At 35.9% G+C, this 72,089-nt stretch overlaps 3 protein-coding genes, 1 long non-coding RNA gene and 2 pseudogenes across 34 annotated transcripts in view; 1 reads left to right on the top strand and 5 right to left on the bottom strand.

Annotated features, from left to right (window-relative positions):
• LOC147382440 (stearoyl-[acyl-carrier-protein] 9-desaturase, chloroplastic-like) overlaps positions 1-1,408 on the bottom strand; it is a 2,807-nt gene extending 1,399 nt beyond the window's left edge. The window contains exon 1 of the mRNA XM_086427641.1: positions 1,097-1,408. Within this exon, the coding sequence (XP_086283767.1) occupies positions 1,097-1,324 (228 nt within the window). The 5' untranslated portion in view covers positions 1,325-1,408. The remainder of the gene's footprint in view (positions 1-1,096) is intronic.
• Positions 1,409-30,080: 28,672 nt separating this feature from the next.
• On the bottom strand, positions 30,081-35,680 carry LOC147382439 (stearoyl-[acyl-carrier-protein] 9-desaturase, chloroplastic-like; annotated as a pseudogene). The gene is made up of 4 exons (XR_015173313.1): positions 35,433-35,680; positions 32,010-32,514; position 31,891; positions 30,081-30,801 (listed from the first exon to the last, which is right to left on the bottom strand). The product of XR_015173313.1 is annotated as a stearoyl-[acyl-carrier-protein] 9-desaturase, chloroplastic-like (transcript).
• A 1,990-nt stretch (positions 35,681-37,670) lies between these two features.
• On the bottom strand, positions 37,671-39,101 carry LOC147382438 (stearoyl-[acyl-carrier-protein] 9-desaturase, chloroplastic-like). The gene is made up of 2 exons (XM_086427164.1): positions 39,048-39,101; positions 37,671-38,618 (listed from the first exon to the last, which is right to left on the bottom strand). Exons 1-2 carry the CDS (start codon positions 39,099-39,101, stop codon positions 38,064-38,066), a joined length of 609 nt encoding a protein of 202 aa, XP_086283290.1. The 3' UTR covers positions 37,671-38,063.
• A 344-nt stretch (positions 39,102-39,445) lies between these two features.
• On the bottom strand, positions 39,446-46,500 carry LOC147382437 (uncharacterized). 12 transcript variants are annotated; one of them, XR_015173320.1, is made up of 11 exons: positions 45,531-46,496; positions 43,294-43,384; positions 43,180-43,208; positions 42,213-42,301; positions 42,056-42,121; positions 41,884-41,954; positions 41,160-41,493; positions 40,346-40,803; positions 40,085-40,249; positions 39,921-39,997; positions 39,446-39,711 (listed from the first exon to the last, which is right to left on the bottom strand). It is a non-coding gene; the product is annotated as an uncharacterized LOC147382437 (long non-coding RNA). The 12 variants fall into 12 exon arrangements; XR_015173321.1 differs by having other exon boundaries at positions 42,213-42,294; XR_015173316.1 differs by having other exon boundaries at positions 40,346-40,497; positions 40,648-40,803; positions 42,213-43,384; positions 45,531-46,499.
• A 3,052-nt stretch (positions 46,501-49,552) lies between these two features.
• On the top strand, positions 49,553-53,806 carry LOC147382436 (G-type lectin S-receptor-like serine/threonine-protein kinase At4g03230; annotated as a pseudogene). The gene is made up of 6 exons (XR_015173234.1): positions 49,553-49,607; positions 50,071-50,270; positions 51,418-51,628; positions 52,017-52,254; positions 52,413-52,563; positions 52,648-53,806. The product of XR_015173234.1 is annotated as a G-type lectin S-receptor-like serine/threonine-protein kinase At4g03230 (transcript).
• Positions 53,807-59,770: 5,964 nt separating this feature from the next.
• On the bottom strand, positions 59,771-67,748 carry LOC147382435 (putative AAA domain-containing protein C24B10.10c). 18 transcript variants are annotated; one of them, XM_086427640.1, is made up of 11 exons: positions 65,681-67,748; positions 64,031-64,136; positions 63,810-63,888; positions 62,884-63,373; positions 62,585-62,753; positions 62,280-62,390; positions 61,533-61,638; positions 61,245-61,293; positions 60,676-60,726; positions 60,370-60,505; positions 59,771-60,072 (listed from the first exon to the last, which is right to left on the bottom strand). In XM_086427640.1, the coding sequence occupies exons 6-9, from the start codon at positions 62,355-62,357 to the stop codon at positions 60,687-60,689; spliced, it is 273 nt and encodes a 90-aa protein (XP_086283766.1). In that variant the 5' UTR covers positions 62,358-62,390; positions 62,585-62,753; positions 62,884-63,373; positions 63,810-63,888; positions 64,031-64,136; positions 65,681-67,748; the 3' UTR covers positions 59,771-60,072; positions 60,370-60,505; positions 60,676-60,686. The 18 variants fall into 18 exon arrangements, 13 of the variants coding, with proteins under 13 accessions (XP_086283766.1, XP_086283765.1, XP_086283759.1 ...); XM_086427639.1 differs by having other exon boundaries at positions 60,370-60,500; positions 65,681-67,747; XR_015173309.1 differs by lacking the exon at positions 61,533-61,638 and having other exon boundaries at positions 60,370-60,500; positions 62,884-63,421; positions 65,681-67,734.
• Between the last annotated feature and the right edge of the window lie 4,341 nt (positions 67,749-72,089).

Below are 72,089 nucleotides of genomic sequence, written 5' to 3'. Positions count from 1 at the left end.
TCTTGATTGAAAGTTAGCATCAATGAATTAATGATAAAATTTCAATTTTGCACTTTCAGTTAGAATAAAGTGAAAATTTCACCGTCAATTCATCAAGAAAAGGGATATTGACTTTCGGTCATGGTAGACATAATCTTCCATCTTGCAAGGGGTAAACCTAATATTACCAATTTTGCAAGTGTACAACATAGTTTTAAGATCTATTGTTCCTCTTCATGAGTTTTTCATTAGAATTATCAAGAGTTTTAATGTAGAGGTTGAGGTTTATGGACTGACGACAATATTACAAGTTAAACTTGAAAATGATGGATTTTTTAGTCAAAAAATCAAAAGAGTTTTCTTCAAGAAGTTGACATAATGGTTTGAACTTTGAAAATGAGATTGAATAGATTAAAGAGCTTGAAGATGGTGAATGTAAAAGAAAAATAAGGATTTTTAGACGAAATTTTGGAAAAAAAATTAAGGATTTGGGGAAATGCAATTATTGACTTAGTGCTTCTGACTCGGCTGAGTTTTGACTTGATTCACCCAAGTCTTCAAGTTGACTCATTCGAGTTGATTTTTCAAGTTTTGAGACTCACCCAAAGTTAAAAACTATGGTGTACATTACAAAAAATCCTACTTAATTATTTTCTAGAATATTAATCTCTAGAATAGCAAGTCAACAATAAATTGTATGTTTACCAAGGCAAACCAGCTGTTGATAGTTTAACGACTTGATTTTCATCTGGAACATCTCATGCGTATCATTCATGTTCTGATCGCCCTAGGGAATTAGAAGAGCTTATGTAGGGGACTTAGTTGAAATGCTTAATTTTAAACTCTCAAATTTGCAATTTAGTGTTATACCCCTTAATACCTTTTAATCTACTTCTTTGCTTAGTAGGAAAGATTGACACGGTTCAGCGATCTCTACACCCATTGATGAGAGTTGAAGAAGTTTCACTATTGTATATGAGAATGAATATTGATATAACCCTTAGATCCAAACTAAAACCAACTCTTTTAACATATAAAAATATCATTTTCTCGCCTTAGGGACGATAATTTTGAAATTGAGTGAAATAATTAATTACGCCTGAGGTGAGGATTTTACCATTCCCGATCCAATCAGATACTGAATTGTTTTCTCAATTTGGCTCATGTCCACTAGTCCCGAAAGATAGAGATACTTGTTGAGAAGGTCTCCATGCCTATTTTCTTCAGCAGTCCACGCCCTCATCCAAATTGCCCAAGAGTTGGGGCTACAACCTATTTTGTCCCTCATTCCATCCAAGGTATTTAGCATTGTTTGGTAAGTTGGAAGGGCTTGCTTCGTAATCATATCTCCAACCAAAACAATGAAGTAGTCATCCAGGATCTCCTTCACTCGTTCCCTCAGCTCTTCGACCTGCTTGTAAAATCCCTCCGAGGCAAGGTTTGGTAGAAAATTCTGTGGTTGCCAACAATTCTCCATTGGTTTCAAGTGTATCAAGATGTAATTCTTTGCTCATTCATCCTAGGAATTGAAGATCTCAGCCGTCTGGGGTGACATACAATGGTTAACCTGCACACATACATCTCGGGAAGTGTCCAAGGGCTTCTTGAAATAACCAAACTCCCTAAACGTAAGAATCAAACTTAGAAACTCATACTTTAAAGTTTAAACTCAGGAATTTTTTTATAAAACATGAATATTTGCTTCTCAATTTATATATATATATATATATATATATATATATATATATATATATATATATATGAGAAATGTTCAGCACCAAACATTTTGGCAAAACATTTTTCAAAACATGGGTTAGAAGTTTTGGAATGGGCTAATTTTTGGAAAGGATGATTTCTACGGTGAGGAGACCATTATCACCAAAAATCAGCCCATTCCAAAACTTCTAACCCATGTAGGAAAAAAATGGTTGGCTAATATATATATATATATATATATATATATGCTTCAAGCATAGTATTAGCGGTCTCTACCATGCATATGCATAAGAATCAGGATCAAGAGCGATGTCCTTATTCTTATAAAATAGAAACAGTGTCTACAAGGCATGTTATCATAGGAGTTAAAAAACACATCGGACTCCTAGCCAAACCGTTTTTTACATTGCACACAGTCCTATGTGTTTAACCTCCAACCGAAAAGTGCCACGTAGACATCATATGTTGTCATAGGAATGGGTCACCACTCTGGATCTGAGGGCAATATAACCATGCAATTTTTATTCTAGGTGGAGCTTATTTAATAGGGGTAGAACTACATGGCCTGCTTAGAATATGAAAAATAAATAAATAAATAATTAAAATTTAAGAAAAGAAATATTTTTTTTTGACTTGATCAAAGATTTTGATAATGAACGTCACCTAATAACTCAAAATTTTCAAATTGAAATCCATCGGTAAATTGAAGATATCTTCCCTCGGTATAATTTTTTTTAATGTTCTTAAAAATTGTGGTATAAGATCATGTTTTTGGATGCTATATTGAGATGCAATCAAGAAAGTGTTTTGCAATATTATTGTTAAAGATTATCATATTCAAAGATATACGATTTACTTAACGTAAAAGGTCACCTTTAGTCATGGTTTTAAAACTCGGTTTTGCATCTTGTCACTTCCATGTCATATACCACGCCGTCTCAGATGAGTTTTCCGATACATTTGAGAATGTCTTGTTCAAAAATGAGAAAAAAAAATGTGGGTTTTAAATCTTATCAAAATTGATTTGTTCATCCGTCTCATCCATGCCTTGTACCTAGCCGAGTTGGGCGATACGTCTTGGTCTTGAACAAGTTTTGAAACCATGCCTTCAGTTATCTCTACTATAAAATCACCACTAATCTAAAGGTTTCATAAATCATTGGCCATATAGCTCTTAACAGTCTAGACTCCACTGAATTTAACAAAAAAATTCAAACTAATTAGAAAGAGAAATTAAAAAATAACGTAAAATAAATAAAAAGAATTAATATTGATAGATAAAAAGAATTAATAGTGATCAAATTTTCTGAGGATGTGCTCCACTCCTGCAAGTAAATTCCAAACTTAGGTTAGATTTATATTTAAACTTAACTTTACTAGTTTTCAAAGTTTAGAATGCCCTGTTGTTGCAGTTTTGGTTTATGGATCATCTGGCTTCAATTGAAGTGGTTAATCGTTCATTTTCCATTAATGTCGATCTCGTACTTATGATGTCGAGATGAGTTACTCCCTTCATCTCGGGTGGCAAAGAAGATAGGTATTCCTTTATCGGCAACCTTGATGATGAAGAAATGAGGTGGGTTGGTGCCTTCCATCCTCGAGAGTCTCTTGTGATTGCATTTGATGGTGCCCATTTTCTTGTTTTGATTGGTCTTCATGGGGCAACTCATTATATACCCCTTCGGGTTCTTCATCAATTTGGTTATGATTAGGGTGTGTTTATCCTCGAGAATTTTAATGAGTTGGTTGGTCCTTTGTCGACTGCACTTTTGAGTCGACTTGTAAAAGAATGGAATCGAGTTGAGGTTCTGAGTCGACCCGTCTTTGCAGCACATCTGTTCCCGGCATACCTACATTAGATTTGAGAACTCGTCTTCGGGAGACCATAGGTGTTGATAGTTCCCCCAAACACGCCCTGGTACTTCATCTTTCTTTGATTATCGAGCTCGAGTGGAGGTGTCTTAGACTGATCATCGTCGAATTCAGGCTATCTGACTCAAATTCGAGAAGAAGATGCAGAAAGAGATTGCTCGACTAACATCTGCCTTTGCCCAGTCTGGATCTAGTGATAGTGAGGAAATGGCTAGGCTTCGAATTGAAGTTGCTGAGTTGAGCGACCAACTTGCCCAATGTCCTCATTTTGATGACTTTGCAACTTATTTGGTGACTCATGATGCTTCAGAGGCCGAGAAAGTGATGATGAACCAAGCTACCCAAATCCGTGCTTTTGAGGAACACCTTGATTCTTTTTTCATTTCTCACCATGATATTTGACTGACTGCGTTGTATTCCCTTTTTTTGTATTTTCTTTTCATTAACTGAATGTATGCAAAACGTTAAAAGATTAATCCAAAGAAAATAGGTTTTGTACTTATTTGGCCTCAGGTGTATCTATTGTTCTTGAAAATACGAAGTTTGGTTGAATAAGTCCTAGATTTGTCGTCATTGGCCAAAATAATAGTTTTTGTTTTGAAATTTTGTGAAATGTCTTTATCAAATGAGTACGATAAATTCAAAGTTTGTGAAATCTTTAGTTGTGATAATCTTGGTGTTTCTGCCAACTACCGAGAATATAAACGTCAATTGTTCTTTTGGTTCTTTTAGAGTCATCCCCAGTGTCTTGGTGTTTGGAAGATTGTTATATGCTTAGACCATGATTTTGCCATTCATAATTTATATTATTGTGGGCCAAGAGTTCTCTATTTTATTTTGTTACTTGTTTTTATCTTTTATTTTTTGTTTTTGTTTTTGTTTACCTTTATTGCCCCTAGTGCCAAATAGGGTTTTCACCAGACCCAGTTTCTACATTTTTGCGCATCGACGTCCTTTTTGAGATTTTCATCGTACCTGTGGCTTTGATCTTGCGATAGTCTGATTCTTTTACTCATAGTGCCCTTTCAGGTTTTCACTATGCCTTTTCAGACTATGCTTGTATTTTTGAATTTTTATATTACAGTTCTGTTCAGAGCCTTTGTGTCTTTGTAGCTTGGTGACTCAAGTTGAGATGCGAGATTGGCGACTCTAGTCTTGTAGTGGTACTCTTTCTTGAGTAACAGATCTAGATTCCTCTCTCGAGTTTGCTGATGACTATTCGTGCCGCGAGATCGGATACTCTACACTTCGAGTACTCTTTTTTTTCAAATATCCGACCTGGATTCCCCTCTCGAGTCTTCCAACCACTAGTAAGACTTTAGAGGTCCGGATCAAGTTGCCAGATCATTGGTGCTGCCATTATCATTGTGTTGCCCTAGAACATTCTCTGATCGGAAAGAATTTTTGTTGGGATTAAATGTTGGCTTAGGCTTATGGTAGTGGGGGGATACAAAAAGGTTAAGGTCTGGATTTATCTAGAATGGATTATACATGGGGTTCGTCTATTTTTACTTCGAAAAGCTGTTCTATGTCTCCTTCCAACGTCTCTCGAAGTTGTTTAAGCTGGAGATTTGGGTCGAGCTTAGATCAAGTATCCGAGTTTTTGACTTTTTTGATTTTTTTGTATTTTTAGCCGTTCGCAGTTGAAAGCGCCCTCGATCCGCGGGGTGCGCGGATCCGCTTTTGACCCTTGAGGTTTGGGAGTCGCCACCTAGTTGTTAAGGTCTAGGAACCAAACTGACTCTAAAAAAGGCAAACTAATCTACGAAAGAGAAAAAGAGTCCGAGGATCACGTTACGGGGTTTGAAGGTGTTAGGCACCAACCCCGTCCGACCAAAGCCGGTCTCTACTAACTTCCCAAATATATCACATTGCTAACAACCTAGATAAAAATAAAAATAAAAAAATTACATACCTTTCCGATAGCAAGGATTTTGTTCCTTCAGATCTGACAAAAATAGCTCCTTGTACCGTGCTCCCTTGCTTCGTTCTGTCTCCAGATTTGATTTCGGATCTCCGAGGCAAGGTATCTCCTTATTTTTGGATCTAAACTCTTCAAGTTTGTTGCGGATTTGGGGGTGTTTTTGGAGGGCTTTTAGGTATTTTCTAGGCTAAAATTGAAGGGGGGATGTTAGGTAAGGAGTCGGGGCTCCAAAATTAGGGTTTATGGGAGACTAGGGGAGCTTCTAGACCTACTTCTCTTAGGATTTATGATTTGATACGAAAATAGAGTGTGAGCACCTCTATTTATAGATGTTTTTAGGGGTTGATTTGGATAGAGTTAGTATTTAATTAGAGTTGTGTTTTAGTTAGACTTGTTTTAGGTAGAATTGTGTTTTAATTAGAATTATTTTTTACTTAGAACTCTATTAGATTGAGTTATTATTTAATTAGAACTCTATTATGACTTTTGGTCTTATTTGATTGACTTTTAATGTTTTGACTTTAGTCTTAATTGATTGACTTTTAATATCTTGACTTCAGTCTTGCTTAATTGACTTTAATTTTGACTTCAGTTTCACTTAATTGACTTTAATACCTTGAATTCAGTCTTGCTTGATTTACTTTTAATTTTTGGAGAACCCCCCTCTAAAATATCTTTAATTCTTTGGACCCCCAAATGGAGGGGTCCTTAAAGAAATATCCCACGAACCCTCAACAATTTTACGTGAAAGTCCGATTGATCGATTTTTTTAGTTCCAATTTTTAAATTAATTTCATTAATGTTTCACTTTAATTATTTAATGTTTTATTTATTAATTTTGAATTTTTTAATTATGAAAATTGTGAAATTACCGCTTTGCCCCCGGAGAGGACTTTTCACGTTTTAAGTGGTTTTTTATGTTCCAGGATGTTTTAGAATCGATTTTTCGTAAGGAATTCAATGAAAATATTAGTTTGTATTATTTATGAAATTTTTTGTGTAAAATGGTTGTGAACTTTATGAGGGGTATTTTCGTAATTTTGTCGAATTCTGTTAAAATTGGTGATATGATTTATTTGATTTCGATTTGTTATTTTATGTGTTCGAGAGAGTTTTCCTAAGCGTAACGTAGGCTCTAGGGTTGTTTTGAGGTTAGGGCTATTTTGGTAATTTGATCAATTTTTAGTGATTTTTATCGTGAAACTTCTTTTTGGTCTGCAAGATGATGATTTCTATGTTTCTAGGGTCATATTTTCCTAGCGTAGCGTGGTTTCTAAGGTTTTGTCAATTTGAGATACATCATCTGAATTTCTGAAACATATCTAGTAACAAAATAAAGCAATGGAATACACATTCATCATTGGGAATCATTGCGATCGGGTTGACAAGTTGATTAATCAGGCGCGTGCAAAAATGGGGTGCCTACAGCAGTTTATCCTCATGCGGGCTAGGAGTACTTTTGATTTGATTTTCTAATTGTCTCTTCTTTTTTCTTTTTTTCCTTTTTCTTTCTTTTTTCTCTTTTTTGTATCATTTTGTAGTTGTTGACTTGCCCCAGTCTTAGGTTAAGAAATGAACGTGATGGCTCAAAAGGGTTGACTAAGGTAGATAGTTTGTTCAGGATATCAAGGATGGCCTTCGTCATCTCAGGATCAGTTCTTAGGCGTAGTATTTCTTGACAATGTCAGCATTGATCGGTTGCGGGAATACTTGTCCGTCCATCTCCGTAAGTATCAACGCGTCATTACCTTTTGTACTATGAATGGTCCCTCATAATTCGGTGGAAACTTTCCTCTAACGTCTTCTTGGATTGGTAAAATTTTCTTCAAAACAAGGTCTCTTGGCGAGAAATCTCTAGGTTTGACTTTCTTGTTATAGGCACGAGCTATTCGTCGCTAATAGATTTATCCATGGCAGATTGCTGCAAAGTGTTTCTCTTCGATCAGATTTAGTTGATCAAACTGAGCTTGAATCCATTCAGTTTCATCTAACTCTACTTCTTTTATGATTCGGAGGGAGGGAATCTCAACCTCAACGGGTAAGACTGCTTCCATTCCATAGACCAATGAATACGGAGTTGCCCCAGTCGAAGTTCTGAATGAGGTTCGATAGGCGTGGTGTGCAAAAGGCAACATGTCGTGCCAATCTTTGTATGTAACTGCCATCTTCTCGATTATTTTCTTGATATTCATATTGGTTGCCTCGACTGCTCCATTCATCTTGGGTCTGTATGGTATAGAGTTGTGATGAGTGATCTGGAAATCTTCGCACATCTTAATCATGTCCTTGTTCTTGAAGTTCTTGGCATTATTAGTCATTAGCCCGCTGGAAAACCGATATCTGCAGATAATGTTATTTTTGACAAACTTCAAGACATTACTTTTGGTGACATTGGCATATGAAGCAGCTTCGACCCACTTGGTGATGTAGTCGATAGCCGCTAGAATGAAACGGTGCCCATTAGCAGCTTTTGGCGAGATCTGACCGATGACGTCCATCCCCCAGAGTGAGAAAGGCCAATGAGTAGTCATGTTATGTAGTTCCGAAGGTGGAGCGTTGATCTTGTTGGCATAAATCTGGCATAGATGGCATTTGTGGACATGCTGATAGCAGTCACTCTCCATTGTCGACCAATAGTATCCCATCCTCATGATCTTCTTTGCTAGCATGTGACCATTCATGTGGGGTCCCCAGACTCCATCATGTACAGTCTCGATTAGTCGTTTTGATTCGGCTTCTGTCATGCATCGGAGTAAGACTTCATGATGTGATTTTTTGTATAAGATACCATTGCTCAAGAAGAATTAGCCTGCTAATTTTTTAATGGTCCTTCGATCATTTGGCTTCGCATCTAAGGGGAGGGTTCGATCTTCGAGATATGCTTTGATGTTTCAGTACCAAGGCTTTTCTTCGGATTCTTCTACTTTGACGGGTAAGCAATAGGTCGGTTCGTTTTGAATTCCAATCTCAATTGGGTCGATGACTAAGTCTTCTGAGATACTGATTATAGAAGCAAGTGTAGCTAATGCATTTGCAAACTAATTATTAGTTCTCGGCATGTATGTGAATGAAATTTTGTCAAAGCGCGAGCTTAGTTCCTCAAGATACTCGTGATAAGGGACCAATCTTTGCTATCGGGTTTTCCATTCTTCAGTCATCTGATAGACTACTAAGCTTGAATCTCTAAAAATATCGATCTCATCTACTTCGAGATCCAGTACTGCTTTCAACCCTGCTATGCATGCTTTTTATTCAGCCTCATTGTTGGAACATTGGAACTTCAATCTGATTGCAATTGGCACGTGAGACCCATCTGGTTTAATCAATACTGCTCCTATTCCGTTCCCTTTCTGATTTTCTACTCCATCGAAGTATATTTTCCAACCCAGTTCGTCATCATCGTCCTCAATCTCGGTGTATAGTATGGCTTCATCGGAGAAGTTTGTCTTTAATGGCTAGTAATCAGGCAATGGGTGCTCGGCTAGGTGGTCTGCGATGGCTTGCCCTTTGATGGCCTTTTGAGTGATATAGGTGATGTTAAACTCAGATAATAATAATTGCCACTTCGCTGTACGACCTGTTAATGCTGGTTTCTCAAAAAGATACTTTAGAGGGTTCATTCTAACAATAAGCATAGTTGAGTAAGTAAATAGTGACGTAGTCTCAAGTGTCTAATATTTTACTTCGTACTCAGTAAAATTTTTTGCTGAGATATAGATGGCCTGTTCCTTTCGTCCTGATTCATCATGCTGTCCTAGCAGACACCCCATTGATGTTTCTTGCACTGAGATGTACATCAGTAGGGGTCGTCCTGGAGTAGGAGGGACTAAGATTGGTGGATTGAGTAGATATTGCTTGATCTTATCGAATGCTTCTTGAAAGTCCTTATTCCACTTCTTTGACGTGTCCTTCCTGAGTAGCTTGAAGACTGGCTCGTAGATGGACGTGAGCTGAGTAATGAAAAAGCTAATATATTGTATTCTCCCTAAGAAGCCCCGAAAATCTCTTTTTGAAACAAGTGTCTTCATTTCAAGGATGTACTTAAATTTTGCAGGATCTATCTTGATGCCCCTTCTGCTGACAATGAACCCTAGTAGCTTGCCCGATGTTGTCCCCGAATATGCATTTTATCGGATTGAGCCTCAAACTGTACTTCCTCAGCCTATCAAACAACTTCTTAAGGTTTACCAGATGGTCCTTTTTTATACCGAATTTAACAATCATGTTATCTACATAGACCTCCATTTTTTTATGTATCATATCATGGAATAATGCGGTCATTCCCGTTGATAAGTCGTTCCTGCGTTCTTCAACCCGAATGGCATGACTTTGTAGTAGAAAGTGCCCTATGGTGTGATGAATGCTGTCTTTTGTTGGTATTCTTCTACCATTTTATCTGGTTATAGCCGGAGAAGTCATCCATGAACGAGAACATGTCGTACCCTGCTATACTATCGACTAGAGTATCAATGTGTGGAAATGGAAAATCATCTTTAGGACTGGCCTTGTTCAACTCTAGATAGTCAACACACATGCGTACCTTACCATTTTTCTTAGGTACTGGGACAACGTTAGCTAACCACTCGGGGTATGTAGAAACTATAAGAAATCCTGTTTCGAACTACTTCATGACCTCATCTTTGACCTTGAGGGTCCATTCTGGCTTAAGTCTTCTCAGTTTTTACTTGATTGGCTTACTTCCGGAAGTAATTGGTAGCTTGTGTACAACAAGATCTATATCTAACCCCGGCATATCTCTGTATGACCAGGCAAAGACGTCTTGATAGTTTCGTAAAAATTCAACTATTTCTTCTTTTTACTACGAGGTTAATAAGGATACAATCTTGACAATTTGTGGGTCCTTTTCGATACCAAGATTCATTGAATATGTATCCTCGATGTTTGGCTGGACACCTTTCTCATGACATTCTACCAAGTCTTTGATTTCTTTGAGTGGGTATTCCATTTCGTCCTCAGATTCTTCTTCGATCCCCATGAGGTCAAAATCGAATTCAAGATCGAAATCATACTCGTCCCTTTCAAATTCTGTCTTATCTGAGTACTCATTTGATCTAGACAAATCCCTTGAAAACTTTTTTTTTTTTTTTTGGAAAATATCTATTTTTTTACAATTTTGAAAGTTTTTTTATTTTTTTAATTTTTGAGAAATTTTTGATTTTTTTAATTTTTGAGAAATATTTTTTTTTTGTGATTTTATGTATACCTGAAATAAGAAGAACAATCATGCAAATTCGTTAATAAAGATAGGGAGCCTTCAAAACAGTGTTTACCCGAGGACAAGGGCTCATTATGATCCTCGGGAAAATTAGATTTGTTTAACGACATTTTTTTTTGAGTCCTCAACAGCCTCGAGCGTTAATGGGAATTCCTCCCAATTATTCAGAACTTCCCCTTCTCTGAGAGGCGAATGAGATAGGAAAGTGATTTGTTGGGTGATTCGGTTGATGGTTCGGAGATAACCATTATCTCCGATTGCTCTTTGTCAAATTGGGGCATAGTCCCTCCCAAGCTTGGTGGGATGACTACTGATGCCGAGTCAATGCCATTAGGGAAGGGTGATTCGTTCCCCTTACTTTTGATGATTTCCACCTTTGTGGATTCTAGAGCAGTCTCTGATAGACTTTCGTTGGAATCCCCATTGAATAAAACATCAATGCCTTCTACGAAGGATGACTGTGACTCAACAACTGAGTCTTCTTGAATACGCAGAGGTTTGAAACTTACAGTTCTCGATTTTCTTACTGATTTTGTCATTGATGGTTCTGATAGACTATCGGGTCTAGTTTGAGACTTCGGGAAACTAAATTGATGTGAGGAACTTTGCTCAGATTCCACATATTTGGTTCACAATTTTATTTTCTGGCTAACCGAAGTTCTCTTTTCTTGTCATTTATTTCTGCTATGTCCTTTTTCGTGGGCCTGAATCCCAATCCAAAAAAAGGACTATGCTTCTTTGCTTTGACCGGTGTAGCTTTCCCTCTTCCTGTTGGTCTTAACCCTTGTCTGGGTCGGTAACTTGTTATCTTCAAAACTCGCCTTATCATCAGATTTGCCCTTGATAGTTCCACTTTCACTTTCTTTTTTCCCTTCTCAACATGATTAACAACAGCAAATTGGTAGGAATGATAAAGTGCATTATCCTTTATTAGCTCAATATCGATAAACGACACGTCTGGAGGCTCTCCCGGTTGGAATAAGATTCTCTGCCAATACTGATATCATCTTCTGTCCCATGATGAATTTGACTCTTTGGTGCAAAGAGGAAGGTACCGCCCCTGTTATATGGATCCACGGTCTGCCCAACAGCAAGTTGAAGGTCGTCAGTATTTCTATGACTTCAAATGTAACTTCGAACATACATGGGCCTATTGTGATCGATAAATCTACTTCTCCCAGAGAATCTCTTCTTGAACTATTGAAGCCTCGGACAACCTTGTTGTTGGGCTTGACATGTGACCAATTAGCATTGACTTTTCGAAAGATTTCAAGCGGACAGACATTGCGGGCTGAGCCATTATCAATCAGCACCCTGGCGACCATAATGCCCTTGCACATGACCATGATGTTCAATGGTTCCACGTGCCCCCGTCCTTCTAGTACAAATTCATTTTAGTGAATATGATAGGAAGCCATTATTTGGCCAACCGTTTGCTCTAATTGTGCTGGTGAGGTAGTTGTAGGTACATGTGATTTCCCCAAAACTTTCAGTAAGGCCTCTTGGTGTTCTTCTGAGTTTTGTACAGCTTACCATTTCCCATCACTTTCCTTTTTTCTTCATCTGTCACTTCTTTCGTGGCCTCTTCTGTTTCTTCACCGATGCTTACCCCCTATTCTGGTAATTTTTGGCATCTCCCTGCCCTTGTCATATGGTCGATGTCAGCCACCATTACTTTCCTTACGGTCTTAACCCCTATGATTGTGGTGATAGTGGTCTCGTAACTCCAGGGGACGGCTTGATTAGAACTATAGGGGAATAGTTTAGGTGAGGGTATGGTCATTGGAGGTGGATCAGGTTTTACGTGGAGAATGAGGGGTGGTGTTGAGGATTTGGATGTAGTGGTGGTAGGAGGAGTTATGTGATGAGTTGATAGAGTGTATGGAATGATGAGCGGTGGACGTGAAGATGAAGTGCATGGTATATGAAGGGGGGTCAGGTTGATGCTTGAGAATTTGGCAGTGTGTAGGGTAGAACAAGAGGAGGTCGGATCGAATTTTGATGGTTTGGTGATCCGTAAAGTATAACTAAAGGTGGTCGGGTAGTAGTATTTTGATGAGTGGGATGGATGGTGTGGTCGGCCAATTTGATAGGCAATTGTGAATTTTAAGATGGATTTGTTGTGTAGTGGTTGATTGTGTTAACCGTTGACGTCTCGGACTTCTTTATTAAGTGGACCCTGATTTTTTCCCCGATAGGCGCTATCAAGTCTGATGGATTGAAGTCGACTTCTCCACCAACGACAATTACCCTGTGCCAACTCCCCTCTCTATTGTGAGTGGATAAGGGATTTTGATTGATGTTCTGTTGTTGAGACGGGTTGGCAGGTCCATCTAGGATAAGAGCCTTCTTATCAATTAAATTTTGTACTTGATGTTTAAGCTACCAGCATTGATTTGTAGAGTGTCCTGGTGCACCCATATGAAATTCACAGAACAAATTGATGTCGTACCCTGGCCCTTTGGAAGCCTCATGATTTGTTAGACGTTTTGCAAGATACTCACCCCTGAGCAAGATTGGTAGTAATTCCGATAGTGTCATGGGTTACCTGGTGAACACTCTATTTACTATATTGGGTCGTGCCTGCTGGTTCTGCCCATATAGTGGTGCCTGCTGTACTACTGGGGGAGGGTTTGCCCTGAACTGGTTTTGAGGTACAGGATTCCAAACTAATGGTGCTAATGCCCATGAAGTTAATGGCGCTTGTGGTCTTGGTGCTGGTGAAGGGATGAATAGGGGTCGGTTTGGTTGTACGTTGTTAACTTGTGGTTCTTCCCTTTTCTTTCCTGGAGGTACTGGCTTTCTCTGAGAAGGGATTCTTGTTGTTGTCCCTAAACTTGTGAAATCAAAGATCAGACCGGTTCGGATCCCGTCCTCGACCTGGTCTGCTGCTTGTACTAGATTCTAGAATGTGCCTGTGATGTGCCCCACCAGATGAGTATAGAAGGCGTGCCCTAGTGTCGAGATAAACATGGTGTTTATCTCTTGCTCAGTCATTGCTGGCCTTACTTGTGAGGCTGACTCTCGCCACCTCTGTGAATATTCTTTCACCGTTTCCTGTTGTTTTCTTGTCATTTTTGCCATGTCATTCCGATCTAGACCAACATCTGTATTGAGCTGGTAATTTTTTCAGAACATCTCAGCTAGGTCCTGCCAGTTCTTAATGAGTGAGTGATCAAATCCATAAAATCATTTGAGTACCTACCCCGTCAAAGTCCTCTGAAACAACTGCACTAACAACCTGTCATCCTCGCCTTATTGACACATGTATCCATAATATAACTTTAGATGTGAAAAAGGACACCCTACTCCGTTATACTTTTCAAACTCTAGATACTTGAATTTGGTCGGTAGTTGAGCATTGGGGTAGAAACAGAGGTCCTTGAATCGAGTTCCACTCATAGTGTTGAGGCCCTTCATCCTTCTCATTTCTTCTTGTAGAGACTCGATTTGCTGAGCCAGTTTTTCATCTGTTGCGCTTTTGGCCTCTGTGGTCCTGTACTCACATTCGTCATCAGAATGACCACATGGGGTGGATGATTCTGTGGAATATAGAGTGGGGGCCCCTGGTATTCAGGTAATGCAGGAGGTATTGTGGTATGTGGTCCTTGCGGAGGTTGCTCAGGTAGATCCTGATTTGATCCAACGCGTGTTGCTGTATTGTTTGAGCTTGTATGATGCTGGCATTGGCTAACACATTACTTACTATCTTTTCTTGTCTCTCGATTATTTTCAATAGTGTTGTTATTTGTATATCGATACCTGACGTTTCGACCGCTATAGGCTGTGCCGGTTCAGAAGAACTCATGGTGACTGTAGATGATCTAAGAAAATATGGGGGTACCTCTGGCTGCTTGTATTTCTTTCATTTGGCCACCTGTGGGTACAGAAGACCAAGCGTTACTATCTTATTTAAAAAAATGAAGATGCATGATGTTTTATTAAGTCAGGTAAAGTTGTTTATTATGAGTTTTAACGAAAAAGTAATTTATCGGCGCGAAGCCGGCATCAACACGGAGTTGGTGAAGCACTTTAAGAAAAGAATTACATCACCGTGGAGCTGACATCAACACGGAGTCGGTAAAATATTTTGAAAAGGTAGTTTCATCAGCATAGAGCTGGCATCGACACGAAGTCGATAAAAATATTTTGAAAATGGAATCATCTCAGCATGGAGCTGACATCGACACGGAGTCGGCATCAACACAGAATTGGCATCAACACAGAGTTGGCATCGACACGGAGTCAGGAAGACATTTGAAAAAAATAATTTCATCAGCGCGGAGTTGGCATCGATACGGAGTCGGTAAAATATTTTGAAAACGAAATTATCTCAGCATGGAACTGGCATCGACACGGAGTCAACATCAACACGGAGCTGGCATCGACATGGAGTCGGAAAAATATTTTGAAAAGATAATTTCATCAGCATGGAGCTGGCATCGACACAGAATCGGAAAAATATTTTGAAAAGGTAATTTCATCAGCACGGAGCTGGCATCGACATGGAGTTAAAAAAATATTTTGAAAAAGGTAATTTCATCAGCACAGAGCTGGCATCAACACGGAGTCGGGAGAATATTTTTAAAGAGTAATTTCATCAACACGGAGCTGGCCTCGACACGGAGTCGAGAGCATATTTCGAAGAAGTAATTTCGTCAGCACGGAACTGGCATCGACACGGAGTCGGGAAAATATTTTGAAAAAGTAGTTTCAAAATTGGATATGGATTCGATTTGTAGTGGATCTGGGTCTTAGACCCAGTTTAAACGGATCTGGGTTATGTTCCCAATTGAAAATGGATTTGGATCATGGACCCAATTGAAATGGACCTGGGTCGTGGACCTAGTTGAAAATGGATTTGAGTTGTAGTCCTAGTTGAAAATGGATCTAGGTCATGGACCTAGTTGTAATGGGTTTGGTTCTGGGTCGTGGACCCAATGTGAAATGGATCTGGGTCGTGGACCCAGTTTGAATAGATCTGGGTCGTGGACCTAGTTGAAATAGATCTGGATCGTGGACCCAGTTGAAATGGATATTGATCTGGGTTGCGGACCTGGCTGAAATAGGTTTGGATCTTGAAGCGAATCTGGGTCGTGGACCTAGTTGAAGTGAATTTGGGTCGTAAACCCAGTTGAGACGGATTGTGGACCCAGTTTGAATGGATCTGGGTCGCAGACCCAGTTGAACTGGACCTGGGTCGTGGACCCAATTGAACATGGGTCTGGGTCCTGGACCCAGTTGTAATGGATATGGATCTGGGTCATGGACCCAATTGAAATGGACATGGGCCTGGGTCATGGACCCAGTTAAAATGGATATGGATCTGGGTCGTAGACCTAGTTTGAAATGGATCTGGGTTGTGGACCCAGTTAAAATGGATATAGATCTGGATCGTGGACCCAATTGAAATGGATCTGGGTCATGGACCCAGTTAAAATGGATATGGATCTGGGTTATGGACCCAATTGAAATGGACATGGGTCTGGGTCATGGACTCGGTCCTAAATGGATACGAATGGGGGGGGACCCAATCCAGTTTGGATAGGAGTTGATTCACAAAATTGGTTTGATTTGGGAAAATCCACACGTTCTCTTTTTTTTTTGTATATTTTTTTGTATTTTGTTGAAAACATTGATTAACAAAATTCCACTTCACTTAATCTTTCCAAAATTTGGGATTTTTCTAAAGGTGTCATCAATGCTTGATTAATGGTAGGTGGGCCCCTTCAAAAATGGACTGTATGGGCTCGAATTCATTCTGGTCCGCATTACTAGCATGGATATAGTGGTAATTCTATGATTCGTGTTTTGGGCACGGATGAGACATTCATTGTTTCAACCGTGCTCAAGACACGGATAGAGTATCCATTGCTTCAACCGTGTTACCAACATGGATGAGCCATATAATGCTTCAACCGTGTTCCCAACACGGATGGGGCACATTTTCGTCAACCCGTGTCATGGATACGGACCAAAAAGAATTCCAATTTCTAGAATTTCACAGAACTAGTTCTTTGGTCCACTGTTTTTCATGTCTCCTCTGTTTTCAGTCTTTTGGTCACTGTTTTTTTTTTTTTTTTTTTTGAATGAATGATGTCATGTGCACTACTCCCTTTTTACCTAAGGGAGGATAAAAATAAATTGAAGACACCTACCTAATGATCTAAAGGTGCCCCATTGGGCTTACAACTTGTGCTTCGAGGCCCGACAACAACTTGTACAATTACAACCTTGCTTGGGGGTCGATGTAACATTGAAGATTTGTGTCCTAGCATTTTTTAATCGGGCACATGCATGCGGCTAATGGGTGGCTTTACGGTTACCAGATCTTCAAACCTCGATGCATACCGAAGTATGCACGTCGTTAGTTGGTGATCGGATTGATGTGTTCATCCCCGACACTTGAAATAACAATCTCAAGCCGTAAAACTACTAAGCATCGGGGCTAAATATATTGAGGGTGGGGTGGCTTGTAAAGTGGGCTATGCTCGCAAGTGCTCGTGCAACAATATTTTTCATTTATTTTTCATCGACCCCCTTACAAACATGTAATAAAAGAAGTAAAAGTAAATAAATATTACAATTTGATCAAACGAAAAACAAAGAACACATAGGAGACAAACAAACAATGTTAATAAATAAATAAACATAAATTTTTTTTCAAAACACCGAGCTGTCACGAGGGATGAACCATGGATCCCCAGCGGAGTTGCCAGCTGTAGAGACATGATTTTTGTCATTACGACGATCACATCTACTAAGAATTGGAGTCGCCACCATTCATATTGTAAGTGGGTGTGACTGGCCACCCGATGTACATTTTTCGAAAAATTGCCATTTCGACATTTTAGTGACTCACGATGGATAAGGATTAATCGAACCTAGAGATTCGGGATAAGAGGCTCGATTGGAGAAAATTGAAGGTAATAGGCACCCTTTTCTCCCCGTCACGTGGTGGTAACCTCAAAGAACTCAATCATTTTGATTTTTAAAAAAGTGAAAAATAAAGTGCCACGTGTCGTGTATTTGTACCCTAAGTAGGGATTTATTTTCGGCTTTGATTATGGGATCATTCCATTGATGGAAATGATCCTTATAAACTTTTGCCTTGAGGATCATTCACGCAAAGTCTATTTAAAAACAAAATGAAGAGAAGAGGGGGTAATAGAACAGGGAAGATGTAGAGGGTAGAGAAGGAGGGAGGAAGGTGGGTGTACTTTGAACCCACCTTGAAGCTTCAATCTTCTTTTCCTTTGCTTTTCTTCTTCTTCTTCTTCTTCAATGTCTTTAATAAATTGGTAAGTGAAATTCCCTTTTAGAAGATAATATGAGAGAGTAGTAGAGATAAGTAGAGAAAATAAATTTTTTTTCTTAGTGAAACTTGGTAACCATTTTTGCATTCGCCTGATAAATCAACTCGTCAACCCGATCGCAACGATTCTCAATGATGGATGTTTATTCCATTATTTTATTTTGTTATCAAATGTGTTTCAGAAATCTGGATGAGGTATCTCGAACTGACAAAATTGTAGAAACCACGCTACGCTAGGTCATACATAGAAATCATCATCTTGCAGACAAAAAGAAGCTTTACGATAAAAATCACTAAAAAATGACCAAATAACCAAAATACCCCTAACCTTAAAACGTCCCTAGAGCCTACGCTACGCTTAGGAAAATCCATTCAAACACATAAAACAACAAGTCGAAACTAAATAAATCATTTCGACAATTTTCACAAAATTCGACAAAATTACGAAAATGCCCCTCATAAAGTTCACGATCATTCCACACAAAAATTTTCATAAATGACGCAAACCAATATTTTCATTGAATTCCTTACGAAAAATCGATTCTAAAACATCCTGGAACATTGAAAAATGACTTAAAATACAAAAAGTCCTCTCCGAGGGTAAAATAGTAATTTTACAATTTTAATAATTAAAATTTTCGAAATTAATAAATAAAACATTAAATAATGTAAAGTGAAACATTAGTAAAATTAATTTAAAATTTTAAACAAAAAAATCGATCAATCAGGCTTTCAGGCAAAATTGTTGATAGTTGCCAGGATATTTATTCAAAAACCCCTCTATCTGGGGGCCCAAAGAATTAAAGATATAATAAAAGGGGGCTCTCCAAAAATTAAAGTCAATCAAGTAAGACTAAAAGTCAACTAAGAAAGACTAAAGTCAAAGTATTAAAGTCAATCTCATACGACTAAAGTCAAAATCCTAATCTAAATTAATCAAGTCAATCTCATAAGACTAAAGTCAAAACCCTAAATTAAAACCCTAATGACTAAGTCAATCTCATAAAACTAAAGTCAAAACCCCAATTAAAACCCTAAAAAAAATCCTAATCAAACCCTAATTCTTCTAAAAACCTTTATAAATAGGAGCCTGCACACCCTATTTTCGTATCAAATAATAAACCCTAAGAGAAGTAGATCAAAAAGCTTCCCTAGCCTCCCATAAACCCTAATTTTGAAGCCCCAACTCCTTACCTAACACCCATACTTCGATTTTAGTTTGAAAAACACTTAGAAACCCTTCAAAAACATCCTAAAATTCATAACAAATTCGAAGAATCCAGATCTAAGAAAGAGATACCTTGTCTTGGATCTCAGAGATCAGATCCGTAGACAGAACAAAGCAAGGAATACTATACGAGGAGCTATTCTATCATATCTGATGGGATAAAATCGTTGCGTTCAAAAAAGGTGAGTATTTTTATTTTATTATTATTATTTAGGTCTTGTTAGCATTGTAGTTTTATTTGGGAATTAGTAGAGACCGGCGTTTGCCAGGCGGGATTGGTGCCTAACACCTTCCAACCCCGTAACATGATCCCCGGACTCGTATTTTTCTTTCGTAGATTAGTTTATTTGCCTTTTAGAGTTAAAATTTGATTCCTAGATCGTAATAACTAGGTGGCGATTCCCAAACCTCAAAAGTCAAAAGTGGATCCGCGTACCCCACGAATCGAGGGCGCTTTCAGTGGGGACTCCGCTAGGGACTTTTGAGGATCAAACTTGAAAAGCCCCAAGTATGGGAACATTGCCATTTAGACCTAAATTTTTTTTCTTTTTTTTTAGTTTATTTAACTCGTTTAGTTTTTAGGTTTGTATTATATTCTCTTGGCATTTTTTTTAGCATATTATTTTGGTTCAATCAAGTATTATTTCTGTGGTTCAATTGAGGATCGTTTAAGATGACCCAAATAATGCAAGATTGCAAAGAGGTGGTTTTTGTTGATGGTAGAATAATTATTATCGGATCAGATTTTTATTTATTTAATTTTTTTTTTATCTAGATCTGTTCTTTAAAAAAAAAAAAAATCTGGGTGTGTGCCGATTTGTTCCTTGATGGTATACATAAGAGAAGAAAATTTTATTGATTTTTCATTAGGTACGTGTCAATTTGACCTTTGACAGTATATTATTTTTTTTCCTTTCTTCTAAAAAAAAATGTGCTGGTGCTGTTGTGTGTTGCTGTTGTGTTGTTATTGCTGGTGGGTGTTGTTGTTGTGTGTTGTTGTTGTTGTTGGGTGTTGCTGTTGCGTGTTGTGTGTTGTTGTTGTTGTTGTGTGTTGCTAGCCAGCAACATATACGAAAAAAAATGATTATTGTGTGTGCTGACGCCATGTTGGATGTTTTGGCAATAATAAAAAATTGTGTGTTGGCAACAAAAAAAAAGAATTTCTTTTCTTTAAAATCAATTAGTTTTTTTTGTAAGTTTTTTTTTAAAATAAAAATAAAAAAAGGGATTCATCACTCCAAATCACAACTACTATCATGCTATCTTCAATTTAATGTTCATTGAAGCATCAATTTATTTCAGGTCACTCAAAACCACCCTTGATTGGACCATAAAAAGAATCTCCTTGGTTTGGACTAAAAATAATAAGCTTGTGCCAACGATTGGATCCAATTATTATTCGTTGTCTTAATTGCCTATTTAACGTTGCCATGATTTTGATAGGTTTGATGTGCATATCTTTAATAATGTGATTGAAATAATGTTTATTTTGATTCATGTTTATGTGGTATTCATGTTATGATGGTATGATCAGGCCCATGGGCCCAGTGTTGTGGAAAAGGCCTCGGGCACACCCCACCCTGTTTTGCACACACCACTAGCACGTTTATTACTTTGCACGGTTGCACGTCCCATATAGCCAATGTGGCACTAGTGCGTGGCCCGGTCTCTTCGGAGATGCGACGTCATTCATGAAAACCACAACTCCAATCACGTACCTTAGGATATTTCAAACTGGGGCATCAGTACCGTCTAATTGGGTGACTCTAAAAGGTATATCGATGCACCCAGGCTAGAGCGACCTGAGCCTTTGACCTATAGTAAACCACACAGTCACATGTCCCGATTGCCAACGTAGTACTAGTATGTGGTCGGTCCCTTCGTGGGATACCAAACCATTTATGAAAAGCTACAACTCTTGACTCGTACCCATAGGTATATCAAAGATAATCTAAGTACATCAATTGCACTTCTCGGTCAAAACCGGTGCCTAAGCGAGATCCTACCCCGCTGTACCCTACTATACGAGGGGGATAGACTACGTCTATTCTAGAGGAGAGGTATTTAAGTGGGCCCTTGCTCAGTATTGTGCGCCACCTCTCAACTGGGGATCAAATTGACTGTTTTTACTTCAAAGAAGTGAGTTGAAGTTTTACATTATCACCTATATGGTACATCAAACAAACTCACCACGTACTTGGGCAAGGGTGGCTAGATAAAAATGCATTGCATATACTAAGCTTAGAGTCTAGAAACTTCCCCTGTAGGTCACGACTCAAACTTATCGTGGGTGTTCCCGAGTTATTTATTGAATGAGACTTGTGATTGATGAATGTATGTGATGATGAGATCAAAATGTACGTATGAGATTAAAATATTTTGTTGTCCTCAATGATAAAGGTTTTGTTTTACCTGATTAAAATGGGTGCACCAACCCAATAAAGAATCCATTTTTGGCAATGATTCATAGTGACCTAGTCCATCTCGATCCAACGATCATTATAGGCGGATCCATTTGAATCAAAATGAAATTCAAACTCTTTTCTAATTCAGGTTTTAATCCATTTTAATAAAAGAAAAATGTTTTTCAAAAGAAAAGTGTTTTCCAAATGAAAAATATTTTTCAAAGAAAAAATATTTTCCAAAAGAAAATAAAATGAAGGAAATGATTTACAAAAGATCTATTTTTGCATGGAAAATTTTTGAAATATGTTTTTTTACAAAAAATCTATTTTTGCATAGGCCTTGGAAAATTACAAAATATGTTGCAAAAAATAATCAGATTTGTGAAAATTTTTATATAATAAAAACATTATTTCCAATAATTTTCAAGAGTGCACTAAAATTATTTTCCTTCTGAATAATCATTGAACGGATGAATTGTTTTATGGATTGGTACACAGAATTCAATAAAATCTCAGGGTTCATTTAAATTGTTATTAAGGGGGTAACACTAAAGTTGATTAAATCCACATTCGATTAGATTTCAGGATTATCATTGTACCCAAATTCAATTGTCCATCATCTAGCTCGGATTGTAAATCCAGTCAGTTAGAACAAACGTCAATATCAAGTCAACAGTCAGAAATGATCTCAGAATTTTTCAAAATTACACCGTTATTCCCTGAAGATCTAGTGTTTCAGTCTAAGCAATGTCTCGAGTCTTCAGTCCATAATCAAGCCCGTTGTTGTTACTTGTCTTGAGTTTTCATGAGTCATTTGGATTAGTTCGAGTCCATTTTTTTATCAATCCAGCAAGGTCATGTTTTCTTTAGATTGAGTCAACTCTTTTTTTTTTGTTGAGTCGAGTTAGTTTGTCGAGTCATAGAGTTGTCTGTCGTCCCTTCTGAATTTGATTGGATAAAGAAAATTTTTGAATACCTCGAGCGCATGAACGAATTAACTAATAATCTGATTTCAAGGATATATTTTTCTCCTAAACAAGAAGATAAGGGTCGAACTCAACTTTCAATCAAGAAAGCAAAGTTCATTGACCTCGGAACAAAAAATAATTCCTAAAGAGATTCAAGTAGAAACCATCTTATCCCTAGAGGAACACGAAGGGATAATGAATTTACTCAGAAATTTCAAAAGACTTGTTCACGTGGTCTGGTGAGGATATCTTAGGTGCAAACTTGGGTGTTGTCCGACATGGAATAGATACTTGCTTGATGAAATGAAAACACCAACGAAATCAAAAAGATATTACAAAACCTTTCAATGTTGTCCTCACTACAACTATCATAAGTCAATATAGGGTACCTTTGGGATCGATATCTGATAAGGGGTCACACTTCAAAGTCAAGGATTACTTTGTGTTCAAAGTTCAAGATCCAGCATCATCTCCCTACCGTCCTCAGCTTAATGGAGTGGTTGAAGCAAATAGCTAATAAGAGTCTCAAAATAATTATCGTGAAAATGTGTCGATTGCACTGGGAATGGTTAGAGAAGTTTTCATTCACACTAGGGGCACATCATACTTCAATGCAGTCTTCCACTGGAGCTATTCTCTACTCTCTAATATATGATATGAAAGTAGTTTTGCTAGTTAAAATGGAAATCCTATCTCTCAAGGTCTTGTTGGAAAGTTAGTTGCTAGAGGTAGATTGGGTCCGTGGATACGAAGAACTAAATTTGATTGAAGAAAACAACTTAGAGTTCTATACCGCGTGCAAACTTATTAAAGAAGAGTCACTATCACGTTTGATAAGAAGGTTAGGGCACGTCACTTACAAGTCGGGGATTTGGTACTCAAAGAGAATCGAGCACCTATCTTTTATCTTTAACCCCAAAGGGAAATTCAAACCTAATTGGGAAGGTTCGTTCATCATTAAAGAAAATATTCTTGGAAAAGCCGTTAGACTTCAAGATCATGATATAATTGAACTACTAGAACCAATCAACCTTGACCAAATCAAGCAGTACTATATTTAAGGAGGCCATCTTTTTCATCCCGATCACCTAACCCAGGGGAGGGAAAAATTCGAACTATGTTTTTGGTCTGGAGTACGTAGGCAACCTGAGAAGTTATTTCAGGCCCGACAACATTAAAATAAAAGAAATAGATTCCCAAACTAAGAAAAATATAAAAAGAAAAAAAAATCAAAATCAAAAGAAATATCATCCAAAATGAGGAAGAAAATTCAAGGAAAAAGAAAACAATTTAAAAGGAAATGCCACACAAGGGGCATTTAGGTTTTTGAGCCTCAAAAATCCTTTCTTTTTATACCCAGTCCTAAACCTACCCATAAAAATCCTCCTAAGTACCGTGCAAAAAAATCAAGGAAGATAGTAAAATATGATCAAACAGCAATTCCATAAGAAAGAAAAGAAAAAAAAAAGAGAAAAAAAAAACCTGCTAGGTTGAAAATCCAAAAGGGCAACTTAAGCAAAAATTAGGGCAAGTTCGCAAAATTGAAAATCTAAAATGACAACCTTGGCAACAATCAGAGAAAAGAAAAGAGAAAAAATGTAAGCTCGCTAGATCGAAAACCTAAAAAGGCGATTTAGGCAAAAACTAGAGCATTCTCGCTAGATTGAAAATTTGAAAAGGCAATCTAGGCAAAATTTAGAGCAACCAAAAAATAAAAGAAAATCTCCGTTGAGTTGAGAAGCTGAAAAGGTGGTCCAAGTCAAAACATCAGAAGTTCGAATGATCAAGTTTCAATACCCAGTTTAAACCAAATATAGACTCAATGGACACAAGTATCTCGTCTATGATTGATCTGAAGAGTTTCATGTCTCTAAGCGAACCAACGGGGAGAAAGAACAAATTCTATGATGAATTTTAGAAAGAAATATTTTGTTCCAATTTCTTTGAGCCTGACTCAGAATCTTCAATATAAAAAGTTAAATCTTTATTACGCTTGCGGTAATCAAGGATTTCAAACTTTCATAACAAGGACACGTCCTTTTTCTAAAGAGTACAATTTCCCCTCTTACACTAGGGGCATTTATTTTTCGAGTTGTGTTCAATTATCTCCAATGCCATGTTTATTGTCAAACTAGGGGCATTTTATTTTTGAGCAATGTTAATCCTAAAAGATAAGGGGAACCCCAAACTTAAGGTTACTCTCTTGATAATAGTTTTTCGAAAAACCCTTAAGGTTCAAAAGAAATAAAAACTCAGGTTTTAAATTCATAAAACTTTAAAAAAAAAAAAACAAAACAAAAAAACAAAAAAAAAACCTTGAAGTTCAAACAAAAGCTTTCCTGATCTTATTTTGATTTTTGCCTAGAGAATAACTCATTTACTTAAAATAGGAGATATGGCATTCTTTCATTCGTAGCTCCTTTCATTCCTAGATTTGATCATTCTCTTCCAGATTTATTCATTCGTTCCCCGATTCAATCATTATTCTCTAGATTCATTTTCAATCTCATCCAGATTCATTTTAATCATTCTTATCTAATTCATTCATACTTTCCCAAAATTCATTCACTCCTCAACCAGTTTTGCTCAATTGCCTCCAAGGGTTATCTTGGATTTTGCTTAGTTACCGCCAAGGGTTAACTTGGATTTTTCTTAGTTGCCGCCAACGGTTATCTTGGATTTTGCTCAATTGCCGTGGAGGATTTGCTTGGATTATGCTCAGCCAGATGCTGTCGAGGGTTTGCTCAGATTATGCTCAGCCAGTTGCCGCCAAGGGTTTTCTCGAATTATACTCAACCAGTTGCCACCGAGGGCTTTCTCGGATTATGCTTAGTAAGATACCGCCGAGGGTTTTCTCAGATTTTACTCAAATAGTTCATTACTCTTTCACCCCGAGCATGTAAAGTAGAACTCCTAGAAAAAATAGTTCATTACTCTTTCACCCCAAGTAGGTAGAGTAGAACTCTCGAAAAAAGTTCATTGCTCTTTCACCTCGAGTAGGTAGAGTAGGACTCCCAGAAAAAATAATTCATTACTTTTTCACCTCGAGTAGGTAGAGTAGAACTCCCAAAAAATAAGTCCATTACTCTTTCACCTTGAGTATGTAGAGTAGGACTCCTAGAAAAAATAGTTCATTACTCTTTCACTCTGAGTAGGTAGAGTAGAACTCCTAGAAAATAAGTCCATTACTCTTTCATCCCGAGTATGTAGAGTAAGACTCCCAGAAAAAATAGTTCATTACTCTTTCACCTCGAGTAGGTAGAGTAGAACTCTTAGAAAATAAGTCCATTACTCTTTTCACCCCGAAAATGTAGAGTAGGACTCCCAGAAAAAATAGTTCATTACTCTTTCACCCCGAGTAGGTAGAGTAGAACTCTCAGAAAATAAGTCCATTACTCTTTCATCCCGAGTATGTAAAGTAAGACTCCCAGAAAAAATAGTTCATTACTCTTTCACCCTGAGTAGGTAAAGTAGAACTCCCAGAAATTAAGTCCATTACTCTTTCACCCTGAGTATGTAGAGTAGAACTTTCAGAAAAAATAGTTCATTACTCTTTCACCCCGAGTAGGTAGAGTAGAACTCCCGAAAAAAAATTCATTACTTTTTCACCCTGAGTTGGTAGAATAGAACTCCCAAAAAATAAGTCCATTACTCTTTCACCCTAACTATGTAGAGTAGAATTCCCAGAAAAAATAGTTCTTTACTCTTTCACCCCAAGTAGGTAGAGTAGAACTCTCGAAAAAAAATTCATTACTCTTTCACCCCGAGTATGTAGAGTAGGACTCCCAACACCCCGAGTAGGTAGAATAGAACTCCCGAAAAAAAATTCATTACTCTTTCACCCCGAGTAGGTAGAGTAGGACTCCTAGAAAAAATAGTTCATTACTCTTACACCCCGAGTAGGTAGAGTAAAACTTCCCAAAAAATTAGTTCATTACTCTTTCACCCTGGGCAGGTAGAGTAGGATTCCTAGAAAAAATAGTTCATTACTCTTTCACCCCGAGTAAGTAGAGTAGAACTTCCCAAAAAATTAGTTCATTACTCTTTCACCCTGGGCAGGTAGAGTAAGACTCCCAAAAAGTTTAGTTCATTACTCTTTCACTCCGAGTAGGTAGAGTAGAACTTCCCAAAAAAATTAGTTCATTACTCTTTCACCCTAGGAAAGTAGAGTAAGACTCCCAAAAAATTAGTTCACTACTCTTGCACTCCGAGTAGGTAGAGTAAAACTTTCCAAAAAAAAATTAGTTCATAACTCTTTCACCTTGGACAGGTAAAGTAGGACCCCCAAAAAGCTTAGTTCATTACTCTTTCTCCCCGAGTAGGTAGAGTAGGACTCTCTAAAAAAAAAATTGTTCATTACTCTTTCACCCAGGGTAGGTAAAGTAAGACATTCAACTTTTTTATGCTCATATTATGCTCAATTTATGCTTAGATTTTGCTCAAACCCTTTTAGATTTATCTCAGATTTCAAGTGTACACACTTGCACATATTAGTCAAGGAGAATTTTTTCAAATTCAAGGATCTGACAATGTCAGTGAGAATTCTTGCTTGATGACCTGACAACTTTTAGTTCGGGGAGAGTTTTACGCTCAAGGATCTGAACATCCCGACAAATTGCTAAATCAGGCCGCAAAATGAATTGTCACTAGCTTTGACATTCGAATAGCGCACCATCTACCAAAATAGATTTGTTATCTAGTTTGCTTTAACCCTCTGTCAAAGAGGGGCATCTGTAGACACCCCATTTTTGCATTTGCCTGATTAATCAACTCGTCAACCCGATCGCAACGATTCCCAATGATGGATGTTTATTCCATTATTTTATTTTGTTAGCAAATGTGTTTCAGAAATCTGGATGAGGTATCTCGAACTGACAAAACTGTAGAAACCACGCTACGTTAGGAAAACACGACCCTAGAAACATAGAAATCATCATCTTGTAGACAAAAAAAAGCTTTACAATAAAAATCACTAAAAAATGATCAAATAATCAAAATACCCATAACCTTAAAACGTCCCTAGAACTTACGTTACGCTTAGGAAAACCCATTCAAACACATAAAACAAGTAGAAACTAAATAAATCATTTCACCAATTTTCACAAAATTCAACAAAATTACGAAAATGCCCCTCATAAAGTTCACAACCATTCCACACAAAAAATTTCATAAAGGACATAAATCAATATTTTCATTGGATTCCTTACGAAAAATAGATTCTAAAACATCCTAGAACATTGAAAAATGACTTAAAACGCAAGAAATCCTCTCCGAGGGCAAAATAGTAATTTTATAATTTTAATAATTAAAATTATTGAAATTAATAAATAAAACATTAAATAATGTAAAGTGAAACATTAATAAAATTAATTTAAAATTTTAAACCAAAAAATCGATCAATCAGGCTTTCAGGTAAAATTGTTGATGGTTGCCAGGATATTTATTCAAGGACCCCTCCATCTGGGGGCCCAAAGAATTAAAGATATAATAGAAGAGGGCTCTCCAAAAATTAAATTCAATCAAGTAAAACTAAAGTCAATCAAGTAAGACTAAAAGTCAACTAAGAAAGACTAAAGTCAAAGTATTAAAGTCAATCTCATACGACTAAAGTCAAAACCCTAATCTAAACTAATCAAGTTAATCTCATAAGACTAAATTCAAAACCCTAATCTAAACTAATCAAGTCAATCTCATAAGACTAAAGTCAAAACCCTAAATTAAAACCCTAAAGACTAAGTCAATCTCATAAGACTAAAGTCAAACCCCTAATTAAAACCCTAAAAGAGACCCTAATCAAACCCTAATTCTTCTAAAAACTTTATAAATAGGAGTCTCCACACCCTATTTTCGTATCAAATAATAAATCATAAGAGAAGTAGGTTAAAAAGCTTCCCTAGCCTCCCATAAACCCTAATTTTGAAGTCCCAATTCCTTACCTAACACCCATACTTCGATTTTAACTTGAAAAACACTTAGAAACCCTTCAAAAACACCTCAAAATCCATAACAAATTCAAAAAATCCAGATCTAAGATAGAACAAAGCAAGGAATACTATACGAAGAGCTATTCTATCAGATCTGAGGGGATAAAATCATTGTGTTCAGAAAAGATGAGTATTATTATTTTTTTATTATTATTTAGGTCTTTTTAGCAATATAGTTTTATTTGAAAATTAGTAGAGACTGGCGTTTGCCGGACGGGGTTGGTGCCTAACACCGTCCAACCCGGTAACGTGATCCCCGGACCCGTATTTTTTTTTCATAGATTAGTTTATTTACCTTTTAGAGTCAAAATTTGATTCCTAAACCGTAATAACTAGGTGGCGACTCCCAAACCTCAAAGGTCAAAAGCAGATTCGTGCACCACGCGGATCAAGGGCGTTTTCAATCCCAAGCCTCATATTTTTTTAATTTTTTAATGTTTTTATATTTTTGCAATCATTGGTTTGATAAAAAATGCCACGTGTTGGCAAATCGGACTTTTTATGCCCGGGAGAGAATTTTATCGAAAATTTGATATTTTTTGGATGCACGTGCAGAGTGGCAAAGGTTGGACGAGTGTAAGATGGCTCAAACCCCTTTGGTGGGTCCCTTAGACCATTGGGGGGTTTTAGGGGCCTCAGTTCAATCAAAATGCCATTTTTCAGTTATATGGGCCCTTGAAGGCCGTTGGCCAATTTCGTCGAAAAATCTATATTTTGAGTGGAGCGAGGTAGATGGGAGCATGCCGAGCCTTTTCATGTGGTCCCATTAGACCCTTACGGGGTCTTAGGGGTCTCAATTTTGATAAAAGTGTCATATTTTAATGATTTGAGCTATTGAGGCCCGTTGGCCGAGTTTATTGGAAAACTGTTATTTTTGGGCCCTTTCAAGTGAGGGCCCATTCAAATTGGGGTGTCTACATTGGCAAATCATTTTCTGCACAGTTTTATAAATTTTGACGCACCAAACATTTGAAAATAGCAGTTTTCCACATAATTACAATTTTCGCCTAATTTTCTGTGCAATCAAATGTATTCTAAGTTTTCCTCAAAAATCTAGTGGGCTATGGTGTTAGATTGTCAATTGGGTAGTCCATTTTAGCTCAACGACCCTTAGTAAGATTTGAAATCGCACTTAATAAGGAAAGTCTATTTCTTTGTTGAAGAAAACTAAAGTATTAGTCAAAGAAAAAAAAAAGAAATGGATTTAAGTTGTTCGAAGATGGCAGTGATGTCATGGCTTAAGAATAACGCACTAGAACAGTAGAGCTTAGGCTCTAATACCATGTAGAATAATAGAGTTTCGTGATAATCCTTGTATAATTATTACATGGAACTAAGTATGATATTAATAGATGTTATATCAACCTAGATGTGAAAAATATCCTAATATAAATATTTTAATTATCAATAATTCCTAATTTAGAATATTCTGATTGATATTGCTAAATAGTCTTTCACTATCCCAACCTTCCATTTCTGAGTAGATACATTGACAATGACACAATATATGTGATGCATCTTAGTATAAAGCATCTTATTCTCTAATAGTGAGCGTACATATGTTTAGAGATTGGCAATATCTATAGCGGGCCTTATTGTACCTTCATATGAAAGTTATAGCTACACTTCTCGATCAAAAATCCAACTAAATGGAATAGTGGGTGCTTGCTTGGCTCTCCTCGCACTACTCCCCTCTAGTCTCCTGATTTCTGAAGCCAAACTACAAACATAGTCCTGAGCCTTCCTACCCTCTCCAGAGAGACCTGTTAATTTCTCCACATTCCACCTTCCCACAGAAAACTCCAATATATTGGCATAGTCATTGGCTGTGTATACTCCCAACTTTCCAGCAACAGCAGAGAAGTTCTTGAAGAGATTATCATCCTTTCCATCGTACATTAGTTGTGCAGGCATCACTATCTTATGCTTCATCATGTCCGCAAATGCTAACATAGTACCATCTTCATCAATCTCGAAAAGCTTTGTGACAATCTTGGTGTAGGCAGTCTTATGACGCTTTTCATCTGCCGCAATTGTCCCACATATTTGTGCCAAAATAAAGTCCCCGTGCTCCTTCGCAAGCTTAGCTGTGTTCCCATGGGAAACAAAAGTTGCCCTCGCTTAGAAAGATGTGTAGATGAGTCCATGATAGACGCTATTCTCCGCACGAAAGTCTTAAAATAGATACATCAAAGAGAAAATTCAAGAGAAACAATCAAGTATCTAAAGGAAACTAGATCCTTCATGTGTTTACATCACTGAGTTTAATAAATAAAAAACTTATTTAATCAGGATGATTAGTAATTGGTGTGTGCATGGTCCAAGGCCTCAAGAGAACTTCCAAGCTCAATTACTTTATTATTGTTGTGGGAAATTTGGCATGCTAGAAATAGTTTTCGGCTTGAGAATATTAGACGTTCAAGTATCGAGATATTCAAAGATTTGTTAATTGGAATAAGAATTTGAATGGTTTGTTAATGAAATCAGCGTGGTTAGAAATTTTCAAACTCTTGTAAAGTCAATTCTGCTCAAACCAATCCAATTAAGGAGGGATTAATCAAATTTAATGTGGATGGTGCCTGTTTGGGAGATGGGTGGTCTAGTCAGAAATCATGAGAGAAAGTTCACTATGGGGTATTCAATCTATTTAGGGGAGACCATGAATAATGAATCAGAGTTTCTGTTGTTGGCTGAGGATTTGTTGATTATCATTTGCTCTTTCTCAAACCTTGTTATGTTGATAGACTCCTTTATTCTTTCATAGGCTCTTGGAAGTTGGGGTTAACCATGGTTTATTGATTGTTGGCTGAGAATTATTTTGGGTATTTTAGTAATACTCTTTGAAAAATTTGAGACACTACGATTACACACTGTATACTGCAAGATTAGGTTTACTTGATTGAAAGTCAGCATCAATGAATTAATGATAAAATTTCAATTTTGTACTTTAAGTTAGAATAAAGTGAAAATTTCACCGTCAATTCATCAATAAAAGGGATATTGACTTTCGGTCATGCTAGACATAATCTTCTCTCTTGCAAGGGGTAAACCTAATATTACAAATTTTGCAAGTGTACAACATAGTTTTAACATCCGAAAAACTCAACAAGACTTGAATGTCCATCAAGTTGATTCAAATCGAAAATTCGGGAGTCGACTTGGCCAAGTCAAACTAAAATACAAACCCCCCATTGATGTCTACACCCATTGATGAGAGTTGATGAAGTTTCACTATTGTATATGAGAATGAATATTGATATAACCCTTAGATCCAAACTAAAACCAACTCTTTTAACATATAAAAATATCATTTTCTCGCCTTAGGGACGATAATTTTGAAATTGAGTGAATTAATTAATTACGCTTGAGGTGAGGATTTTACCATTCCCGATCCTATCAAATACTGAATTGTTTTCTCAATTTGGCGCATGTCCACTCGTCCCGAAAGATAGAGATACTTGTTGAGAAGGTCTCCATGCCTATTTTCTTCAGCAGTCCACGCCCTCGTCGAAATTGCCCAAGAGCTGGGGTTACAACCTGTTTTGTCCCTCATTTCATCCATGGTGTTTAGCATTGTTTGGTAAGTTGGAAGGGCTTCCTCCGTAATCATATCTCCAACCAAGACAATGAAGTAGTCATCCGGGATCTCCTTCATTCGTTCCCTCAGCTCTTTGACCTGCTCGTAAAATCCCTCCGAGGCAGGGTTTGGTAGAAAATTTTGTGGTTGCCAACAATTCTCCACGGGTTTCAAGTGTATCAAGATGTTATTCTTCGCCCAATCATCCAAGGAATTTAAGATCTCAACCATCTGGGGCGACATACAATGGTTAACCAGCACGCATACATCTTGGGAAGTGTCCAAGGGCTTCTTGAAATAACCAAACCCCCTAAACGTAAGAATCAAACTTAGAAACCGATACTTTAAAGTTTAAACTCAAGAATTTTTTTATAAAACATGAATATTTGCTTCTCAAATATATATATATATATATATATATATATATATATATATATATATATATAGGGTCCCGTTCGCCACCCTAAGCTTTACCCTACACTTTTTTTTTTTTTTTTTTTTATGCTAACCGAGTGTCTGGGCCAACTTGCACGCACCACGACTAATCTCGGGGAGGACTACCACAGCAACCCACTGCCATGGTCCCCTAGTTAAATCATGAGAAAACCCAAGAGGAGAATTGAACCCGTGACGTGCGCCTAACTCACACTTCACGTGCCACCCTAAGCTTTACCCTACACTTTAACAAACGTGTTTTTTCCTACATGGGTTAGAATTTTTGGAATAGGCTGATTTTTGGTGAGGATGATCTCTATGGTGAGGGGATCATCCTCACCAAAAATCAGCCCATTCCAAAACTTCTAACCCCATCAAAAATGGTTTATAAAAAATGGACGGTCCACGATTTTTTAACTCGTAAACATGGGATTAAAAATTTCGGAATATGCTGATTTTTCGTGAGAATGATCTTCTAATCATAGAGATCATCCTCACCAAAAATCAGCCCATTCCAAAACTTCTAACCCATGTAGGACAAAACACGTTTGTTAAAGTGTCGGGTAAAACTTAGGGTGTTGAACATTTCCCATATATATATATAGGTCCCTTTCAGCAACAAACATTTTGGTAAAACATTTTTCAAAACATGGGTTAGAGGTTTTGGAATGGGCTGATTTTTGATGAGCATGATCTCTATGGTGAGGAGATCATCCTCATCAAAAATCAGCCCATTCCAAAACTTCTAACCCCATGTTTACAAGTTGGGAAATCGTGGACCGTCCATTTTTTGTAAGCCATTTTTGATGGGTAAGAGGTTTTGGAATGGGCTGATTTTTGGTGATGATGATCTCCTCACCGTAGAGATCATCCTCACCAAAAATCAGCCCATTCCAACACCTCTAACCCATATTTTGAAAAATGTTTTGCCAAAATGTTTGTCAAAATGTTTGTTGCTGAACATTTCCCTATATATATATATATATAGGGTCCCGTTTAGCACCAAACATTTTGGCCAACATTTTAGCCAACCATTTTTTTCCTACATGGGTTAGAAGTTTTGGAATGGACTGATTTTTGGTAAGGATGATCTCTACGGTGAGGAGATCATCCTCACCAAAAATCAGTTTCTAGCCCCATGTTTACAAGTTGAAAAATCGTGGACCATCCATTTTTTGTAAATCATTTTTGATGGGGTTAGAAGTTTTGGAATGAGCTGATTTTTGGTGATGATGATCTCCTCACCGTAGAGATCATCCTCACCAAAAATCAGCCCATTCCAAAACCTCTAACCCATGTTTTGAAAAATGTTTTGCCAAAATGTTTGTTGCTGAATATATGGGAAATGTTCAGCAACAAACATTTTGGCAAAACTTTTTCAAAACATGGGTTAGAGGTTTTGGAATTGGCTGATTTTTGGTGAGGATGATCTCTACGGTGAGGAGATCATCATCACCAAAAATCAGCCCATTCCAAAACTTCTAACCCCATCAAAAATGATTTACAAAAAATGGACGGTCCACGATTTTTCAACTTGTAAACATGGGGCTAAAAGTTTTGGAATGGGCTGATTTTTGGTGCGGATGATCTCCTCAAAAATCAGTCCATTTCAAAACTTCTAACCCATGTAGGACAAAAATTGTTGGCTAAAATGTTGGCCAAAATGTTTGGTGTTGAACGGGACCCTATATATATATATATATGCTTCAAGCATTGTATTAGCGGTGTCTACCATGCATATGCATAAGAATCGGGATCAAGAGCGATGTCCTTATTCTTATAAAATAGAAACAGTGTCTACAAGGCATGTTATCAAAGGAGTTAAAAACACATCGGACTCCTAGCCAAACCGATTTTTACATTGCACACAGTCCTATGTGTTTAACCTCCAACCGAAAAGTGCCACGTAGACATCATATGTTGTCATAGGAATGGGTCACCACTCTGGATCTGAGGGCAATATAGCCATGCAATTTATATTCTAGGTGGAGCTTGTTTAATAGGGGTAGAACTACATGGCCTGCCTAGAATTGGAAAAATAAATAAATAAATAATTAAAATTTAAGAAAAGAAATATTTTTTTTGCCTTGATCAAAGATTTTGATAATTAACGTCACCTAATTACTCAAAAATTTCAAATTGAAATCCATCGGTAAATTAAAGATATCTTCCCTCGGTATAATTTTTTTTTAATGTTCTTAAAATTTGTGGTATAAGATCATGTTTTTGGATGCCATATTGAGGTGCGATCAAGAAAGTGTTTTGCAATATTATTATTAAAGATTATCATATACAAAGATATACGATTTACTTAACGTAAAAGGTCACCTTTAATCATGGTTTTAAAACTCGGTTTTGCGTCTTGTCACTTCCATGTCATATACCAAGTCGTCTCAGATGAGTTTTCCGATACATTTGAGAATGTCTTGTTCAAAAATGAGAAAAATAAACGTGAGTTTTAAATCTTGTCAAAATTGATTTGTTCGTCCGTCTCATCCATGCCTTGTACCGAGCCGAGTTGGGCGATGCGTCTTGGTCTTGAACAAGTTTTGAAACCATGGCTTTAGTTATCTCTACTATAAAATCACCACTAATCTAAAGGTTTCATAAATCATTGGCCATATAGCTCTTAAGAGTCTAGACTCCACTGAATTTAACAAAAAAATTCAAACTAATTAGAAATAGAAATTAAAAAATAAAGTAAAATAAATAAAAAGAATTAATATTGATAGATATAACGGGATCTCTAAGATTCTTTATTGAAGTGGTGAATAAACAAACTAATAAACTCACTTAGATGAGGTGGAGCGAAGATTGGAAGACATGGAAACCTTCGGAGATATGAGAATGCCTGCAAGAGGGACACCAAAACATGGGTATTTGTTAGATTGAAAGGTGAGGGGACTGAGTGTCAGAGCCATTTTCACTTCTTTGCTTTGCTTTGATTACAGACAGAGAGAGAGAGAGAGAGAGAGATATGCTCAGCACATGCAATTTAGGCGAGAATGGCAGAGAGCAGCCTAATAAACTGTTACATTACTAAAATGCCTCCACCTTGCTATGGAATTACAAGCATACCAATATATAATTGACATATTTTATTATAAGAAATTAGCACAAATATTTATATATCGACCAAATACATGAAAACTTTGGGGTTCCTTTACTTCATTTATAATCTTAAATAAGTTAGGCATTGGTTGAGTTAGGCCTGTCAATGGATAGCCGAAATCCGAATTTGAATTCGAATTCGAAAAATCAGATATTATCCAAAATTTCCGAATATCGGATTCAAATTCGAATATATTTTTAAGATTCAAATAGATTTCGGATACGAATTCAGATATCGCTACATCCGATTCGTTAATATCTGATCAGAATACTTTTCTTTTTCTTTATATATATCTAAACATTAATTGAGATAAGACACGTCTGCTTTATTTTTATTTATATATATATATATATATATATATATATATATATATATATATATAAAAGGACAATCCCTCACTCTCTCTCTTTATAATAAAGACAACTTATTTACACTTTCTCTCTCTTAAATAAAGACAAGACATTCACGTTTGTTTTACTTTATATATATATATATATATATATATAAACAATCTCTCTCTCTCTCTCTTTATAATAAAGACAACTCACTTACACTCTCTCTCTCACTCGTAAAGACGAGATAAGACAACTCACTTACTCTCTCTCTCTCTTAAATAAAGACAAGATATATCCTCTCTCTCTCTCTCTCTCTCATAAATACGAGCTCTTTTTTTTTCTTTTTTTTTTCTCTCTCTTTCTCTGTAAGACGAAACAAGGCAAGACGTGGTGGATAACCTTTCTCCCCCTCTCCCTCTCTCAACTCAAACTGCGCAAATACTCTGTAAATGATTTCCATGGCGCGCCTGTGCTTCAATTCAACTAGAATTAGAAACCATAAACCTAAGATTCAAGACAATTGGTAGATATTAGAGGGAAGAAGGTTTGAGAGGGAAGAAAGTTTGGGAGCTCGTCGTCTGTAATGGTATACTTTCACTTCAGTATACCAAGCACTTCCCAAACAAGGTCATTAATGGTATAACTTTAAAGGATGCATTGATACGATTAGCGATGAATTGGGTGTTCCTTTGCTAGAAAAAAATCTTATTTTTCAGGTAATTTTTTACTTTATTTAACTCTTAATTTACCTGTAAATTGACCGTAAAAAATCAAAGATTTTTTTATTATTTAAATTCGAATCGAATATTTTCGGATGCGAATTCGAATAGTGGTTAGTGATATCCGATCGAATTCGAATATTACTATTTTTTTCGGATTCAAATTTGGATATAGCACTATCCGATCGGATACCTATCCATTGACAACCCTAGGCTGAGTGAGACATATATCCTCACTGAACTTTATATATGAATATCTGTATCCAATCTGTCATCCGATTTTTTCAAGTTTAAGCACTATCCCACTAGTTATTCCAACTTTTTGAAGGTTAACTCCTCCTTGAGTGGGTACTCAAGTTGGATATATGAGAGTAAAATAATTACTAGAAATTTTATTATAATTTTTAACTGGATAAAAAAAAAATTGTACCTTACGCATAAAATTATTTTTCATTAAATGAGTCAGGTAAATGGATATTATCTAACTCATAATCAATCCTATCTTTGAAAGATTTATAGAGAAGAAATCATCTTAAATTTTTGTATTGATAAAATTACACCTTTCAGTAACATTGAGTAGGGATGGATTTTTCAATTGAGTAGCGATAATCTAACCCGAAAAAAAACGTCATTTGAAATTCACTTGATGACGTACCATATGCACAAAATCAAAAATCTTTTTCTTTGTCCCATTTAGAGTTATGCTATTCGACATATTTCTTAAATGCATTGACCTTTTTAATTCCAAATAACTATGAATTGTGATTTTTTTGACATCCCCTCTGACGTGGTATGAATTAGAACCACAAATCTTCGTCCTCGAGATAAACAATTGCACTTCCCCATAAATAAACTTATTAGAGAGTATGCCCGGGGGCAAAAAATTCTCAATAAATAAACTTATTGATATTAATAATACCATGTAGAATAATAGAATTTCTTGATAATCCTTGTATAATTATTACATGGAACTAAGTATGATATTAATAGATGTTATATCAACCAAGATGTGAAAAATATCCCAATATAAATATTTTAATTATCAATAATTCCTAATTTAGAATATTCTGAATGATATTGCTAAATAATCCTTCACCATCACAACCTTCCATTTCTGAGTAGATACATTGACAATGACACAATATATGTGATGCATCTTAGTATAAAGCATCTTATTCTCTAATAGTGAGCGTACATATGTTTAGAGATTGGCAATATCTATAGCGGGCCTTATTGTACCTTCATGTGAAAGTTATAGCTACACTTCTCGATCAAAAATCCAACTAAATGGAATAGTGGGTGCTTGCTTGGCTCTCCTCACACTACTCACCTCTAGTCTCCTGACTTTTGGAACCAAACTACAAACATAGTCTTGAGCCTTCCTACCCTCTCTAGAGAGGCCTGTTAATTTCTCCACATTCCACCTTCCCACAAAAAACTCCAATATATTGGCGTAGTCATTGGCTGTGTATACTCCCAACCTTTGAGCTACAGCAAAGAAGTTCTTGAAGAGATTATCATCCTTTCCATCGTACATCAGTTGGGCTGGCATTACTATCTTGTGCTTCATCATGTCCGCAAATGCCAACATAGTACCATCTTCATCAATCTCGAAAAGCTTTTCGACAATCTTGGTGTAGGCAGTTTCATGACGCTTTTCATCTGCCGCAATTGTCCCACATATTTGTGCCAAAATAAAGTCCCCATGCTCCTTCGCAACCTTAGCTGTGTTCCCATGGGAAACAAAAGTTGCCCTCTCTTGGAAAGATGTATAGATGAGTCCATGAAAGGCGCTATTCTCCACATGAAAGTCCTAAAATAGATACATCAAAGAGAAAATTCAAGAGAAACAATCTAGTGTCTAAAGGAAACAAGAGTCTTCATGTGTTTACATCATTGAATTTAATCAATAAAAACCTTTTTTAATCAGGATGATTAGTAATTGGTGTGTTCATGGTCCAAGGCCTCAAGAGAACTTCTAAGCTCAATTACGTTATTATTGTTGTGGGAAATTTAGCATGCTAGAAATAGTTTTTGGCTTGAGAATATTAGACGTTCAAGTATTGAGATATTCAAAGAGTTGTTAATTGGAATAAGAATTTGAATAGTTTGTTAATGAAATCAGCGTAGTTAGAAATTTTCAAACTCTTGTAAAGTCAATTCTGCTCAGACCAATCCAATTAAGGAGGGATTAATCAAATTTAATGTGGATGGTGCCTGTTTCAATCTATTTAGGGGAGACCATGAATAATGAATCAGAGTTTTTGTTGTTGGATGAGGATTTGTTGATTCTCATTTGCTCTTTTCTCAAACCTTGTTATGTTCACTATGTGAAAAAAGCCTATATTTGACGGTCTTAACCCGTCAAATTTTGAAATTTTTGACAGACCCTCCCATCAAATATGCTCGTCAAATATTCTCTTGTAGAATTTTTTTTTTTTGACGGCCCTGGTCTATCAAATATTCTCTTGTAGAATGGACTTAAAAAAAATAAAAAAATAAAAATAATAATCCATAGTATATGACCGTCGAATATGGAGGTTTAACAAACAATAAGACGGTCCTCTAATTCACCAATCACAATAAATGAAATAATATAAAATAAAAAAATCAAAAAAATAACAAACAAAACAAAAATCATAAAACAAACTCCAAATTAAACTAAATAACTCAAAATTCATATTATATATTGAAATTTCATTACTAAACAAGCTCTAATTGAAGCAATTGAGCAGTTACAAATGAAATTACGTCACATAATTGTTTAGAAATAAAACACGATTAGAAGCAAATGGTCGTGATGCCCATGATCTCTTCTGGCTCTCTCCGCCTCTTATTTTCCTCAAGATTTGGATTTCCCCCATATTGTTACTGTTTTGAAAGAAATCCTAATAACGCTCTCGTACCTACACGGAAAAGGTTTTGTATATCGAGATATCAACCCAAAGTAATAGAAGAACATAACTAGATTTTATTCACAAATGTTAAAAAATAAGAAATATGCTACCAAAATTGCTAGAACATGGTTCTATGTTGGGAGTGGGCTAAAGTGCTACAATGGATCTATATTGGGAGTGTAAGAATCATCAAAATGTAGCAATTGAACTATACTAACCTGATCATTAATTTTCGTAGGGGAGATGCACTGTGTGAAGATTCCCATTTCATGAAGGTTCTTCTTCTTCCAAGGTCCTAGATAGTGGGAAAATACAATTTTTTTTTTTACAAATGGACTGAAAAGATAAGAAGCAAATCTTGGAAAATAAGTTAAAATTCTACCGTATATATCACAATTTTTTCGCTCCGGCAAAACACAAAGTAGAAATTCAGGAAGACTAGGGAGCTTTATTCGGATCTGTTCGAACATCTTTTCAACTCTTACAACAGCACTGGATCTCCTCTACTGGGGATCTTCCTCAATCAATGAATTGGACGGTCGATATGCTGCAGAGAAACGATGCATACATAATATATAAGTCGATGAAACTAAGAATGCAACGCAACATACACAACATACACTACTAGAAAAGAGACTTATACCGATGGTTAGATCCGTCGCTAAATCCCCACAAGTCCGTCGCAGTATACTCTACCGACGGATCGGTTTTTTGTCGTCACTCGTCAGAGTTGGTTTAGTCGGTAATTGTTTTACCGACGACGTAATAAAATTACCGTCGCAATATCCTTATTTTCTGGAAAATAATTGGTGCGGAAAATTTTTTTTATTACATATTTACCGACAGTAATTGCCGTCGCTATATGTTATACCGACAGACTTTGTAAGTCCGTCGGTATATGCTACTTTGTTAAAAAAAAAAATTTGAAATGCCAGCCCACCACACCTCCACTTCACACTATGCTTCCTTGATCGGAGGCGTCTTCGTAGTAATATGGGGACAATATCCTGTCATCCCCAAATTCGAGTTCAATGGGACGCCTTCCAGTTATCAACTGTAGAATCACCACTCCAAAGTTGTATAAGTTGCTCTACGCGTACTCTGCAGCAAGTTTAAGGCCAAACACAATAGATTTATTTAAAATTGGAACAAAAAGAAAACAATTGAACAGGAAATATTGAATTAATTGTGTAAGTTCGTTAGAAACAGAACAAGGCTGATAGAAATAACTATGTAAGCTCGTCAAATCGATCATACAAGCTAAGTAGAAAATATATGTAATCAGACATTGTAGATCAACAACAATGGAAGATATTATAAGCCAATACACCATGAAAAGATTATATGGCAAATAAATTGGTGAAAATTCAAATACCCAATATGAAAAATAGAACATAATTCAATTAAAGATGACAATGTGAAATAGATTAAACAGGTATGATGTAATCTTGACTAACCTGGTGCAATATAACCACATGAACCTGTGATCGCAGACATGGATTTAGGCCCAATGCTGATCACATCAACCACTTTGGAAACCCCCAAAATCTGCCACTTGTGCACTGAACTCTCTGTCCAACAAAACATTATTTGATTTCACGTTTTGATGAACAATTGGAGGCACGCAATCATGATGCAAGTTGGATAACCCGTCCTTTACTACTATGAAGCAAATCACCCAAGCTTCTATTCGGCTACTAATTCCAAGAGAGAGAGTGTTCAATGACATTCTCATGTACCTTGTAACCCTACGATACATGGATGCACCCCTAGAAAAAACCACTGCTTTTTCTGAAAATTACAAGAAGACAAACATGTAAGTTAGCAAAACATCAATATAATCAACCACTAAGTTAATTTCAACTATAATTAATGTTGCTGCCATTGTACCCACCAGAGTATACTCTGGTGGAAAATGTTGATCAAGTAAAGGATGGTGGCCACAATTTTACTCATTAAGAACATATTGTTTCTGGTCAGATCAGACACTCACTAACACTAGACAATGTCTAAGCACCTTCTATTTGGATATGTATCCTTAATATGTGACCCTGAAATGAGATGCGACCATGCACTTAAACTCATGAAGTTGTGTGTATAACTAAAATGGAATATCAAGTTTGATACTAGTCTGTAACTTGAGGTGTTGAACAAGCACGACTTTGTTCAACTCGGACTTACCCAATGAATCTTGAAGTAAATGTGTCAACTTGGAGTTCCTAGAAAATCCCCAAGATCGAGGCACATGGTACCTAATAAGGTGAACATTAATTTGAAAAAGGTCATAGTAAGAAATCATCTGTTTGTGTTGAGGCACATTCTATGACTAAAGTTTTCTTATAAGAGTCATTACCATCATTGAGTTGATGGACATGAGCTCATCAGGAAATTCACCTCTGTAATGAGCAACATTGGAGTTCTGTAAAACAAGCAAGCACGAAACAGATCACTACGTAAACACCTCACATCTTAACTTCTTAAGGACCAAAAAACCAAATGTAGCTACTTACAAAAAGAACACATAGAAGCCACAAGCACTAGTTATTGCTGCCATGGTGAGAATAAAAGCTGAGGCAATCGGATGGAGAAGCGCTGCAAACTTAAGACAAATCCCAAAATTAAGTACAGTTGATAAAACCCATACTGCAATCTTCAACACAAACTTCCTACATGTCTCTTCAAACTGAGGCATTTGTTCTAAAGCTCTCAAACTTCCTAACAAAGAAAGGAACCCAAAGTAGAGAAAAAGAAGAAAAACAACCATAGAGTTGTCATTCTGTGAATGAGCTCTAATTATTGCTATAACAGTGTTGAAAGTTAAGTAAAATATTGAAACAATTGATAATAAAGATTTTTTTCATAGATATAGATGTTAGGAGAATGAGACATTTTGATTATCAATCCATTAGCTTGGTCTTCATGTAACTATACATAGAAAGAAATGAATATAAATGGGGTGGGGCATTGTAGAAAATTTACAACTCCAAAAAATGAGCATGTAAGACAGAAACAATACTTCAATCAAATGATTAGCAATTCTATAATTGTTAATTAAATAGCCATCCTCAGGCTTCCAAAGAAGTTCTAAACTTCACTTGGAGAAGCCTTGTCAATAAATGCTGCAGGTGATGGAGTCAGTACATACAATATATGCAATATTAAACTCAAAGAAATCTTTAGTATTATCCTCAGTACGATAAATCCATAAAGGGGGTGTTTGAGTTCAAGAGACAAAGGGATAACATTGATAATTGTGGAATGCAAATATCTTTGACCTTGATCTAAGCCATATAACAATTTCTAAGTGAGAAATTTTATCAAACAGTATTTATTAACGCAAATGTTGTTAACACAACATTCAACTAGTTAACGCAAATGTTATTAACACAACATTCAACTAGTTAACTCATTAAACTATTTATTGTGTCAAGGAAAATCTAAAAAATAGCAGTGTAAATTTGCAATAATATTGCATACCAGATATTACGATCAGAAGTGATGGAAAGCTTCAAAACCAAGCACCAAAGTTAGAACATCAAGGATTAGGAACATAGAGAATTCCATTATGAGATCACATTACATTATACTCACCATAATCATTGTGTTAGAACATTTTCAAGCAAGAATTGCTAGCCACATACCACATCCAAACTATTTTGTCCAGTCAAGATGAGAGCAAATACTGAAAATGAAAGTGAGTCCAATCAATCTTAATGAACCATTGGAATGGACATAAATACACCATGTACGTGGCAGTGTTCACCATGTACACCATATAAGACACAATGAGTTTGGATTTGTCAATGCAACAATGACACAACACTGTTAGGGGTTTTGGTCATGTTGACACACACTGACAAGGATACACATGGAGACATTTATGTTGACATTTTTTAAGGTGAGCAAGAATTTTGCTAAAATAAATTACTAATTACATTAATAGTTGTGGCCTAAAGGTTGGGGCATTTAGCAAGATTACCTTATATGTTAAGTTGTATTAAGTAATTTTTCCTTTATGATAATTCATAGATTAGAAACATAGATAGAGAAATCCAATAAGCCCTATAATTGGATGAGAGAAAAAGAAAGTCATTAGAGTAGTGCATAGAGAAATAAGACTCTTCATAACCCATGCAAATAGACTAGTTGCTGGTTTTTAGGGGTTTGAAGAGATAGAAGGCTAGGAAGTCAACTAGGGTGTGGGGGTTTTCAACTTAGTCCCACAAAGCAGTAGCAAGAGTGAGGTAATCGGTGTTTACTAGAAGACATAAGGTATGGGTTGTTTGTTTTGTTTTTTTCTTTTTGTTTGTTTTAGAGGGTACCTAATGTAACAAAGCAAAAGTGCTACATTTTTAAAAGGAAAGTGAATTCCTTATGGTGTAAAATACTGTATCAATTTGGGTGCACAAAATTAAGACCCTAACAATGATTCGATGAACCATCCACGTTGATTTTGGACCATCTAAAATCACTTTTTTCCTGAATGCTACTGATTAAAGAATGAATGTCATCACAAAACGGTTAGAATTTTTCCAATGAGTGAATTTCAGATTACAAGCCTACTTGTATAATGTTTTCCTATACACTACATTGTTGGTCCCAAGTCCTTATAGAGGACTCAAAATAATTTTTGCTATAATATATATAATATGTAGTTGTTAGGACCCCAAATTCCAAACTTCACAAATCAAATATTGTAATTACTTCCCAGATGAGAATCAAACAATATAGAAAGAAACCATGTAATTTATTCATCAATGCACGTGGAAAAGACACAATTACTTCCTTTAACACCTAAACATATAAGAATTGAAGATTAAAAAACAGAGAATCTTGTAATTGCTGAATGTGATTAGTCCATGAGAACCTAAGTCAAAAATATAAATTAAGCGGATTGACTTGTATGAGATCCATAGATTAATGTGAAAAGTCCATAAATTAATGTAACTAAGCATCTTGAAGTAAAAATCAGGATCTCTAAAATAAAAATCTGAACCAATTAAAATAATTTTATAACAAAAGTAATAAGATCCCAATTAGAAATTATACCTAAAATAAGATGATTACATAGTGTTTAGTAAGGTGTCTCCCAAAGATCAAGTGGCAAGTACTTCTTCTTCCCGTAAACTTTTCTTAAAATCGTTTTTCTTTTTCACTTTTGCAAAATTATCATTAAAATTTGAACGATAGTAGTCTATGAAGAGAATCAACAACACCAATAAAAAGCATAAGCATTACATGGACGTTCATCATTTAAGAGTCTAAATTGGAGCCTGGATTTGTTTTAGAAGGTCTTTAGTAAGTATTCTAGTGTTAGTAGAGGAAGTTCAGACAAAATTGAATTTGTTTTTAGAAAGATTTACTATTTTAGATTAGTAGAAGTTGCACCAAATTACAAGTTTGAAAGTCTATTTAAATGATGGTGAGTGACAATGTTTAAAATATCGTATTGATTGAATTTTTCGGTTAATGAAAGTTTCAATATGGTGTCAATTGATACATACCTAAAACATTCAATGTTTCATATCAGCTCGGCTGATACCGATACGTATCGATAGATACATTCTGATATTTCAAACCATAGTGAGAGATACATTTTGCAACATCTAGACTATCAATAGAATGTTAGCTTTCTTAGAATAATTCTCTGTTTTCCTTGTGGATTCAAAGTTCTTTATCAAAGGTGAATAAAGTGATCTTCTTCTTCTTTTCACCACGATTCAATTGTGTCTAAAATTCAATGTTAAATTTTTTAATCTACTAAGAAAATTCATATAACTATAAGTTAAAAAAAATGTTCAATGTGAGTTTTGAATAGATAGATATACCTTTCACTTGTTCGTCTCGACAAAGCTTAGCAGCCAATGTAGTCTTCCCTGATCCACTAATTGCGCACAATCCGATCTATCGAGATGAGATCTATCGAGGGAGACATACTAGTCAGGCAGCCAACAAGGAAGGAAACTCAGACTCGAATGCCACAATTTCAAACTTTCAAAACGTGTTTTTTCCTCTATCTATAATCCAATTCTCCCCCAAAGTCCCAACCTCACAATTCTTCCAAATTCTCTCTCAAAAACCAGTTTCCCTCATCTATACTTCCATCTCTGATCAATCCAGGAACCAAAGATGAACGATCTCATGTCACGTTCTTTCTCTCGATCCAGAGACGAAGATGGAGATATAGAGATGGGCGCGATGGGAGCCAATTTGGATAAGTTCTTCGCAGATGTCGAAGGAATCAAAGATGAGCTCAAAGAAGTAGAAAAACTTCATCAAAAGCTTCAATCCTCTCATGAAGAAAGCAAAACGATGCACAATGCTAAATCCATTAAAGATCTTCGATCTCGAATGGACTCCCATGTCGCACTTTCACTCAAAAAAGCGAAACTCATCAAAGTTCGTCTCGAATCCCTAGATCGAGCCAACGCTGCGAATCGCAATCTCCCGGGATGCGGTCTAGGTAGCTCTTCAGATCGAACTAGAACATCAATCCTCAACAGTTTAAGAAAAAAACTTAAAGAATCGATGGAGAAAGAGACTGTGAGAGAGATATAGAGAGGTCAATCGATCGATGGAGTGGTCGATCGATCGAGAGAGCGAATGAAAAAACGAGGTCGATCGTTCGAGAGAGACACTGTGAGAAAGCGAGAGGCAATCGATCGATCGATGACTGTGAGAGAGAGAGACTGTGAGAGAGAGAGACCGTGAGAGGCGATCGATCGATGACTGTGAGAGAGAGACACCGTGAGAGGCCATGAGAGAGTGAGAGAGGCAGAGAAACAGTGAGAGAGTATGATTATAATTTGGGTTTTAAAATGTGGTCCACGGGCCGCGGATTTTGGGTTTTAAAATTCGACAGGCCATTTTTTATGCAAATTTGGGATTTTCACGTAGTGTGGAACCGTAGATTCTTTTCATCAGGATCCACAACTGCATATCTCCATAAAATGTGCAATTGTGTATCCCGAAGGAAAAAAAATCTATGATTCTATACATAGTCATGTGGGGACAATTTGTTAGAGGGGAGAGTCATTTTATCTCTATTCTTCTAGAGTCGTGATTTTCTAACTTCCCCTCTAACAAACTCCCCCGACTGTGCATATATAGAGCCATGGATTATTTTCATCTGGACACACATCTCCGTAAAATGTGCAGTTGTTTATCTCAAAGAAAAATCTATCATTCTATACACAACCACGTAGGGAGAGTTTGTTAGAGAGGGGAGTCAATTTATCATTAATAGGATAAAATATGTTATTCAAAATTAACTATTTTATGAAAAAAATGTTAAAAATCGATTGATTTGACCGAGTTTTATTTACTCATCCAAGAAAAGATGGCTTGATCGAGCAAACTCAATTTATGTTTCTACCAAATCAAAATTGAACTCAAAATTTCTAAAAATTTTTGAAGGAAAAAATAAATCTTGACCATGAAATCATAGTCTAATAATTATTATTTTATTAATTTAAATATACTTATATAGGAATATAAGAGAGCTGCTATTGACACCCCAATTAAAAACAAAGAATATAAGTGTATGATTGAGAATAGTAAAAGTTGGGGTGCCAATAGGAGTTCTCACATTTTTTCCAAGATTTCGATTTTTAGGTCTAGGATTTTATATTAGCCAAATCATAATTGTAACAACCAATGTAACTGTTTTAACTAAGTGTTATAAATTTTGTAATATTAATGTTGAAATTTTAATTTGAGTCAAGCTCTTTGTAATGTTTGAAGAGTGTGTGTTAATCTTTCATTTGGGTGTGATAAATAATTTAAGAAATGAGTGTGTAATAACTACAAGATAGGTGCCAAATTTCTTGTATAAATGATCATTTCAGTAACTTCGGAATTGAGAGAGGTAGTTTCATGTTTTTAAGGTTGATATATATCTAAGAGAGGTGAGAGGGTATTTTTGTTAATTTCCAAAGTAAATTAAATCTCCCAATTACTCCATGTCATCTTTTTGAAAACATAGGGGTATCTCTATTATTGGTATGTCAAAATTACCCTTTCTTTATTTGGCTTTTTTTTTTTTCCTTCTTATAGTTACTTTATGGTCTTATCTCAATTGATTGAGTCGTGGAAAAACAAATGGGTGTGTTGTTCTTGTGTGGCTTATGCTTCCATGACCAAGGGATAGAATGCTACTTTTGGTCTAAGGGATCCAAGTTTTTCTTTTCTATAGGTAACAACTAGTCTACCGATGAAATTTATGTTCTTCCCTCCTAGGGACAACGTAAGTCACATGGTGATGGGCACATCACCTAGATTAGGTAAAAGCACTGTCACTTCACCGAATAGGGTAATTTTTTATTCTTGAACCTTAACAGTTTATCTTCCTCCACCTTCAAATCTCAAGAACAAGATAGGGATATTAGGGAGGTTGAAGATGAAGGGCGTTTTTTTGGGAAAATTTCCAGAACTTTTGAAAAAAAATGATGGACCAACCAATTAATTCATCGAAATAGGTAAAAAAAATTTGAAGTCATGCTACACTGCCTTGATTGGACACTGCGCTACAAGCACAGATAACCATAGATTTCTTTCCTTGACATACAAATTAAAAAATTCTCTATGCACTACCATATCAGCACAGTGTTGAACACAATGTCCAACTAAGGGAGTCCAGCATTTTCCAAAATTTTGGAGTCTTGATTTTCTAACACCCCCCAAGCTCTCCTGACATGGCTGTGCATAGAACCATAGATTTTTTTTTCCTTGGGATACTCAACTGCACATCCCCATAAAATGTGCAGTTGTGTATACCAATGAAAAATCTATGATTCTCTACATAGTCACGTCATGAGAGTTTGGGGGGAGCTTGTCAGAGGGGAGGGGAGAGTCATTTTATCATTATTCAAAATTTTATCCTTCAAACTCAACATTTTATCTTCTTCAAACCTTGCATTATCAAGAACATGATAGGAGTTTAGGGAGATTGAAGATGATGGGTTATTTGAGAAAAAACCCAACTACTTCATTTGTATAATCACCAAAAAATTTCGATACTTTCTTGGATTTATCTGAATTAACTTAGCTGGCCACTACTGAAAATTTTAACTATAGGTCACAATAAACTTTGATATGATGCAATCATCTGTGTGGTGCAGGTGGCAAGGTGTGTCGCTCCCTATTTATTTTGCTTTCTTGGAGTAGTGAAATTATCTTTTCTTTGAAGCAGAGTGTAATGTACTAATAGTAGCAAATTTTAATTCTTATGAAATATTTATTTATTTATTATGAGTTGTATACTTAATAAATAAATGAACTGATGGTAAGTAAGACATATAATAGTGAACCTAAGATGATATAGATGAAATGATTTAGAGAGAAAGAGAGAGAGAGAGAGAGAGAGAGAGAGTTAAACAAGCAAATGATTTTGTTCTTTAATGCAGGAAAAAATTGGTGGATATGGCTCATCATTGCAGGGGGAATTTTTTTACTAATGTCCCTTTTGGCCTCTCTAAGCTACTTGAGGTGGCAAAAGATCAAAGGTAAATTCTCGTAATAAATTGATGGGTAAATGACTATAGATAGGGGTGCCAATGAATAGTCGAAATCCGAATTCGAATTCGAAAAATCGGATATTATCCGAAATTTTCGGATATCGGATTCGGATGTCATTTAAACATTCGAATGAGTTTCGGATACGAATTCGGATATTGCGATATCCGAATTCGATAATATCCGCTCCGATAACAATACACATATTATGTATTTATGTTTTACAACGAAACTTTATATATGTAAATACACAGTGTTAAGTATTGCTGTCATACAACAAAACTTAATTTTAACACTTTATCTTCTCAAACCCGCCAACACCAAAACACAGACGGTAATGGAGGTTTCCGTTTCGATCGAAAACGAGGGCATTACTCCGGCCGGAAATGAGGGCATTACTCCGGCCGAAAACTCTCTCTCTCTCTCTCTCCCTCCGATCTGAACCAATCGGAGTAATTTTTTTGAAGGAAATACGTGGGTTTCAACTTTCAACTGTGCGAACTCCGACACATCTACTCCGGCCGGCGAGGAACCAGGTACATATTCTCTCTCTCTCTCTCTACGACCTGAACCCGCCGGAGTAATTTTTCAGATGTAATCTATGATTTTCGACTGAGTGAACTCCGATCGGATCGGATATTATCGGATATCCGATATATTTTTCGGATTCGAATTCGAATGTTTATTAAGGATATCCGATCGGATTCGAATTCGAATTCGGATAGTAGTATATTTTTTCGAATTCGAATTCGGATATAGCAGTATCCGATCGGATACCTATCCGTTGACAGCCCTATCTATAGAGCTACATTTGTACTATAAATCATTTTTCCCCTTATTATTGTACCCAAACAGGACAGACAAACGATGAGAGGGTATTACTTGAATTAGGATCTCTTCCTTCCAATAAATTTGGTGATGCAAATCTGCTTGCAAGTCACGGAAAGAATGGCCGTGAGTTTATACTATTCAAATTTGATAGCATAGGAGCTGCCACGGATAACTTCTCATCTAAAAATAAGCTCGGAGAAGGTGGATTTGGACCTGTTTACAAGGTAACTTTTTTTTTTTTTAAACATGTAAGTTGGTTACTGCACCAAACTATCTGCTAGTAAGGGCAGTACCCACTGTGCCTGACCTTGCTCACCCCCCTTTTGGAATTAGTTTATTCCAACTCCAACAAGAAAACTTTTTTCAATATAGTATTGAACAGGGCCTCCTACTTGGCTATATAATGAGTGCTGATAATCTGACTTAGGCACGTGGCAATTCAATCGACTTATCTGACGTGATAGGCTCAGGAGCTGTAGATGTGCTCTCCTTGGGATACAGAACTAGGGTTCCCCATAAAAAGGTGCAGTTTTGTATCCTGAGGAGAGCAGATCTATGGTTTCCGAGCCTATCACATCAGGTAAGTCGATTGAGTATATCGCGTGCCTAAGTCAGATTATCACGACTCATATATAATATACACATATCAAGCTCATTTTACTAGGTAAGCTTGAAGAATGTTAAAATGGTACATTTTTCTTCTTGGGCAAATTGTCTAACACTAGAGGAAAATGGAGAGTGGAAAAGATGCAGTCAAATGTATTTGCACTGTTCAAAAATTTTATAAAAAAAAAACCTATAATTGAGGAAGTCTCTTCTTAGTAGAAATACTGTCCAAAATCACCGTGATCCATGATTTCTGTTCATGGATTCAAGATTCTAGAAAAAAATTGCTGAAGTCCAATTCTAGAAATACCTCTAGAAAATGCTCAAACTCAATGGCTAAAGAATCTCTAATCATGATTATTTTTGGTATCCTGAACCATTAAAATGGTGGGTTTAACTTTCATGTGCTCAATAATCCTAACCAAGTGTTCCCCATGTAGTACTTTGTAATGTTGATATTAAAATACTGATATCGACTCATAATCGAATTCAGAGTTTCAGACTTGGACACTACTCCTGCATCATGGAGGTTACCCTCAATAAACCCACTTTTAAGTCACTACCCTTATCAATGTTTTCCTCGAATTAAAAATGAAATGGGAAACCATTATTGCTTAAACTGTAATCTACAAATAATAACTATACTTTCTTGAATTAAACACAATTAACATGATCGTGATTCATATTTCAAGGATCATTCTTTCTTAGGCCTAACAAGTAAGTTCTTCCTTGAAATGAGAAATTACATAAATATTATTATTTCAGGGAACATTACTCAATGGACAGGAAATAGCAGTGAAGAGACTCTCCAAAAGTTCCGGACAAGGGTTAAAGGAGTTCAAAAATGAGATTGTACTAATAGCCAAACTCCAACATAGGAATCTTGTAAGGCTTTTGGGTTGCTGCATTAAAGGAGAAGAAAAGATGCTAATCTATGAATAGATGCCCAACAAAAGCTTGGACTTCTTCCTCTTTGGTTTGTGATACTTTCAAATATTATTTATTTGATTTCCATTACTTTCTAATTTATCTATATGACAAGCTCATTCTTTTATATTACCCATTGCATTAATGCATGTCTCAATTGAATGTGTGATCATGATAGACTTAAATGGAAATATAGGCTGGTGGACCCTAGCAACTAGAATAATTTGTAGATGACGATGACATTAAATGCATTACGTGAAAACAAAGTAATTTGATTGGTTGAGATGTCTTGAAGGATTGCAATTCTTTATGTATTTGACAATATAAAACAATCGTGGCAATGGCACAGCCATTTATTTGGTTTTCTTTATCTCGCACATCCAAAATTCATACACCAAAGACCACTTATTATCTATACAAAATTTTCTTTGTGGCAGAACACATGGGAAGAGAGCTGCTAGATTGGAAGAAACGTATCAATGTCATCGAAGGGATTGCACAAGGGCTTCTTTATCTACATACATATTCTAGATTAAGGGTGATTCATAGAGATTTAAAAGCTAGCAACATTTTACTGGACGATGAGATGAATCCAAAGATATCAGATTTCAGCATGGCAAGAATTTTCGGGTTGAAAGAGTCTGAAGCAAATACAAATAGGATTGTTGGGACATAGTAAGCCAATCACAAATATACATCTGATGCTTTTCTATGCATACATATCCCCACCAACACATTTTTGTATCTGGACAACTTTTTCACACAGCTTGCACCAACATATATATGCATATTGCTTTCCATTACTAATGACTTTATTTAATGGCTGAATCCAGTGGTTATATGTCTCCTGAGTATGCAATGGAGGGCATTTTCTCTGAGAAATCCGATGTCTTTAGCTTTGGAGTGTTATTGCTAGAGATCGTTAGTGGAAAGAAGAATACTGGCTTTAGTTATTTCGATTGCCATCTCAATCTCATTGGATATGTAAGTTGCTAACATGAAATGCATTTAGTTGTTGACAACTTTGAATTCCTATAAAGTAAATATGAACTTACTTGATTGCTTTAGGCATGGGAGCTGTGCGAAAGAGGTGCATCTGTTGATCTAATAGATCCAATGTTGGATACTTCATGTCCCAAAGATAAAATGTTGAGATGCATTCACGTCGGTCTCTTGTGCGTACAAGAAAGTGCAACAGATAGACCCACCATGATAGATGTTGTTTCTATGTTTACTAATGAAGCTATGCTTTTGCCTAATCCGAAACAACCAGCATTTTCTACTGGGAGAAGTGTGGATAGAGATTTACCCAAAGACAAGCCAGAAAATTGTTCCTTAAATGATCTTACCATGTCTATGATAGAGGCGCGGTAACAGTGATTTGTTAGCATCATAAGACTAATTGTGGTTATGGAAACAGAGTGGGAGCATATCGTAGTTACTTGAAATGTTAGTATATGGTTATCACCTGAGCAACTGATTATTTCCTTTAATGATGTTAGACAGTGTGGAAAGGAAGCAATGTTTGATCAATGCTTTCTCATTTTCTCCATCGTTCTAGCTTCAACATTTTATCTGTTATGAGAAACAATTTCACTCTAAGTGAGACCACCAACTGCCGCAACTGTTTGGTTGTGATGCTGTTCTTGTTAAAGCCCATGGATCGAACTCATCTTTGGAAACCAGTTTGCAAGGAAAGGGTTGCCCCCACTTTATGCATTGCACATCCCAAGAGTACCCAGGCGATGTGGGAGTATGCTAACACTCCCCCTCAACGCTAGGGCTGGAGACACTTGGCTCTCCCCCTCCACGCAAGGCTGCAGATGCTAACCTGACCAATCCTTGAGGTATATCCGCTCTGATACCATGTTAAAGCCCATGGACCTAACTCATCCTTGAAAATCGGCTTGCAAGGAGAGGGTTGCCCCCACTTTATACATTGCACATCCGAAGAGTACCTAGGCGATGTGGGGCTACGCTAACAGCTCCTAGCATTTGAATTGTGCATGGAACCAAAAGAGGATGATCACTAAGTTTGCATCCACACAAGGGAATATATTATTTGTACATTGAAAGTGTCAAGTGGCTTCCATGAAGCATTAGTTGATGAATTCATTGCTTTTTTTTTTCCTTTGAAAGTGGTAAAATCAAATCCTGATCTTTATGTGGGAGTAAGGAATTCATTGTTTTGTATGATGACAAAATCACTAGCTACTTTTTATGTTTAAAAGCAGCGAATTCAACATCAATGATTCTTCCACGTCAAGAGATGCCCAAAATGCATATACTATAGTTGCCAAAGAAATACCCAGATCTAAATCTATCCTCTTATCAAAATTTGGGTTTGATTTCATTGATTTAAAAAAAATACTAAACTAAAATTAACAAATAAAAACTGATTTCGCTACTAAAAAAAAAGAGAATCCCTTGATTTATATTGGAGAAAGAAGCAAATCTCTTGCTTTTCATAAACTAAAGAATTTGTAGAAACCCCATTTTTTCACTCGTCAAATTTACCAACTTGTCACCCTGGTTGTTATGGATCCCTAATAGCAGGTACTTTTCCTTGGATGCCATTGCTGATGTGTTCAACATAGGTGAGGGTCGTTACATTGATTGGTGCGACGTCAATTGGTATGAAGTCCATTCAAGGTGAGACTCCAATTCATCTGATTTCAAAGGATAGCATCGCTCACCCCAGCTTTCTGTTTTGGTTCTATATCCTTTAGTAAGTTGTCATTGCTTTTTGTTGATCATGGGCAATTTTAGTTTTAAATTTCACACCTTTGTATCTTGATTTAGCCTATTCTCTGTTTTCTATCTTAGACAACCCTATAATTCAGCTCTCTTAAACCCTTGACCAAATCCTGTAAAACCTAAGCCTTTGTTCCATCACTTCACATTTCCCCACCTTGTTGTCCTACATCAGTATATAAACATTCCACGTATCTCGTTTAGGCTTGAAAAACAAAATGTCAAGGTGATTTTATGATCACCTGGAAAAGATCGGTTGTTCTGGACATTTAAACATAGAATAAACTTCCTTTTCTGGAAATCCTTTGGGGATAATCTTCCAAAGGCCATGCTTTATTTGGTTAGTCTAATCTGACATGTTCATTTCTTTATTGATAATAACTGATGCATTTGACGCCAAATGCACCCATCAAGGAAGTTCTTTTAGATAAACGTGGGCAAGGGATCTGTGATTTGTTCATTTTGAGACCACAATATTAAAAAAAAAGATATTCTATTGCCACAGCAACTTTTGTTGACACCACCCTGAGATGTGTGCTAATTCTTGGTGATTTGCATACAAATTGGGGTGGTTTTAGCAAAAGTTTTTGTAGCAATAGCAATACTAGGCCGTGTTGCTTATACTAGGTCTCCTCTTCACCTCGACAACTTCATAATCTGTTTGTCTTTTTTCCCTCTGCAAATCTTTGCGAACCATGAGGAACATTTATAGTGCTTCGCATACTGCCGATCCTAGCCCACTTCTTCACCTCCTCTGCCACATTATTGATCCTCTCTGTCTCTTCTTGCAAGCAAAGATAGTAGGAATGGGTGATTATAACTGTGCAAATCATGTGGGATGGTTGTTGGAGATGGATCAAGTGCCATTCCTGCTATTGTTTTTCATTCTATCAACACTCGCTATATTTTTAGTTTTTTACCACAACCATATGGTAAAAATAAATAATCATGAAATTGGGTATATCATCTATTAAGGATAAGAATTCTACCACAACCATGGATAAGGATTCAAATCACCAAATCATCTATATATCCTAACCACAACAAATAAGGTGGTTAAGATACTTTTGTAAACATCTTCATCTATTTAAAGAAGAGTTGAAGACTATTCGTCACAAAAATCAACGTGGGAGGGTTAACTCAATTATTTGCTTTTGTCTCACTCTTATATGATCATTAATATTCCACAAAATATACCAAAGGACCTCACAAGATACCCAACCAGAAACCACATAAAACCATTTACCAAGAGGACTATAAAATACAATTTGAAGCCTGTCATAGAGATTATAAAACTTTAAATTATTGTAAAATCTATTAATTCAGTTCCAAAAAAAAAAAAAAATCTTCAATAACTAAATCATTTTTTAATGGATATAAAATTAGGATTGACTCGAGCCATTTGTAACCTGAATCAACCAATCCAAACAGGTATAAGAACCTACCAAGTCCCATTCTTAGAAAACCAAAATCTTATCTCAAATACTGTGATCTACAACATGAATTATACCATGAAAACAAAGCCTGTATGCATACAATACTCAAATTCTACTACAATATTCTCAACATTTATAAAATTTCATTTTGGAGCTCACAGAACCAACTAAAGAGACTGGTCAAGATGAAAATGAAAAAAAAAAAAAAAAAAGGGCGGATCAGCCTATCAAACCTAAATTTTCAATCTAAATCTAAATATATCGAATAAAAAACCATAATACAATCTATATAAAGAAAAGAAGGATTAGAGAAAGTACCTAGCCCGAAGTCACAATGATTCCTGGCTTGTCATGTGAGGTGATGCAGCAGATAATCGTACCTTTTTGACCAATGTTATCGAGAGATGAGAGATCATTTCGAACTATTAGAAACAGGTGGCGAGATCGGTAGATCACTTCAAGAAATAAGAGATGAGATACAAAGAAAACGAGGATTAGATCTTGATCGAGATCGATTGATCAAATAATATGGCAAATGAGATTTATCTAGGGAGACAGATCGAAAAAGGGATCGATCAGATAGAATGGGATATAAGATCAATCGAGGGAGACAGAGAGAGAGAGAGAACGTGAAAACGTGGTTGACAGGCAGTGGAATTTTGGATTTTAAAATTCGTCGGGCTAGGCCCAATAAATTTTTTGTTCAAAATTTGAGATTTTCACGTAATGGGTGTCAAAAAATCATTATTCTTTTCCACTTGTATTTCTAGAAATTGGATTCATGCATTTTTTCCAGATACTCAAATCAATGACTAGAAATCATGGATCATGATGATTGTGGTGTGTATATGGTACTAAAAGTTTTTTTAATTTCTGCAGATTTCTATGACCGAGTGGGGTTACTTTGAGCCATGACACAAGTGGAACCCACACTTTGATTGAGGCTGGTCCACTTGGGTACCTATGCTCCTCATTAAAGAGAATATTTTCATTTTTTAAGATGTCTAAAATCCTTCATGGGTGAATGAAAAATTGGCTCTAAACAACCCTCTTACTAGTTATGGTTTGTTTTGTGTGGCTTGTGGAACTCTTGAGTTTTATTAGTGAAAGTTTTTAGTCCTACATCAGATAAGTAGAAGGAAAATGTCTAGTTCTTATATAAAACTTTTCATATTACTATAGGTAAGCCCATGCATATGTAAGGGGCCTATGGGATTAAGAAGGATTTAAAACCCATTGCCCGAAAATCCTAAGTGCGGGTGCATGCACATGCAAGGGGTGCAAATCTCGACCATTTTACTTCATGTGGGTGTGTGCGAATGGCCCCTTTTGCTAGATCTAGTTTTGGGCTTGGGCTTGGGCTAAATCATACCCTTGGTGTTCCATTGAAGGGGTGCACCGCTTTGATTTGATTTGATGTCTATCCGTCCAAAAAGGATATCTCTTAAGAGACACACCTTGTTCTATTATAAGAGACTCGATATTTCTTCCTTTTCTATTTATGTCTTTCATTATTGATTTTTTATTACTTTGCATTGTTTCCGTATGCATTCTTTGATAGTACAAGCATAAGCGTTTGGTTAGCTAGGCGTATAAATTATAGTGTTACCTCTATACGTGTGATCATTGTATCCTGAGAGATAGTTGTTCATAGTACCATGTGCACCAAATAGCATGAACAAATTTTTCATAAGGACATTGTGTTGGACACAAGCCTTGATCAATTTTTCCTTTACTTTTTCTCTTTCGGGTTTGGGTTTTTTCTTTATTTCTTACTTGTTAATTTTTATTTATTTTTGTTCTTTTAGTGAAACTAGATTCATAGGTTCTATCATAAAGTACTTAAATTTCTTCTGTAGACTAGTTGTCCCTAAAATCCCAATCTTGATAGTTAGATTTAAATGTTGAAAAAGATTAATTATTGAGGTTGAAATGCTGGCACGTTTTCAAAACTAATAAGTTTTAATTGAATGTTTTATTTTAAACATGCAATTTCTCAATTAACAACATTAATATCTTTTGAAAATTATTTTGGTCTGACACATAATGTTTTTTTTATAATTGGGTAGTTTTATTGTGCAACTTATTAACCAAGGGTAGAAATAGAGAACAAACATGCAATCTAATGGTCTCCAATTTTAAAAATGGGTTGTGATTTTCCCATAATGCAAGAGTAATGAACTATAAATTCCCCACTTCGTGATGAGCATAAGTACGAAGAATAAAAATAATAATAAAAAGTCCTATAAATAGATAGTCGTCCGCCTCTCATATTTCCCATCTATTTTGCTCATCTATTTTGCTACTTAGTAGGGATTGGAGTAGAATTATCTATAATTTTGAGTGATTGTTTGCTCACTAGACAACACCTATTTGACATGTGGCACTGATGACGTAAGTAATAAAAGAGAAATTTCTCTTTCTTGTCCGCACATCCACTACCTAGAAATCTTAATCGTTAGATTTCAATCTTAACAAGTATAGTGGGATCCACATGGATTATTATATTGGTAATCCAACACCACAACCTTTAAGATTTCATGAAAAAACTCATAGTAAAATAAAAAATAAAAAAATTGAAAAAACAAAACGTTTTTAAACTTGATCAATGGTATTGAAAATGGACGGTTACTGAGCACCCAAATTTAAAATTAAAATACAACAATGAAAAATAACTTTAAATTTTTTGTTTTTTGAAATTCATAAAATTTCATCCTCTACAACATTGTGGGCAGAGAAATTTCGATTTTTTTTACTATGGATAGGAGAGAAAATTCTCTTATTATTGCTTATGTCATCAATTCCACATGTCAAAATGGTGTTGGTCTGTGAGCAAACAATCACTCTGTAATTTTGCTCTGTGTGATCGTTGTAGATTGTCATTGGAAGCATCAATAAAGTTTTGTGAATTACGCTTAATTATCTAATTTGATTAGAGAATGATGCCTAGATTCTAGTGAAGTGTATTGGAAAATCCATCATGAAAGGCTAAAAACTTTACCCCATTAGAAAATTTTATGACCAAATCTATGTGTTCTATATGCCAATTCTTATGTGACTTACCTTGTTTCAAGGTCAGGAGATAAATTTCTTGTTTAGAATCAGTGGCCCCAAGAAACTTTGATCCCTTAGCTCAAATGTTACAGCTTGTCCTGTTTCAGGAAGCACAAGCGACACAAGAACAATTCCTCTTACACTCAATTTCACAATCACTGAGACTTGTTTAACATTGAATCCGTTCACCTGCATGAGAAACACCTAACATATCACCAATTCTTAGCTCGAACACCTCTTGACCACTCCTGCAAGCTGATAGCTTGTTACCCTCGCAACCTTTCATTTTGTTTCCACAATCAAGCAATGACTGCATACCCCGCATATTTCTAGCGTCAAACTTCCAGAGCTGCCTCTTTGATCTCATCACCCATACTAAGATGGAGGAATAACTCGGCATAGTAGAGTAAGTGAAGTACCTTTCATCCTCATTCGAAACGAAGTTGTAATTGTATCGGTTACTAAAGCTAAAATATCCCTCAATTGATGCCAACTCAGGTAAAATTTTTTAAGTAGTTCCGTTCCAGACACCACTCCTCCAATAAACTTCACCTCGCTGTGAGATGACCATTTGGTTTATACCATTGCGGTCAACCTCAAGAGTAAACGCCCCTGAATCAGGAACTTTGCTGCTGATCCATGAAGTAATTGACCAGTTCATCCTGATTTGTGAATTCACGCCAAGCTTCATCCCAGGTAGAAGAACACTATGTGAAAAAGGCCCATATTTGACGGTCTTAGCCCGTCAAATTTTGAGAAATTTGACGGACCCTCTCGTCAAATATGCCAGTCAAATATTCTCTTGTAGAATTTTTTTTTTTGACGGCCTTGAACTATCAAATTATTGGAGAATGGACTCAAAAAAAAAAAACAAAAAAAAATCCATAGACCGTCAAATTTGGAGGTTTAACAAACAATAGCACGGTCCTCTAATTCACCAATCACAATGAACGAAATAATATATAAAAAAAATCAGAAAAAGAAAAATTATGAAACAAGCTCCAAATTAAATTAAATAACCCAAAATTAATATACATGTAAACCACTTTGTTAAGATCGAAAATTCTTTCGAAGCTACAAATAACTGACAATAATTAAACTAAATAAGACCAAATAATGTTGAAATTACTGGATCGGCAACATCTTTGGTGGAGGTCGGTGTTGTTATCGTTGTAAATTGGGGAATGAACTCTTATCCTTCACGTGCCGCTTTTTCCTTGGCCTTTTTCTCCCTTTCCAGCACATCCTCCTACATGCAGCATTTCATTAATCATTTTCCCTATATTGCATCCATCGATAAGTAAAAACCATTCAAAGGGGAAGAACTACAACTACATACTAAAAGAAAAAAAAAAAAAGAACGAGAACGGGAAGCATGATAGGCAACCGGGTTAATTAGATTACTATTACATCGGTGGGGAGGGGGTACATAGAAAGTGAAGTTCTCGAACACAATGGTAGACTCAAAATCACCTAAAGTTGATACGTTTAAGCTGATTTTAGATAAACACAGATTTTGTACTATTTTAATAGCCAACTTGCATACCTTCCCTTCGGGTTTGTTCCTTTACGGAACCAGAGGAGAATGGTATCTTCTGCAAGCACATCCTAGTCGTAGAGAGATCTCACAATTTCAGGGAATAACTTCATTAGTTTGGCATCCTCGTAGCATTGGATCTGAACTTTGTACAGATCAATAAGATATGCAAAATAGTTGTTGAGATAAATAAAGAGAAAATATACCTGTACAATCAATGACTATTGTAATTAAATCTAAAATCTATATCATCAATGACTTAGTTTTTTTAAGTTGTGAAAATAAACATGATTTTATTCAGGTTGGAGACTTTACCTGTAATGAGTTCAGAATCCAGTATTTGGTAGAACAAGTAGCACTGTAAGTCTGCACAATCAATCAGAATTAATATTATTAAAAATAAAAACCTGAGATGTTGGTCAGAAACATTAGATCCAAGATTCACACTTATTTTAAAAAACATTGGTTTCCTTTTTATTGAAAGATGTGACCTCACACATATTTTAAAAAATTCTGTACCTTTTTTTTCAGGTGGGGGAGTTAGGTCCTGGGGTAAGTCCCCAAGGAAGAAAGTCAAATAAGTAAAACTGGAATTGTGCCTTCAAGAAATCTTTGGGCCGAAAATAATGACAAGAAATCTTGGTGATATATAATTCATAAACATAACATTCATATTTTCATGTGTAGAAGAACCATAACTGTTGGTACACAATAGTTGTGCATCTACTACAAAGATAGGAACTTGGAAACTCATTTAAGAATGATGAAAATCAAGGATAGATAATATCAACAAGTAAACAAGGCATGGAGGGGGTTAAACAGATAACATATTATTTAAAGATGAGCAACACATGGTAAGCACTAAGTTGCAGAGCACAACGAACCTGGATGTTCCCAACCTTGGTGATGAGCCTAATTTGAATTTCCCAATGTCTACATGCATTTATAAATAAAATAGATTAGTTGACCAGCAAACAAGTAACGAAAATAACTATTTCCATATCACATTGTAAGGCGATGGAAACTGTCACTAAATGATGTTTGATCTAAATAATGCTGAAGTTCAGAATGTCAAATTGTTTTCTAATTTACAATAATAAACAAAAAAATCATAACTTTATTGATGATAAACCATTAAGGCTGGGAAGGAATGTAGTCATTAAGGCTATTACCACTCAAGTTGAGATAAACCAAACTCGTGAGGTTTTGAAAGCCATTTGTTGGAATTCCATCAAACATTATGTTCCCAGATATATCCAGATTGATCAAGCTTGTTATCTGGAAGAGTGGTGTCAAAGATTCAGCAATTGAACCATTAGTAATATTGTAGAGATGAAGGCCTTGGACAGGCCTTGAAGACAAGAGAATAGAACAGTTCACCCCCTTCCATGTAAAACATTTTGTTTTTTATTTCTCGACTAAGCCCACTTCCCTTCATGCTAGAGTGTCCACAAATGAAGGTTCATAGTAATCGATCTTGCATGTAGATAAAATCATACCTTGCAAGATGGCGCCGTAATAAGCAATTAGATATGAGATTTTACTTATGATGTGACGATATCATGTGTCTGACAGTCATATCATTCAGCAATTATGTTCAATACTATCACTAGACCATATTCTAGTACACAGACAGCAATGTTAGGAGCTTATACTTTGAAATATTTAGCGTGTCTACATGAGTAAATAAATATAAAAAATCAGTGAATATGCAAGGTGGAGTGCGTGTGCATGAGAGCAGCACCTAATAAAGAAACCAATTGCACATACATAAATAATAATGAATAGTGGAGCACATAGATCATGAAAATTGGTAAACTGGTATTGATAGAAAACTAAAACAAGAATAAATTACTTTTCTGGGACTACTTGTTGTTAATGACCCCAACATAACAGCTACACAATAGTGAAGGAACTACCTCCAAGAAACTCAAATGTTCGTTTGAAGGGTCTGACCCATTTGCAAAAATTCGATCATTTGATGACTTCTCTCTCATCTTCAAGGAAGCCTCTAGTTCAACCTTCTCTATCTAGCACAATTGAGACAATGTTAGACCAGCCTCACGACTCCAAAAGACCAAAATAACTAACAATATCAATATAATAATACAGAAATATAAAATTAGATACTATAGCCAAAAAAATTTATATAAAAAGCAAGATGGAAAATGAAATAATTGTCATATTCTAAAGCAAAAAAAATGGAATGCCCACAAGTATCAACCTTAAGATTGGTGTTCTCCTTTTCTAGGGTTGCAATTACTCCTTTTAACTCTCAACATTTCATCTGCTTCTTCATCATTATCCCTTCTGGTCAACTCAGATTGCAGCCTTCTTATTTCTGATATCTTTGCATTCAATTCATTACGCAGCTCTACCATCTCCGTACTGTTCTGTCATTTTAAAGACAAAGGATGAAATAAACCAGCACATATAATAAGACAGTGCACATCATAAAAGCATTACCAACACACATTCTTACAAATCAATATAACAACTTAACAAGAACAAGGATCCGCTCACCGGGTTTTGACAATAGCCCATCACAATGAGTCATGAACACATTCTTTATCTTCCGCATGGCCTAATGTTCCCCAACTCTGGTTCGTTGCCCAAGCATACTATCAACCTCGTCCACAAAAATAATTGTTGGAGATACCTTTGATGCAAGTGTAAACAGAGCTCTAACATTCTTCTCATCTTCTCCAAACCATTTTGAAGTGATGGTGGACATGGAAACATTGATGAAGCTTGCCCCCGCTTCATTAGCAATGGCCTTGGCCAGCATTGTCTTTCCAGTTCCGGGAGGCCCAAACAACAATATTCTTCTGCAAGGCTTTAAAATTCCTCCTTGAAATAGATCCGGTCTTCGCAGAGGAAGCATGACAAGCTTCTGAAGTGATTCTTTATTCTCATCTAGGGCACCAATATCCGTAAATGTCACTCCTATCTCACTTGCAGGGATGATTTCAGGCCTTATATGCTTCTCAAACTCATTATCAGGAGGAACTTCCTATTGGAAAAACCCTTAAATATTCAACGTAGCTTCAATATTGCATCACTGGAAAGAAAGAACTAGGAAGGATTGAATGTAGGGAAAATTTCCAACCTATGCAACTATGTAAATCTGAATGACACCAAGACAACATGATTACCAATGTAACTATATAAACCTGATGACAACATGACACCATTATCATGAACCTACTAAGGTATGTTCTGACAAATAATTCTGTTAAGGCATCTCCCTTAAATTATTTGTATGGTACATCTTCTGTTAAGCGACCAACCAAAGGCTTCCGAGACGTAAGAAAAAGGGCCCTCGACTCATTCAGATATATTGGCAGCAGACAGATATTAGAGATCATAACGACACTTATGAAAAAGAAAAGAGTAAAAGGACGTAGCCATCTCAGCCGTGGAAACAAAATGGTTAAGGAATAACGTACCCAACTAAGAGCCATTGTAAGAAGAACTGAATGCATTGCAGGGGGCAAGTGTCTCATGAGTACAGAATGCAAGGAAGACCTGCATAACGTACTCACATAAGCCTTACATTTTGCCACCCTTTTCTTAGGTGATTTAACTAATTATCCTGTAAATGGACAACGGCTACTAGAATGAACAACAAACTATTAAACAGTGATAGATGATATCAAGTGGAATATACCTGCAACGAGGCTGGAAACCAGATCCTTTCCAGCCCTTGCTGTATCTATGGTGTTGTGACCAATAGAGACACAAGGCCCGTGGTCAGCACACAACATGATGCAAATCTGACCAAGCCAAATGTTTTGATTAGACAAAAAAATATAGAAAAAGATAATTTTGCTTAATGTCGAAGTACTTGATGTACAAGAAAAAATTAGCTTTAAAGTTTATACAAAGGATTACGTATGTATTGGGTCCCTATTAGTTAATTATAAGTAATAAGCCACATTTGAACAAGAACTAGACTTCATAGTGCAAATGACATTGGAGTTAACATTTATAGAGAGAAAGCACCTTTCCCCTATAACAGTGCAAACTGTATTTTAAGACTTCCATGGGGTGAGTATGAATTTTAGACAAAAAATGGGTATAGTCCATGCAAATGATTCCAAATCACAGTTGACGCTCATTAAAAAATAACATCAGCCATGTTTCATGTTCCATCCTAATGGGCCCCTGAATAAAGCTTGCTAGAATCCAAAGAGGACCACATAACTAGAGAACTATAAGCTCAAACATGAAAGACCTCCAGTTATGTTTTTGGAAACAAACTCCACTAGGGGAAAATACAGATTCACACCAATTGGAAGAAGAAATGGCATACATATACTGTTTGAGCATATATACATTTACCCCAATTGGGAACTGTTTGATCCTGTTAGGAAAATTTCCCTCAAAGCTTGCGACAACTTTCCAACCACTACCCTGGAAAGAACAACTTATCCAAATAATGCTAAAGGGCTCACAATCTTATGGTAGAAGAATGTCTACCATTAATAAATAAATTAAACAAAATTAAATCTGTTTAGCATTACCATGCATGTTTATATACTACATACAAAGACTCACTAAGCAAGTGATAATCCTAACAAGATAATACCATACAAAATAGTCACCAAGTACGAGAAATTGCATTCATGACATACTCGAATAACATGAAGACAATGTAAGAAAATGGATATCAAATTTTTCTGGCCTTATCCTGAAAATTTTGGATCGGCTGTTCTTGTCCTTCGATATCAAGATTATTTACAACGATGTTAATAGCTTTTTGAGAAGGCATGCCCCACACTATCATTTAAATTGTACGAAGAGAAATCATGAACTCTTTCAATGAGTGAGTCCATATAAGAGAACCCTACTCTTTCTTTTTTTGGTAAACAAACAAAAATCTTATAAATGAAGAAATTATACAAGTAAAAAAGGATCCAACTCCTTAAAATTACAAAACAAGAATAGCTGAAATCCTTTCAAAATCTCCCACAAACAATAAAGCTATTTATTGACTATAAAGAAACCTTAATATTAGTGAAATGTCTTCTAAGAAATAAGTTTGCGTTAGGTTGCGCAATTTTAGCTTCAATGGCTTCTATTCTTCTAGCTATTTGATCTTGAAAGAAGTGAAATGTACAATGTCTTTGCTTTTACGACTATAGATCTGTTTATATCTAATGGCACTTAAAACATCAATTCTGCATCTTTACTTCCTGTTTCACAGAATCCTCATAGAATCCACCATTAAAACATCAAAATAATACAAAATGAATCACAAATCATCATTGAATTTACAGTCGATTCTCTTCAAATCAAGATTTACGGTCGATCATACCTTGAAGAGTGAGAACACCTTAGCAGAAACTCAGCTTCCAATCTAAGATGACGGATTGTGACAGAGATCGAAACCTTAGAGAGTTCAATCCGATTGCGTGAAAGAAATCGAAACCCTAGAGACTTCAAATCCGATTGCGATTGCGTCAGAGAGATATGGAAGTGAGAGAGATCTATCGAGGGAGCAGATCGAAAGAGAGATCGATCAAATAGAGTGGGAGATGAGATCTATTGAGGGAGACAGATCGATCGAGGGAGAGAGTGTGAGAGAGAGAGAGATGGAGAGGTCGATCGATCAAGAAAACGACTGTGAGAAAGAGATGAAGAGGTCAATTCGATCGATCGATCGATGAGAGTGAGAGTGAGAGTGAGAGTGAGAGAGAGACAGAAAGAAAGAGAGTGAGATGAGATCGTGAGAAAGGGAGTGAGAGTGAGTGAAATCGTGTGAGAGATGGGAAACGTGGTCCCAACGCTACGGAATTTTTGGATTAAAAATTGACGGGCCAGACCCATCAAATTTTTTTGCTTAGAAGTGGGGATTTTCACGTAGTGGTTGATAGACTCCTTTCTTCTTTCATAGGCTCTTGGAGGTTGGGGTTAACCATGGTTTATTGATTGCTGGCTGAGAATTATTTTGCTGCAAGATTAGGTTTACTCTTGATTGAAAGTCAGCATCAATGAATTAATGATAAAATTTCGATTTTGCACTTTAGGTTAGAATAAAGTGAAAATTTCACCGTCAATTCATCAAGGAAAGGGATATTGACTTTCGGTCATGCTAGACATAATCTTCCATCTTGCAAGGGGTAAACCTAATATTACCAATTTTGCAAGTGTACAACATAGTTTTAAAATCCGAAAACTCAACAAGACTTGAATGTCCATCAAGTTGAGTCAAATCGAAAATTCGACTTGGCCAAGTCAAACTAAAATACTCCCCCAACAAGTCATTTTAAGATCTATTGTTCCTCTTCAATCTTAAGATCCATCTCTGCTCTGCAATCTTAAGATCTACTCATGCAACATTTCCAACTCACAAAGAAAATAGGATTTTGGGTAGAAAAGGATTTTTTTAACAAGTGGTTGAAGTAGATGTATTGATGATGAAGTTGAATGGGTTGAAGAACTTGAAGATGATGAATTTTTCATTAGAATAATCAAGAGTTTTATTGTAGAGGTTGAGGTTTATGGACTGACGACAATATTACAAGTTAAACATGAAAATGATGGATTTTTTAGTCAAAAAATCAAAAGATGCACTTCAAGAAGTTTAAATAATGGTTTTAACTTTGAAAATGAGATTGAATAGATTAAAGAGCTTGAAGATAGTGTATATAAAATAAAAATAAGGATTTTTAGATGAAATTTTGGAAAAAAAATGAAGGATTTGGGAAAATGCAATTATTGACTTAGTGCTTTGACTTGGCTGAGTTTTAACTTGATTCACCCAAGTCCTCAAGTTGACTCATTCGAGTTGATTTTTCAAGTTTTGAGACTCACCCAAAGTTTAAAACTATGGTGTACATTACAAAAAATCCTAATTAATTATTTTCTATAATATTAACCTCAATATCCAATCACTCAAGTCGACTCGGCAAAGTTTAAAACTATGGTGTACATTAAAAAAATTCCTAATTATTTTCTATAATATTAATCTCTAGAATAGTTTAACGTCTTCATTTTCATCTGGAACATCTCATGCGTATCATTCATGTTCTGATCGCCCTAGGGGAATTAAAAGAGCTTATGTCGGGGACTTAGTAGAAATGCTTAATTTTAAATTCTCAAATTTACAATTTTGTGAGGATGATCTCTATGATGGGAAGATCATCCAGAAAAAAAATCAGTCCAATCTGAAACTTCTAATCCCATTAAAAGTGATTTAGAATGTGGACCGTCGATTTTTTGCTAATTTTTTTTCAATAATTTGTAAATCACTTTTGATGGATTTAGAAGTTTCTGATTAAGCTGATTTTTTGTGAGGATGATCTTCTCATCATAGTGACCATTCTTGCAAAAAATCAACTCAATCCAAAACCTCTAACCCATATTTTGAAAAACCATTGTTTTTTCATATGGCCCTTGAACCGCCCCGCTATATATATATGGGAAATGTTCGGCACCAAAAATTTTGGAAAAACATTTTTCAAAACATGGGTTAGAGGTTTTGGAATGGGCGGATTTTTGGTGAGGATGATCTCTACGGTGGGGAGATCATCATCACTAAAAATCAGCCCATTCCAAAACTTCTAACTCCATCAAAAATGATTGACAAAAAGTGGACAGTCCACGATTTTTCAACTTGTAAACATGGGGCTAGAAGTTTTGAAATGAGCTGATTTTTGGTGAGGATGATCTCCTCACCGTAGAGATCATCCTCACCAAGAATCAGCTCATTCCAAAACTTCTAACCCATGTAGGACAAAAATTGTTGGCTAAAATGTTGGCCAAAATGTTTGGTGTTGAACGGGACCCTCTATATATATATATATATATATATATATATATATATATATATATATATATATATATATATATATATATATACATTTGCTTCAAGCATAGTATTAGTGGTCTCTATCATGCATATGCATAAAAGAATCAGGATCAAGCGATGTCCTTATTCTTATAAAATAGAAACAGTGTCTACAAGGCATGTTATCATAGGAGTTAAAAACACATCGGACTCCTAGCCAAACTGGTTTTTACATTGCACACAGTCCTATGTATTTAACCTCCAATCGAAAAGTGCCACATAGATATCATATGTTGTCATAGGAACGGGTCACCACTCTGGATCTGAGGGCAATGTAGCCATGTAATTTATATTCTAGGTGGAGCTTATTTAATAGGGGTAGAACTACATGGTCTGCCTAGAATTGGAAAAATAAATAAATAAATAATTAAAATTTAAGAAAAGAAATATTTTTTTTGCCTTGATCAAAGATTTTGATAATGAACGTCACCTAATTACTCAAAAATTTCAAGTTGAAATCCATCGATAAATTAAAGATATCTTCCCTCAGTATAATTTTTTTTTTTAATGTTCTTAAAATTTGTGGTATAAGATTATGTTTTTGGATGCCATATTGAGGTGCAATCAAGAAAGTGTTTTGCAATATTATTGTTAAAGATTATCATATACAAAGATATACGATTTACTTAACGTCAAAGGTCACCTTTAGTCATGGTTTTAAAACTTGGTTTTGCGTCTTGTCACTTCCAGGTCATATACCAAGTCGTCTCGGATGAGTTTTCCAATACATTTGAGAATGTCTTGTTCAAAAATGAGAAAAATAAACGTGGGTTTTAAATCTTGTCAAAATTGATTTGTTCATCCGTCTCATCCATGCTTGGTACCGAGCTGAGTTGGGCGATGCGTCTTGGTCTTGGACAAGTTTTGAAACCATGCCTTTAGTTATCTCTACTATAAAATCACCACTAATCTAAAGATTTCATAAATCATTGGCCATATAGCTCTTAAGAGTCTAGACTCCACTGAATTTAACAAAAAAATTCAAACTAATTAGAAAGAGAAATTAAAAAATAAAGTAAAATAAATAAAAAGAATTAATATTGATAGATATAACGGGATCTCTAAGATTCTTTATTGAAGTGGTGAATAAACAAACTAATAAACTCACTTAGATGAGGTGGAGCGAAGATTGGAAGACATGGAAACCTTGGGAGATATGAGATTGCCTGCAAGAGGGACACCAAAACATGGGTATTTGTTAGATTGAAAGGTGAGGGGACTGAGTTTCAGAGCCATTTTCACTTCAGCCTTTATTCTGCTTTTCTTTGATTACAGACAGAGAGAGAGAGAGATGCTCAGCACATGCAATTTAGGCGAGAATGGCAGAGAGCAGATTAATAAACTGTTACATTACTAAAATGCCTCCACCTTGCATGGAATTACAAGCATACCAATATATAATTGACATATTTTATTATAAGAAATTAGCACAAATATTTATATATCGACAAAATACATGAAAACTTTGGGGTTTCTTTACTTCATTTATAATCTTGAATAAGTTAGGCATTGGTTGAGTGAGACATATATCCTCACCGAACTTTATATATGAATATATGTATCAGAAAGTGCTCTCGATCCGCGGGGTGCGAGGATCTGCTTTTGACCCTTGAGGTTTGGGAGTTGCCACCTAGTTATTACGGTCTAGGAACCGTTCAATGACTCCAAATAGATAAAGGATTAATCTAAAACAGAAAAAGCTGAATTCAGGGATCATGTTACGGGGTTGGAAGGTGTTAGGCACCAACCCCGCCCGACCAAAACCGGTCTCTACTAACTTCCCCAAATAGGTTACATTGCTAAAAACCTAGATAATAATAAAATCAATAAAAGAATAAAAAGTTATACCTTTCCGATAGCAAAGACTTTGTTCCCTCAGATCCGACAAAAGTTGCTCCTTGTACCGTACTTCTTGTTTCGTTCTGTCTTCGGATTTGATTTCTGATCTCCGAGGCAAGGTATCTCTTTTTTCCTTGGATCTGAATTCTTTGAGTTTGCTATGGATTTTGGGGTGTTTTTGGAGGGCTTTTAGGTGTTCTTTAGGCTAAAATCAAAGGAGGGACTCCAAAACTATGGGTTATGGGAGGCTAGGGGCTTTTAGACCTACTTCTCTTAGGATTTATGATTTGATACGAAAATAGAGTGTGAGGACCTCTATTTATAGATTTTTTTAGGGGTTGATTTTGATAGAGTTAGTGCTTAATTAGAGTTCTTTTAATTAGAATTATGTTTTAGTTAGACTTGTTTTAGGTAGAGTTGTGTTTTAGTTAGAACTCTATTAGATTAAGTTATTATTTAATTAGAACTCTATTATGACTTTTGGTCTTATTTGATTGACTTTTAATATTTTGACTTTAGTCTTAATTGATTGACTTTTAATATCTTGACTTCAGTCTTTCTTAATTGACTTTAATTTTGACTTTAGTCTCACTTGATTGACTTTAATACCTTGACTTTAGTCTTACTTAATTGACTTTAATTTTTTGGAGAACCCTCCTCTATTATATCTTTAATTCTTTGGACCCCCAGATGGAGGGGTCCTTAAAGATATATCCCACGAACCCTCAATAATTTTACTTGAAAGCTCGATTGATCGATTTTTTAATTCAAAATTTTAAATTAATTTCATTAATGTTTCACTTTAATTATTTAATATTTTATTTATTAATTTCGAAAATTTTAATTATGAAAATTGTGAAATTACCGTTTTGCTCCCGGAGAGGACTTTTCACGTTTGAAGTCAGTTTTTAATGTTCTAGGATGTTTTAGAATCGATTTTTCATAAAGAATTCAATGAAAATATTAGTTTGTGTCATTCATGAAATTTTTTATGTAAAATGGTCATGAACTTTATGAGGGGCATTTTCGTAATTTTGTCGAATTCTGTTAAAATTGGTGAAATGATTTATTTGGTTTCGATTTGTTATTTTATGTGTTCGAGAGTGTTTTCCTAATCGTAACTAGGCTCTATGATTGTTTTGATGTTAGGGGTATTTTGGTAATTTGGCCAATTTTTATCTTGAAGCTTCTTTTTGGGTCTGCAAGATGATGATTTCTATGTTTCTGGAGTCGTATTTTCCTAGCGTAACGTGATTTCTAAGGATTTGTCAGTTCGAGATACCTCATCCGGATTTATGAAACATTTCGGGTAACAAAATAAAGCATTGGAATAATCATCCATCATTGGAAACCGTTGCAATCGAGTTGACGAGTTCATTAATCAGGCGAGTGCAAAAATGGGGTGTCTACAGTATCCAATCTGTCATCCGATTTTTTCAAGTTTAAGCACTATCCCACTAGTTATTCCGACTTTTTGAAGGTTAACTCCGCCTTCAGTGGGTATTTAAGGAGTGCGATTTTGTTGATGCGCGGTTCGGTGACCTATTATGACCTCACAATCTTATTTGAGGATTTTGTGCGATTTTTTTTAAACACATCTTTTTCTATCTTTCACTAAAAACCCCTAATTATTAACTAATTACAAAGACCTCCAATAAAACCCATTACCCGGTGATTTTGAATTTAAAATATCAATTTAATATGAAATGGGAAATACTTCCCATACAAACATGATAAGCTTTAATACTTACTAAGGGTTATTTGGCTAAAGTAATGTACCACATCAGCAGTCCAACACCACTTTTTTTTTAAACACATATTTTTCTATTTTTCACTAAAGACTTCTAATTATTAACTAATTACACAGACCTCTAACAGAACCCACTGCATGGTGATTTTGAATTTAAATATCAATTCAATATGAAATGGGAAATACTTCCCTTACAAACATAGTAAGCTTTAATACTTATTAAGGATGGTTTGCCTAAAATAGATTACCACATCAACAGTCCAACACCACAGCACTCTAAACTTC

The sequence above is a fragment of the Akebia trifoliata genome, chromosome 16 (genome assembly GCF_017979445.1).
Source record: "Akebia trifoliata isolate Shusen 1 chromosome 16, ASM1797944v1, whole genome shotgun sequence".
Classification (NCBI taxonomy): Eukaryota; Viridiplantae; Streptophyta; class Magnoliopsida; order Ranunculales; family Lardizabalaceae; genus Akebia; species Akebia trifoliata.
The sequence above is the reverse complement of the archived record's forward strand: the minus strand, read 5'-3'. Positions and strand labels throughout refer to the sequence as shown.

Bases quoted from the DNA above. Each gene is read 5' to 3' on its own strand.
- LOC147382438 (XM_086427164.1), bottom strand. From the start codon at position 39,101: ATGAGAATCAACAAATCCTCATCCAACAACAAAAACTCTGATTCATTA. The intron at 38,619-39,047 runs GTCTCCCCTAAA...TATCTATTTTAG, and splicing joins ACTCTGATTCATTATTCATG to GACTTTCATGTGGAGAATAG.
- LOC147382435 (XM_086427636.1), bottom strand. From the start codon at position 63,866: ATGAGACACTTGCCCCCTGCAATGCATTCAGTTCTTCTTACAATGGCT. The intron at 63,374-63,809 runs GTACGTTATTCC...TTTTTCCAATAG, and splicing joins TTACAATGGCTCTTAGTTGG to GAAGTTCCTCCTGATAATGA.